Genomic DNA, 66,616 nt, shown 5'->3' on the forward strand with positions numbered 1-66,616 from the left:
AAAAGGTTTCATTTTCTTTACTGTAGAGTCAGATTTGATTTTGGATCCCTTATAATTCTCAGCGAATTAGGTTTCAATGAAAATTAGCTCATGTTGTCTTATTTTTGATTGATTTCCACTTAACATGTGTGTCAAATGGTTTGAATAATGGACTTCAAATTATTTATTGCCGGATTGACCTATAGCAACAATTGCTACCCTAAGGTTATTACTGATGCCTTCCACTTGGCATTGTTATAACACTACTGTAAATGGTCTACATGTTTTCCTTTCCTGCTAGAAGTCAGCCATGTAGATCAATAATTTATTCTCTGCTTCGGTCAGTCTGGACATTTCTGTTTTGGTTAGTTTGTTATTCACATTTGAACATAATACCATTGGCACATTGAACATTTTTATCTTTTTATTCGGTGCCACAAAGGTTTGTTTTGTTTCACAGTTTGGGTTTGGATTTTGGTATCTGCTCAACACAGATACCAAAATTCAGGCACCATGTGTATTGCATTTGATCTGGATTACTCCGTTATCTGTACCATACACACGTGTTCTTCCATGCTGTTGAATTCAAATTCTATTACCACTTTTTATTCAACTTTTTGGCTCAAGTCATACACAGAAGACCCAGAAAGCTATTATGTTGACTTACTGAGTGTGAGCTATATTTGGAAACAGGACTAGTTACTCAGTAGTGTATTTCTAAAGTCTACAGATGAATCTTGAAAAAGTTCAACAGTTATTTTTGATGATTATGGCTAACATACAATGAAACCTCAAAATTCAGTGTCTCAAATAATTTAATTTTGAAAAAGTTGGTAACACTTTATTTGACAGGTTGTGAATAAAACTGTCATTAAAAGGTTTTACTGATTAAACTTTAAAAATGATGTAGCTTTATGTTATTAAAGCTGAAGTTAAATCAGTAATACTTTTATAACAAATTTATGTCAGATCATGATTTCTTGGTTAATGTCAAGTTGTCATAACAAAGACATTTTGAATAATGTCAACTTTGTATTAAAAGTGTCATGATTTACCGAATGACACTTTATGACAACAGTCATAAATATTCATGGAGACTTACTCATGTTCATGACAGATGTTATGTCATGACGGTGTCATAACAGTTATTATTCACAACCCACCAAATAAAGTGTTACCAACAAGTTAAATATGGAAAACTAATAGCTGCATTTCCACTGAGCATATATTTGACACTGCAACAATAAATTTGCTTAATGGAAACATATCAATTTTGAAAAAAACTCTAGTTGTTCCATAAAAAGTTTTGCCGTTCAGAGGAGGAGTTTTTCTTTGGTCGTAATGAAATTGGTTTATTTCACATAACTGCAATAGAAACACTTTTTTCGTATCACACGAGTCACTTGTTTTAAAAGAACCCAGGGTTTCAGATGTTTTTTTGGAAGTTTGTTCCAGATTTGAGGTCGTAGAAGCTGAACGCTGCTTCTCAATGTTTGGTTGAGAACGTAGACCAGAACCAGAACCAGAACCAGAAGATCTGAGTAGGTTGGAAGGTTGATACAACAATAGCAGATCTTTGATGTATTTTTGGTGCTATGCCGTAATTTACAAACCAACATTTTAAAGGCTATTCTGATAGAGGGCTGACTTTGTAACTGTCTTTATGTGACTCTGAAGGTTCAGGTCTGAGTTCATCATTACACCTGGTTTTCAGGCCTGATCACTAGTTTCTAGCTGTGATAACTGAAGCTGTGTGTTGATTCTAGATGGTTCCTTTTTAAGCATCTTTTCAGTGCTTGATTGAATTGAGATTAATTTTTGTGAAAACTAGCTTCTTTAGTAATACATTTGGCTTACAAATAATTTGCTGCATCATGAACTCTCACACAACACATTAGAACCTTGCAAAACACAGAGAGAGGTTGTTATGTATAGGACAGCTGTCCAATGGAAATTGATGAGAAATAAGCAAACAAGCTGACAAAGACAAAGAAAAATGCACAGAGAATATAGTGCAGAGTCAATTACATCTGATCAACAGGTGGAAACAATTAGCACAGGTGTGTAACACAGATGGTAAGAAAACAACTGAAACCAGAACCAGGATATTTGTGAATTGTAAAGAAAAAAAAAAGAATAAGATAACAAGGAATTGAACAAACTCAAACCCAGCATATTTAAATGTAATTTCAGGTATTTCTGGTTTTAACCTGCATATTTTTATTTCTGATTCATGTGTGGAGAATATATTGAGGTTATCTCCCAGTTTGAGTCTGGAATTTCACCAAAGTCTGCAGCTCAACACAGATTCCAACCCCTACTTTGTTATCTGGACCGTCCACATGTATTCTACCATGTGGACGCACCATTTATCTGGGAGATTTTTGGTGCAGCATGCACACAAGAGATGCTACATAATCCCACTATTTCTGACAACCATATTGGGGAATGGGACTAATTCCTTTTCGGTTTTTTTTTTTTGCTTCTCTTTTACAGCTGGGGAAGGGAACAAACACATCATTAAATCAGCAATGCCCCAATGTTACCAATATAATGAAGCTGCATCTGATATCAGCATACCGGTAATTCATTTCAAAAAAATACATGCTGCCATTCAGGATCCCAACGTCCCTTAGTATTGAAATATTTGTCTAATTTTCGAATCCTAGAGGAAGACGACTCTCTGCTTCAGGAGCATTTTCAGATAATACCATTAAAAATAATAATTGATGGAGTTGGATCTGGGCAAGGGTAATAAGAGCTTTAAAAGCTTTCTGTCCTCTTACAATACAATTTCCAAATCAATATTTCATTAACTGGAGAGAGGTACAATGTTCCCTGTTAATAAGGAGGATTTGGCTCAGTACAGACTTAAAGGTTTGGATCCAGGAAATTTCAGGTCTGAAGGTGAGACTTAATGTTCAGTTTGAAATCGGGCAAAAAATTCCTGGCTCTCCCTTATTTTGATGCGTTGGCATGCTGTTTAACAACCATGTCATCAAACAATATCAAGGAATATGAAGCAACTATTGCCACCCAACAATCTGGGAAGGGTAATAAATCTATTTCTTAATTATCTGGAATCACAAGTGAAAAAAGCTCTTGCCAGTTACCTCAGGAGTAAATCTCTATATAGTCTGACCCCATAATGCTCAGAGAAACTGCAAAAAATTTGAGAACAATGAAGAACAATTTGAGAAATATTAAACAAGTAAGGCTTGTATAGGAGGGTTGAAAAAGAAAGTATGTTTTCTGCAAATAGAAGTTTAGGTTTGCAGAGCTGTCTTACTTTTGGAAAAAGATTCTTTGGAAAAACAAGTCGAAAAACAATTCAATTAGAAACAAGGCAAACAGCATAAAGAAGAAATACTGGATATCAACCAAAGGGTATAACAGAGAAGGGGTAATAATTTGGGCTGGTTTGAGGCATTTTGCAGTCATTCAGTCGATTTTTAACTACTCTGTGCAACAAATTGTACTAAAGTGAACTATGAGGCCATCTGGCTGATAGCTGAAGGTTGGCCCAAACTGAATCATCAACAGAAAAATGATCCAAAATGATTCACAGCAGCAAAACTACAGCAGAATATAGGTATGATGGGCTCATAAAAATCAGAACTGGATCTCAGCGTGACTGAAAGAATTGGCCTGGTCTGATGAATCCTAATTAGTCACTTGGCAAAGTGTGAAAAAACCAACCCAGTGGAGACAGTTTGGGCAAGAGCTTCTGTTGAGAAACCTTGGGCCTGCCATCCATGTGGATGTTTCTTCGGTACGTACCACCAAATGTCTGACATGCTGGACAATTAAGACTTGTCCATGGAGGCCCTACCTCCGAACTTACACGACTTCTGCTATGTTGATGCCAGATGCCACAAAACACCTTCAGGAGTCCACTGGGGTCAATAGTAGAACAAGCCAGGGCTGTTTTAGCAGCAAAAGTAAGACCAACACACTACAAGGCAGGTGGTCATAATGTTATGCCTGATCAGAATTTTGTGCTGACAGTAGTGAAAAAGAATCCAAAGTATCTAATGTCATCCATTTGAAGCAAGGACCCAACCACCTCCTCCTATCAGTGGTCTATCTTTTCCCAGAGCTTGTTGCTAAGTTGCAAGCTTAATTAGATCATAGAAAACCTATCAGAACGTAAACTTTACACCATTCTCTCCAACATCTACATCCTGAGATCCCTTCAAAGAACACTACAAACATGATTGGCGTCAAGGGGGGTCCTAACAGAGTTCAACTCAAGCATGGAGTTCAGACATTGACATATTTCTTGTGTTTGTGAAACAGAGCCTGGAAATTCTGATAGCACCTTTTACTTCTCCAGCAGCCTCACCGATAAAATCACTCGAGGAAAACAGGGTCTTAAATCTTCTCCAGATCCACAAACTGAATCTGACAGTAAATCTCTCATGATCCTATCAACAAGTGCCATGGTTAGGAATGTGAGATGGGTTTTTTGTTTACCTGTTACCTGAGTTACAGATCTTACACCCCAGGGGTGTGATCTGGGAAGAGTGTTGCAAGAGAGTCTGATGACCACTCAACATCTGGTGGTCAACTATACTAGTTAAATACTAAGTCACATTTTTGAGGGTTTTAAAGTATAGGAAAAAAGTTTGACAAATTTCAAGAATCTCTGTTCAGTGTAGGATAATCCAGACCAGGTTTGGCGTAACAATTTCAGAATATGTACTACAAAATATCAGACACAGTTCTGAGTCCTTGAAATCCATGAAATTGCCCTTTAAGTAAATCAGATACCACCTTTTGATAAATTATTCACCCTTGGACCATCACCATATTTCTGACAGCTGCTCACCTCCAAACCAGACTGGAACCTCTATCTCTGAGCCACATCTATGCTGGTGCCACTGGAACCTGAACAACCTGATTACCAATCACCCCCTTCTTTCACTTTGCTTTGGTTTACAGTTTTTTTTTTGTTTACCTCAATCACAGCCTACCAATCAGCTCCCTAGCCCAGCTGTTAATCATCGCCTCAGTTGGCCCTACCTGCTCCTTTCCCCAGCTGCATCCATTCACCTGTCATTTCCTCTCCTACATTCAAGCTCCCAGGTTTTTCCTCAGTGATCACCATGGTTTGTTTTTATAACTTCTGTCTCATTAATTTCTTAATTCAAGTCCTCATCTACCAGCTCTCTGCATTAGATCCTCCATTCCACACCAAACATGACAATATCTTGTCTTAATGCATCACAAGAAATACCTGTGCTGCTCCTGCGACTGAAACGATCTGCTCCTCTCTTCAACGTCCCTGACGAGGCCACACTGCTGCTGAAATGTAAAAACATTTTTATTAGATTGTCAATTAGTTTTCCATATGTATGCAGCACGAGAGAATTTGGTTATTAGGAAGTAAAAACTTATCTAAAATATCAGCTAAGTTGAAGTTAATTGGCCTTTGATGTAATATGCGAGATTGATGCAGTACAAGCAAGCGAAGGTTCATTTTGGGTGCATTCCCACCAGTCCAGTTTAGTCCGCTTTTAATTCATTGAATTGAAAGTGCGGTTCACTTGAGAAAGCATGATTGTGCAATCGAACTCGGATGTGAACCAAAAAACGTGAACTGTGGCCAGCCTTAAAACCTCAGTCTCTGTTCGATTAAATGTCAGGATCTGTGTTTTCTGTGTTCATTTAGAGTTTTTTGTGTCCTTAAGTCTCTTCGTTGTCCTGTCCTCCCCTTGATTGTTCCCAGGTGTGTCTCGTCTCTGTGATTACCCTCCTGTGTATTTAACTCCACCTGTGTTCCTTGTTCCTCGTCGGGTCCTCGTCTATGTTTCGTCAATGTCCAGTCTAGTCGTCGTCTATGTTAGCTTCAGTGTCTCCGTGTGCCTGCTGTCCGTTGTTTGACTTATTCTTCATTAAATCATCATCATATTCATCATTCCTGGGTCCGCTGCCTCTGCCTCACCACCTCACCACCCGCACCTCATGACAGAAGGACCCGACCTGACAGTACGGTGAGGCACGCTGGTTTTATTTTCCATCATGGACCCAGATGAGTTTAAGGAGCTGACGGAAACCATCAGGGAGTACGAGGAGGCAATGGCCAAGCCGTACGCTGCCATCCGACGCCTCGGTTTCGCCATCCGCTTGGGACACCTGCTGGACTACTGGGTTCCTCGCTTTCCGCACCCGGGGTTGGTGGAGTTGCAGAGGGAGGCAGAGTGGGAGCGTATAGCGGCTCTAGCCGTCATGGCTGGCGAACCTCTGCCTCCCAAACCGCACAGTTTCTCCGCCAGCCCAGATCCTGCTCCAGCTCCACCGGAGGCCGTTCCAGCCGGCGCTCCAGCCGGCGCACCGGAGGCCGTTCCAGCCGGCGTTCCAGCCGGCGCACCGCAGGCCGAATCAGCCGGTGTTCCAGCCGGCGCACCCCAGGCCGCCCGGAGACAGCGACGTGAGCCGCCGGTGGACCCGGCCCCTCGTCGCCTTCCGGAGCTGTCACCTCCGCTGCCGGTTCCCAGGCTTCGCTGCGGCTCGCCCCCGCAGCCGGTTCCCAGGCTTCGCTGCGGCTCGCCCCCGCAGCCGGTTCCCAGGCTTCGCTGCGGCTCGCCCCCGCAGCCGGCCCCGAGGCTCCGCTCCGGCTCACCTCCAGCCGGCGCACCCGAGGCCGAATCAGCCGGCGTTCCAGCCGGCGCACCCGAGGCCGAATCAGCCGGCGTTCCAGCCGGCGCACCCGAGGCCGAATCAGCCGGCGTTCCAGCCGGCGCACCCGAGGCCGAATCAGCCGGCGTTCCAGCCGGCGCACCCGAGGCCGAATCAGCCGGCGTTCCAGCCGGCGCACCCGAGGCCGAGTCAGCCGGCGTTCCAGCCGGCGTTCCTTCCGAGACTCCCAGTGTTCCTTCCGAGACCCAGACCCCCAGCGCTCCGACTCAGACTCCCTGTGTTCCTCCAGAGACTCCCTGTGTTCCTACCGAGACCCAGACCCTCTACGTTCCTTCCGAGACCCCGACTCCCGAGACCCTCTACGTTCCCTCCGAGACCCCGACTCCCGAGACCCTCTGCGTTCCTCCTGAGACCCTGACCTTCTGCGTTCCTCCTGAGACCCTGACCTTCTGCGTTCCTCCTGAGACCCTGACCTTCTGCGTTCCTCCTGAGACCCTGACTTCCAGCGTTCCTCCTGAGACCCTGACTTCCAGCGTTCCTCCTGAGACCCTGACCTCCTGCGTTCCTCCTGAGACCCTGACCTCCTGCGTTCCTCCTGAGACCCTGACCTCCTGCGTTCCACCCGAGACCGAGACTCCCTGCGTTCCACCCGAGACCGAGACTCCCTGCGTTCCACCCGAGACCGAGACTCCCTGCGTTCCACCCGAGACCGAGACCCCCAGCGTTCCGACCGAGACCCCCTGTGCTCCACCAGAGACCCTGCCTCGGGGGGCTCGTCGTCGCCGTCTGTGGGCGGCCCCCGGGACTCATCGCCACCTCCAGCGCCGCGGACGGCCGCCGGACCGCCTCCGTGGTTCCCGCCTCCAGCGCCGCGGACGGCCGCCGGACCGCCTCCGTGGTTCCCGCCTCCAGCGCCGCGGACGGCCGCCGGACCGCCTCCGTGGTTCCCGCCGCCGCGGACGACCGCCGGACCACCTCCGTGGTTCCTGCCTCCTTTGCCTCCGCCCACCCTGTGGGTAGTTTTTTGTTTGTTTTTGGACTCTTGGCCCTTCTTGTGTTTCCGCCCACGATGGTGGGTTGTTTTTTGTTTTTCTGGACTCTGGCCCCCCGTCCAGCGCCCCTCCGCCCACCCTTGTTGTGTTTTTGTTTTTTCTGGACTCTGGCCCCCCATCCGGCGCCCCTCCGCCCACCCTTGTTGTGGTTTTTTTTTTTTGGGCGTCTGGTAGCCGCCCTTGAGGGGGGGGTACTGTCAGGATCTGTGTTTTCTGTGTTCATTTAGAGTTTTTTGTGTCCTTAAGTCTCTTCGTTGTCCTGTCCTCCCCTTGATTGTTCCCAGGTGTGTCTCGTCTCTGTGATTACCCTCCTGTGTATTTAACTCCACCTGTGTTCCTTGTTCCTCGTCGGGTCCTCGTCTATGTTTCGTCAATGTCCAGTCTAGTCGTCGTCTATGTTAGCTTCAGTGTCTCCGTGTGCCTGCTGTCCGTTGTTTGACTTATTCTTCATTAAATCATCATCATATTCATCATTCCTGGGTCCGCTGCCTCTGCCTCACCACCTCACCACCCGCACCTCATGACATTAAAGTGAATGCAGACGTGTTTCCAATGTGAATCCCAAACAGACTGGAGACTGTTCCAGCCAAAGCGAACTACAAACATGAGAGTCTATCACTAGCGGGAGAAAATACCCAAAATTTTTCACCAAAGACAGAAGAGAAATCTTACAGCTGCTAAAATTTGATGCTGCTCCATTTTCATTTACATTTCATGAAGAAGGAAGTTTCACTCAGTGTCTCCTTGGAAGATTTTCCTATCATTTCTTTCAGTGGCTCTTGGTGCAGCGCCCCCACAGGTGAGGGGGGGGGAACAGTTTTTTTCAGTTAGTTTGGATTGTTTGACACGGTCTGCCATGGACTAGCGACCTGTCCAGGGTGGACCCCGTCTCTCGCCCGAAATGTCTCGCTGGAGATAGGCACCAGCACCCCACCTGACCCCAGTAGAGACAATGGATGGATGGATGGATGGATGGATGGATGGATGGATGGATGGATGGATGGATGGACGGACGGACGGACGGACGGACGGACGGACGGACGGACGGACGGACAAATATCAGAATTTTGGGCCCCAATCGAACCGAGTCTACCAGATCATCAGGTGTGAAAACTGTTTACCTGTTGCTGTTAGCTCTGGAACATGTCTGAAAACAATCAAAGGCAACTGAAGGGGGAAAAAAAGAGTTTCAGCGTCACTTCTTCCTCAGAGAATGACTGATTCCTGTGTGGGAGCGGAGGTGAAGTGGAACAAGAGATGGAAAACTGTTTGCTTTGTAAAGCTCCTTTCTGACTCTGCACAATGCCCTTTACTCTGATTCGGCTTAAGGTGGATTTGTGTTGAGAGGAAACCACGTGGGGTTCAAGCATCAGTGCAGATGCAGCCGTGCTTGTCATTCAGAGCTGCACTTCTGTACATTTGATTACCTATTGTAGAGCTGTAATGAAATTCAAACCTGCAATATAAGAATTACTGAAAGTTAATTTAACTGTTACAGTCTTTGAAGACGCGTTTTCTCTCAGTCTGCTGCCTCCCGAAAGTACGCCGCTGCGTGCTGGGAGAGCTGCGGCGTGCGTGACAAATTGAAATATTGAAATTTCATCTCGAGGAATTCAAAGCCGCACCGCGCTCAGACCCGGCAGGACTGTGTTAGATTTGTCTCTGGCTTCGTGTAGGGTGTGATCCTTCTGAGAGATCTGCGGGACAGTAAAGTAGAGCTGTTGTCTGCCCTCCGCTGAAAGTCGACTTCCTGCAGGATTCAGGAGTGATGCAACACTGACATCCAGAGGAAGGAAACATGTTGGAACATGGTGGAAATTACATTTCTAAAAAAATTTTCCAGTTTAAATTCACCATTCTTCTAATGAACATCATCAGTCAAAAAGAGAACTTTAAGAGCCAGATGGGGAGAAAAAGATTTTATTTGGATGAATCTTCCACCATCTGGCTCCAGGTCCTAAACGTTGTTATTTCAGCTGCTTTTGCTGAAGCAACAACTACATTTCCCCAAAGTGGATCAATGATGCTTCACTGTTCTGCTCTCAAATGTTGTTTTTACACCTAATCTTACATACAAATCACTTTTATGCAGCAACATGCTGAACATAGAGGAAATAAAGAAAAAAAAACACTTAGACACTTAAGATACTGGCAAGACCAAAACAGGATGCCAATAATATTGTTTTATTAGAGTAGCGTATTCTCATTTCATTTAGAAATTTCATTCTGAGTATTATTCAATGGGGAAAATATTCACCTTAGAAACATGATTAGAATTGTAAAACTTTGTCAGCTGTACATATTTTGTGCCATTCTCTTTTGCCAATAGAACAGCTCAGTCTTCTTCAGCATTTCTCAAGGTTTGGAGCATTCAGAGAAGCGAAACTTTAACTGTTCCTCTTTGCACAATCTCTCTAGATCAGGAATTCCCAAAGCTGGGACCTCACTCGGGGTCGCTAAGCAACGATTCTTTACAGAAATTAAAATAAGGAACTCAATGGTAAAGCAATGTCATGATGTAAATGTTGAACAAGATTAAAAATACTTTTTATAAATAAATAGAATCTGTACATTGCATGGTGTTTGTGTTATCCTGATTCTGTTTAACTGGATTGTCAAAGTTGCAATGGATGTTCAACCAGTAGATGAGCTTCTGAAGAGGACTGTAGAACCACTGGAGGGATTCTTCATCAAATCAAGAAAATTATCCAATTCAATTCAAAAATACTTCAAATAAAAAAATATTGAATTGAATTGAATTGAATTGAGTATCTTCTTCATAAGACAGCAGAATGTCTTCAGAATCAAAGATGCTTCCTGCCGACATCCATCAGCATCAACAACAATAGTTTGAAGAACTTTAGATTATATATGAGCCTCAACAACATTTAATTTCCCTTTGGGATTAAAAACATTTTTGAATTGAACTGAATTCCCACAGCACTAAAAATCCTCTACTTGAACATGAGGCAAGAAAGGGAGAAATATTTCCCTTCAATGTATAAAGAGTGATTTCATACACAGAAATTAATTGAATAAATGAAGGGAACGAATAAAATGTGACATAAATGGACCATATTCCAAAATGAGTAAAGAGAAAGCATTCAGGATGACAAATGTGCTAAAACATAAACATTTTCTGTCCCTGGCTTCAACTATCAAGGGGTTTTTATAAAATATTTCAGATTTATATTGCTTGGATATTATTTTAAAGCAAATCTCAAAAAGATAAAACATTGAGGTTTTCTTTAGCAGAAAATCTGGGAGTGTATTCTCTGTGGAGGCCGTCCATAGAACCAACAAAGTGTAGCGTGTCTGGATTTGTTTCTCAAGGGCAAAGCTCCCACCGTCGGCCAGCAGACAGCCAGCTCTGTGCTGTTTCTGCCAAAAGATTTCATTTGGGAGTTAAAACACTTATTCTGCTGCTGTCGTTCTCTGCACACCATCACCACCACAGAGATGGAGAGAGAAAGAGAAGGTTGGGGGAGGAGGGAAAACACATAAAATGGAAAAGTTAAAAGGAAATGAATAACACCCCGAGGCGCTGCTGGCACAACTGGCTTCTGATTTCTATTAGTTTCTCAGTCTGAGCCTCCATAGGGCCGAGCGCTGCGTTGACCAACAACCGACATTAAAGACAAATGAAAGGAAGCGTCATGGCATCCGGGTTTTTCATCAAGGTGTGTGGGCGTGTGTGTGTGGGTGTGTGTGTGTGTGTGGTGGGAGTGGGGGGGAGTTGCGTACAGGGTATTTTCAATGCACAATTTCACTTGTCATGAATAATATAATCCTAAAGACTATTTGACTTGTTCTTCCAGTTAATTCCCAACTCCAGCAGCACATTTTCTTGTCTTATTGCTGGATGAGCTCATGCTTGGAAAGAGACGATACATAATTTAGTTGATATAACCACTGAACTCCACCATGGCCTCCCTGTGGAGGGATGTTGGGGCCACAGAGATGGTTGGGAGCACAGTTTCTCAATTTTGTATCATTTATTTATGTGAATTCTGAAATGTTAAATTTTTCAAAAAACTAACAATTTGACTTAAGACTCCTTATTCTGGAAACTGAGTATATTCTCTTTTGTGCAGCTACTATGGCTCATTTAAGGGAACTTGATGAAAATACATCAGATTCAGAGATTCACTTTGAGAGCCAGGTCACACATCATGGTTTCTTCTCATTTTGTTTCTTGTTTCATTTTATATTGTAGAAGCTGTTTGCACTTTTTAAATGTTCTTTCTTGCCCAGTGTTTTAAAAACAAAACCATCCTCAGGATGGTGATTACGACATGGATTTCAAAATGAAGCTTCATAGATACATTATAGAAAATTCCCACCACCAATGTTCAACTTTGTCTGCTACTATCTACTTGTTTTACAGGCTCAAGAAAATCAGGCAATCTTTAGTGCATAATGAAAATGAGATTCCCCTGAAATGAGGAATCGTATTGTTTACTTTGGGTTAGGGCTATGGTTAGTTAACTAACTAACTAGCTAACTAGTTTTTCTTCTTAGGAAAAACTACATAAGTGTTGGTCGAGAATAATTATCTTGATATAAAGCCTGGTGAGAACATAAAACCATTTTGGGAAAAAAAAAAAACTTGAACATCAAAGTAAAAATACTACTAAAGGAAAATATGAAAAGAAAACTTAGCAGGTAGAGATTGATCCAATGAATGTTTGCCGGAACACCTCAGGGGTAAAAAACCGGTTCAGTACAGTTAGTATAAGGTGGAGTATTAATCTGCACCTCATACTAACAATAACAACTTCTCTCATATTTCAGACCTACTGGATTATGCCAAAACAAAAATACATTTTTCTGTCTGGTATTGAAAGTGGGCTACGCTAAGACATCCCCAACACGTGTGGATCAAATGTGCAAAGTTAGCATTTTTTACAACACAAAATGAACAACTTTGATTTTAAGTTGGCTATTTATCCTTAAGAGTTGATGTTTTAAAGATTTCATGCTTATGATACAGATATCTTTAATCTTATCATTACTATTGTTTAATGTGTGCTGCTATCACTGTTGCTGTTCTAAAAATGAATTATTCTATTCTATATTTAACTGTTATACTTCTGCATTTCCTTTCTAGTACATTAATTAATATTACTTCAAATGATAATAAATTACAATAATTAATTTTAATTAATAGTTCTAGATTAAATAAAATTTCTGTCTTCTATCATTTTTGCATGAGAGTAAATGGATGTTAAATATGTGCATTAGAGCATGTTTGTGGATAATCTCAAAGAAATGAGGATGAAGTGTGTGGTGATAAAAAGAGGATGAGGAAGAGGATGAGAGGAAGAAGATGAAGCTGCCTGCTCTTTTCAGAAGTCTGCGGTGTTTTGTGCAGAGGGACCGAGGCGGCCTCCAACCTGAGATTGGGGGCACTTGTCTGCTGAAATTGGGGCCAGCAGATGGCATTTCATTTGAAAATGCACTCAAAGCTGCTCAGAGCTGACAAGAGCTTTGGATGGACGCGGTGACGGGCAGACACACAAACCGGACCGGTCACATCAGGAGCAGGAAACTAAAGGCCAATTAGGATCAGCGGAGAGTGAAGCTCTGGGCCTGGAAAACAATGAGACACCGTGACCTTTTAGTAAACACACATTTCCAAAGAAGGCCTGCTTTCAGTTCCGGAGTTTGTTCTCTGAGGGCTGTTTCCTTTTCCTTTCAATTCAATTTGTTAGCAGCATAACATCTAGTGAAGTTGAGAATGAAGCAGACAAATTCAAGCGAAAGCCTTTAAATAAACAGATAAAGTCCCAAAAGGCTCCACATTTTACAGATAACTTCAAATGCAAGGGCAGTGAAATCAGAAAACGTGAAGAAATAAACAAACAAATGCCATAAGCAGTTATTTAATCTGAGAACTGACATGAATATTAATATCCTTTAAAATCAAAAACCCAGAAAGTAAACTATAAAAATATAAGATGCATAAAGAAATAGTGAACTGATAATTATAGAAAATGAAATAAGACTAAGAGAAACAGAAATCCCTCAATTGCCAAAAATAATCAATATAAGCTTGTCCTGGTTTTATCTACTTCTTTTAAGCTCCTCTCTTGGACAAAATTGTTAGAAAACTTGACTTTTGAAAGGTGAGATGTGAAGGAAGGTTGGTTAGTTTGGTTTCTACTAGTTTTATTTTTAATTGAATTGAATTTCTTTATTTTTTTCCATGTTCTCCTTTTGTTAAATACAAACCTGAAAATAGTGAACTGTATTGCATTATTTGATGCACCATTTTGTCAGCATTACATCATCAAATGTGTCAAAATATATGTTCAATAAGACATTGTAATCTGATTGACTGGCTCTAATAAAAATATTTTTTTAAAAAACAGAAAATGAAGATGATCAATGAAACCTTTCTCTTGATGTTTGTTCTTTTTGTTTTAGTCATACAATAGCAAGCAGACAATAAATGATTTGTATTAGATATAATGTTTCCTTGATAAATGTTAGTTCTAAATGAATATTTGAAATATTTTTAACCTCCTGGAAAGACAAAATTCATGCCTTGTCTAAAATGCATTTTCACTGACCTGTTTAAATTGCATGGTGGAACAATTAGTAGCGTTGTTGCTATGCAACAAAAGGATCCTTGGTCTATGTCTTTTTCTGCATGCAGTTTGCAAGTTCTTCCCATTCCTGTGTGGGTTCTCATCAGGTATTCCGTTCTGAACTATTTATCAGCACAACATCTAGTGAAGCTGAGAATGAAGCAGACATTCTCAACTTCATGTGCCTGATATTTGCTACAATGATGATACCCTTAGAATCTGATATAACAGCACCGTAAGAAATAAGAGACAAAACTGTCCCGTCTATTAAAAGGTACATTTTCTTTTCGTTTTAGACATTTACAGCAACATTTTTCCCCGGCTCTCATAAAACCTCATTTTAAAATCGAAAAGTGTCCGTCAATCTAAGAGAGATTTTTTTTTTTTTTAAATCATTTTCTGTATTTCATGAAAAAGTCCTGGAGCTTTCTTCTTGCAGAGCTTTGGTTGAAGTGACGAGCTGACGATCATTGATGCTGACAGGTTTTGGACTCGGAGGAGGAGGAGGAGCGCTGACTGCTGTCACACTGACACAACCACCAAACCCATCAGGGTGAAGCAGTGACAGAGCAACTGGCACACACTTAAGGCTCTATTTACGCCTGTCGGATCAAAATATACTCCCAAACAGAGCTGCAGTGGGATGTTTGTGCTTCGTCTGCTTTCTTTGATGGCTGCAAATGTGCTGCTGTTGGGGGAGGGGCATCATGAAGGCAGAACTGTACACAATTATACTTTTTTAAATGTTAAACTGCAATAGACGTAACTATTGCTGTAGTAAACTGTGCGTTTTCTTTATTTCCTTCCATGGAAAGTGTACTTGGTCCAGTTTTTCTGTTCTGCTGAAGTTTATTTCTGTTGGAAGGAGTTGTTCCTCTCGACTGTCACCTTGTGCTTGTTCAGGATGATGGAGAGCAATGAGGGGAGGATTCAGTCAGGTGGATTCCTTGGACAACATGTAACTGCTACTACCATTAAAAAATTGTATTCCTGGCTTACATCTCCAGAATTTTCAGTCATTTTTAAAGTATGAAGTATAGAAGTTTGCTCAAATTTATGCAAGACATTTCTGCAATTATCACACCTGGAAAAAATCATTGTGGGTAGATGTATTGATGGGAAAATAGATGGGAAATAGATAGTAGGAATGGATCTCAGCAAAGAGTTGGATAGATGAACGCATATTTTAGACATTAGGATAGGGAATAAAGTCTGAATACATTATTTTTAGGATCTATTTACATTCCACCAGAAAACAGACATTTCTTTCTCCCAGAGGTGAAAGAACAAAATGATTTTCTTCTGTTCATGCAGTCATGTAGTCATCTGTAAATGGGAAATATGCGTCTGAAAACATGGATGATATATCTTGTTTGAATCCTGGAAGGCTGAAATGTTATCTTGCATCTGTGTTTGAGGGCTTTTTTCTAACAAGTTACATCCGATACAAGCAGCAGCTTGTTCTTGACAAATTCTGTGTAGTATTTTTTTTCTGCTTGTTCGAACTTCTCAGACGTTCTCCACTTGTTCTTGTGAAGTACAAGATGTTTCACATATTCCTCTGAACAATGTACAGGTGTTTATACTCCATGTTTTTTGTTTTTAACTTTTTTAGGACTTATTTAGACCAGGACACAACCTAAATTAAATCCCATACTTTCCCAGGCTGTGTAGAAACCCTGTGGTGTTGACTGAAGGCATTGCTAATGAGCATTTCCGTACAGGATCCAAGAACCATTATTGCTTCATTATGTCTAATAGCTACACATTAAAGCTGCTTCCAGTACAGCTTGAATGATCAGAACTAGTGAGGAAAGAATTCCTCTGATTTTTTCTAGTCTCATTTTAGAAAAGAAACCGTGGTGCTTCATGAAAACCTCAAAGCTTAAAAAAATGAAATCAAATAAAAAGCACAAAGCACATTTTATTTATTTTTTATTTATTTACAATTATAAAATGACACACAAACAACAGATGAAGGCTGGGTGATCTACAGGCTGTGGATGATGGTCCGGTTCTTGAGGCCTTGGACGTACTCTTTAGCTTGATCAAAGCCCGTCCTCTCCTCCGGTTTGGGTGGCACACCCTCCACCAGCTTGACGAAGTAGTGACAGTAAACCTTGTCCATGATGCCGAACATGCCTCTGCCATGGTAACGGATCCTCTTCAGGTACTGCCCTTTGCCAGAGAATGACTCGGCTGAAGGGAAGAAGAAAAAACAACTGGAGAAGAGATATGGAATGATTTTCCATTTTCCAAAGTAGCTCTGAATTAAAAACAATCTAAAAATACACCATAGCTTATTTGTTTGCAAACAAATTTGCAAACTCAAACAGCATTGGCTTACAAAAAGTGAGGGGGGGGGACAAATATGTATTTTTATCTGAGGAAGAGGCTGCCACTGTTTAGAAATGTTACATTTCATTTTGCAGCTTCATAACTGCTAGAAATTACTTATATATATCCATCTATCCATATTCTTCTGCTTTATCCGGGGTCGGGTCGCGGGGGTAGCAGCTTCAGAAGGGAGGCCCAGACTTCCCTCTCCTCAGCCACTTGTTCCAGCTCCTCTGGGGTAATCCCAAAGCATTCCCAGGCCAGCCGAGAGACATAGTCCCTCCAGCGTGTCCTGGGTCTTCCCCACGGTCGTGCCCGGAACACCTCACCAGGGAGGCGTCCAGGAGGCATCCTGACCAGATGTCTGAGCCACCCCAACTGGCTCCTCTGGATGTGAAGGAGCAGCGGCTCTACTCTGAGTCCCTCCCGGATCACTGAGCTTCTCCCCCCATCTCTGAGGGAGAGCCCAGCCACCCTACGGAGAAAACCCATTTCGGCCTCTTGTATCCACAATCTCGTTCTTTCGGTAATGACCCAAAGCTCTGTACATATGACCCAAAGATATATATATGTAAAATCACAACTAATAATGATATTTTGTAGAGACGTTTGTTTGGATGTGTAGTCAGAGCCAGGAGTTGTGGGACTCTGATATGATGCACTTCTGTTACACAGACTTTTTTCATAAGTTCATAATTGTAGTTTTCAGGCCAGATTTACTGAATCTGAATCTGACTTCTTCTGGTGCAGAATGATGATGCATGTCTCACGTTATTGTCATAAAAGTAAAAAAAAAAATGCAACAATCGTTTAGATTGCAGACACTTTGAAAACAATCAGATTAATATACAACCTGGTTCAACATAAGGAAGTGGGACAAATTAGATTTCTTGGGTGAAAAAAAAATCTGAATTGGGCCGTTCAGACTGTGTGGAAAAGTGGGATATGGGTTGCATATGAGCAGAAAAGGTAGATTTGGTTGCATTTGCCTTCATCTTTTTGATTGGCCATAAATGTGCACTGAGAACGCACAGAATGAGGTTGAAAGTACCACGCGGATCAGAGGGGGCAGTGCTGAGTCCTAAAGGCACAATAGCTAACAGAGGAATGGATGTCTCTGCATACTCTTCTCCTATGCATTGAAGACTGAAGACAAAGAAAATAAAACTGACCCAGGTTTCATAAAAATGTACATCTCACTCCAAAGCAGTCAATGCCTCACTAGTCTTGAATATCACTGCACGTCACTAGTTAAACTTCTACATACTTACAAAGTTTAACATTTTAATTAGACAAACCTTGGATAGAGCAACTGAACACAGTTTTAGATTTAAGACTGTGTAGCAGCTACAATGTTCTATTCTGATCTTTTAAAATTCTGTTTTGTGAAATATTTTTCAGGAAATCTCGGTTTTATGTGCCGTTTACGAAAACAGTTGAGCACCAATTTTGCTTCAGAAATGCCACCTCCTCCCTTCCCTGCTCTGCATGTGACCAAACTACATCTGAACTGGACATTAACTTCTGTTGGTTTTTGGTTGTATATTTAAATGTGTATTTTGCTGTGGTTGCAGATACTCACCTACATAGAGGTTGGATTTATACTCCACGTTGTGATTCTTGACCGCCATCTCTTGAGCTTCAAGAAGAACCTGAAACAAGCAAAGATCAACTCTCAAAACTCATGCAGACATTTTTTTTCTCGCCAAAATTCAATCAGACGCAACCACAAACCTCTCTCATGACCTTTGCTCCTTTCTTGTCGTTGAATTCTAGCTGAGCGATAGCCTCGTCGATGCTCATCCCCCTGATCTGTAAGGAGCACAACTCGGATTGAAATTAATCTTTCTATTTAATTTGAGGTTGCAGTATCTAAGCATTAAGGCTATAAATTAAGGCTACTATTAAAAGATAAAGTGAAGATTTTTAAAATGTGGACAGAGTAGTCTGGAAAACCTCAGACCCCAAACAATTTGACAAAACAGACTCCTATGTTTTTTTGTGCTGCAGACATCAAACTCTTCATTTGTCTATATTTACAACATGAAATCACATTTTGATGCCTTTACAAAATAATGTTCCAACTTTTTCTGAGGTTTTATCCCAGGTTTCTGCTGCGAGTCTCACCATCTTGGCCAAATACCACATCTTGTCTTTGCTGTACTTTATTTGCCTCCTGCTGTGATAAACTTCCTGCAGACAAACATCATGTTAGAAAAATGTTACAGTAACGCCAGGTGTTCTGCTCATTCACGGATGCATTTTAACCAGTGAAGAGACTCACTGCAGGTCTGCGAGGCTCCTCCGGCAGCTGAGGAGGATATACTTTCCGGTTGTTCTTCTCCCAGTGTTTGTCATCTAATGAAATGCTCGTGTGGAGACATGAGAGCTGCTGCGATGCGCCACCAAGAACCTGCAACCTGTAACCATGGCGATAAAAGAGGGAACAGAAAAATGTAGTGGAGGCAGAATTTACCTTGTGAATTGCAAAAAGCATGACATGCTACAACTTTCGGAAATTGTTAAGACAGTGGGAAGCTTTGACAATATAAACGCAACAAATTATGACCGAAATTATGTCCTGTCAATTTATTTTAAATTATGACAGAACAAAATGTTAAAACTTTTAACATTTACAATTATTCTACACTTTGAGCAACTAAATAGCTGACAAACTATTAGTTTAATTGACAAGTTGTCAGTTCAAATGGTAATCAATAGTTGTATTACTAGCTTTTCAACAATTTGTGAAGATTCCCAAAGAAAAGCTCACAGAATATTTACTCAGCTGCATTTAAGAAAGCCTAAATGATGCCCAGCTTAAAAACCAAACTTCTTACACTAGTCAGAACTGTTTTAGAATAGAATAGAATTCAACTTTATTGTCATTGCACTGTCACAAGTACAAGAAACAAGATGTAGTTTGCATCTATCCAGAAGTGCTCTACGAGATATAAATATTTATTTACAGATGTACAAGACATGTAATCCATTTTAATCCATGTAATCAAAATAGTCTTAAAAGACAGATACAAAAGAAAACATTTAACCCAGAAAATTTCAGATCTCAACATTTATTTGGAGTAGAATAATCCACCGATCTTAAATACTTGAAATAATTTCACCAATCATGACATGTGAAAAATATGAATGATATGAATATAAATGAAACCTATTAGAACAGCAGTTTTTAATCATCTATTCCATCTAAAGTGATACTTATGTCTTACATTGCAGTTTAGTGTGTTTTTACAAACGGAGTAAAGGTTTCACAAGTTGCAATTTCTGCAATAAAGATTCTGTAAAAGCAAATTGTCTGGTTCTGGTTTTGGCCAGCTTCAGTATTTTGCATTTTAAACCAAAGCTGATCAAAGATTGCTGCGACAATCAATAGTAGAGCTATTGATTGTCGCAGCTCTACAATCAATAGCTATGGCAGCTTATGTACACAGCCTATGTACTATGGCTATGCAATAGTACATAGTGTGTGAAATAGCCATGTACTATATCATGTGCTTGTTTTTTAAATACGATTTAAAGAAGTGATCAAAATACAAATGTTACATGCTATAAAGGATTATCACAAAATGATTTAGTATTAAAACTGTTCAGTTCGTCGTCTCAGACAGCAGCTTCACGGCTAACAGATATATGATGCCCTTACCTCATGTGTAGCGACCCAGCTATGTTCCTAATGAAGGCGACGCCTGAACAAAAACATCAAGATTTGAAAAAAAATACACATTAAGCAAAAAAATTGCCGTTTTTACAAATAAATTAGGTTCACTTACCACGACCTGACATTGCCACCGCCATATTGGATTACTTCACGACGTCACAACAGCATCTTTACGGTAGCAGCGTTTATCCATTTGGTGTTTAATATTGTTATTACAATTACATGTAGAAATTGACGTATGATTCTGTTTTTGGTAGCTTTGTCACCTGACATGGCAACACAAACTACTTACAACCTGTAAATCCGGGTTTTAAAAACGGCAAACTCCGTGCGGTTTGACCCTATTAGGATTCCGTACTCGAGACAGGGTTTTTGCGACAACACGCTGCTTTTTAACGTTGCGACTGGAACCCTCCAGGCAGCATGTGAGGAGTTTTTATTTTGGTTTATTAAAACTTAAAATTATGAAATAAATTTAACGGTTATCTAAAGTGTCTGAGGCGCCATGCGTGAGAGGTCTCTTCCCGCCTCTCCTAACTGGTACAGCTCGCGCTGCAGTGATGTCAGCAGCAGCGGTTTGCTGGGAGTCGGAGCCAAAAGCGTAATCTACCTGATTGAGGTTTCTGCTGCTTCATGCAGGGTTACAGGTGAGTCTGTTCTCACAACTCCACAAATCACGAGGCTTAGTGATTAGTTCTGTGGGAGAATTGGTTCAAAATCTGCTTTGAACTTTTTCCACAGTATCTTTCTCCTTGTGGTAACTTTAATGACTGTTTTTTAAGTTGCTTGGAATTCTGTTATCTGTTTAGGGAGCTTTTACTTTTAAGCATCTTTTTGCATCTCTCTGCAGCTGTTATTTAGTCTAGAGCAGTTCTGTCCAATGTCAGATCTCGTGGTATCCGGCATGTTTTAGTTTTATACCTAATTCATTACACCTGAATCAAATGATGGCTCATCAGCAGGCCTCTGTAGAACATTTATTATTTTATTTATTAATCATGACGTGCTGTGCAGCTGTGTTGGAGCAGAGACTCAGCTAAAACTGGCCGGACACCAGGGCTGGAGATCTGCAGCGGGACACCCTGACCCACTGGAACCTTTTACAAAAACCAGATCATTTTTTAATGGGGCAATTATTCAGTCCCCTTATTTTTTTTGTCTTCTGCAGGACATTTTTTCTTATAATTCAATCTTTTATACCCACTGGCTGTTTTCGACTGTAGGAAGCTTTTCCAGGACCAGTGTGTATTTTCTTTCAGTGCCTCTTCTTTGAGTGGTAGTTGTCTCTACCACAGGAACTTTTTACCAGGACTTTTTTGACTTCCGTCATTTTGAGTTCATGAACTTTTTTTGAACCACTCTATTGTCCCCATTATTTTTGACTGATCAACCTCATTTGGACTTTAACAGAATTTCTTGGAACCAGTTTTCAGAAATCAGTTTCCAGGAGCAGTTTTAATTATTCTATTTCTCACTTTTTCCTGTTTTGAAAATGTTTATAAAAATCCTTGTTTTGACTCCAAAAAAACATTTTCATAACAAGGGTATTTTTTTTTTCTTGTTATTTTGAAATTAGAAACCAGTTTCATATCAGAGTTCAGGGGGAGGATTTCTGGCCTAGAAAAACCTGCATGATTCTACAGAGTGGGAGAGTTCCAATCACTTCTGAATGGTTGAAAACTAGAGACCAAAGGCTCATTAATGAATGAAATGCTTTGTGTGTGTTTTGCAGGTGAACTGGTGGGCCACAGGGACTTGGTGTCTGGCTTTTCGTTCTGCCAGCACCCTGAGCAGAGTCACATTTGTGTCAGCTCCTCCACTGATGGCAGTGTACGCTTCTGGGACTCTAATAACAAAACTTTGATCAGGAAAAATGCACCTCATCAGGTTAGCTTAGTATGATTCTACTGCCCTCTGCTAGCCGCTGCCTCACCTGCAACCTTTAGATATTCTTGGGCATAGTTTTCTGCTAAATACTGGATTGTGTGTTGCAGAGCCCCATCTCAGCGGTGCACTGGTCCCCTGCGGATAAAAACCTGGTGGTGTCGGGTGAGGAGAAGGGAGTGGTGGTCTGCCACTGGTTCCACACTGGCGACACGGCCAGCTTCTTCCCTGAGCCGAGGACCATCTTCTGCCTCACCTGCTCTCCTCACAGCTGGAAGTCTGTGGCTGTTGGGTTGGTAGATCATTATACATCACCTCTCAGTTTAGACTTCAGGATGGTGGCTTTATAAGGGGTTACAGAGTTTAAAATCCAAACTAAAGTGTGAGTTTGATCCATGTTCCTTTCCATGTTACAAAATGAGGCTTTTCAAAAACCTCCCGAATATTGAGTCACAATCAACAGACACCTCTCCGTTACCTAGCAGCCCCTCAACTGGTAGCCTCAGCCCCGTTACTTAGCGTCCAGCAAAATTTATCAGGCCTAGCAGATAAAAAAACTGGGGCTTATTTGGATTTAAAGCGGCAAGAGGCCCTAAAACAGCTCATTCTGAAAGGAACATGAAATGGATCAAAATCTCATTATCTAAGAACAATTTTATGTGAAAAATGTAATGAAGATGTTTTGTAAAAGGAAACATAAAGGATCACTTTTAACAAAAATCAATGGTCCAGTGGAACTTATGTTACAATAACGACAACTAAACTGCTGCAGGTACAAAGACGGGATGATCGTGCTGATTGACATTAGTAAAAAAGGCGAGGTGATGCAACGCCTCCGAGGACATGACAACGAGATCCACTCGCTGGCGTGGTCTCCGCTGATCGGGGAGGACACACTCTACACCAGAGCTGAGGACCATGATGGTAACTTTGTCCTGCCAGCCAAAAAACGTCAAAAGCGCTGCTGTTTTGTTTTTAATTTAAGTCTCACGTTTATTATGTTTCAGCAACAAATGGAGTTCCAGCTGGGGAAGAATCAGGCTGCTTCCTGGCTTCTGGAAGCAAAGACCAGACGGTGAGGATCTGGAGCACTGCTAAGGGAAAAGGTGAGGGATGAGGTTTCTGAAAGATGAAAATGCTTCAAACTTTTCTTTAATTCAGTATTTAGTTTTGAGTTTATTTCTTGTATGCCAATAATATCAATGAGGAAGTTTAGACATTTTAGGATGAAATCACATTTTCTTTCATTTCCAGCTCCTCTCTGCAGTGAATTTAAACCCTAAATTCCTGCATGTTTTCTCCCCCTCTCCTGACAGGCGTGATGACGTTGAAGCTGCCATTTCTGAAGAGAAGAGGCTCTGCTGTCGACCCCGGGGTGAAAGAGAGGATCTGGCTCAACGTCCACTGGCCAAAGGGACGAGCGACGCAGCTCGTTTCCAGCTGCTTCAGGTCCAGGGTTTTCCTATAGGGGAGTTGGGACACGCAGGAGGCATAAATGTTTAGATCAGTGGTTCTTAACCTTTTTTGAGGTACCGAACCCATCAGTTTCATATGCGCATTCACCGAACCCTTCTTTAGTGATAAATAAAAAATTTTTTTTTCCCTAATTCAAGACATAGGTATATGTTTTTTTGCTGGTGCACAAAATGAGCCGTGCATGAACGTCACTTTGCTCAAAGAACAAAACCATGAACTTACAGCAAGTTACAGTATTACTTTATTCTGGCCCGCAACAATATTTCGGCCCCATGAAAGAATTTCAGCCCCCAAAATATTTTTTTACTAATTAAAAATAAATTTTGATTTTTTTTCAAAGAATTAAAATTTTTTTAATAACTTCATTTTTTTTATTTTAAATTTAATTTGTTTTTTGTCGTTTTGAATCCACAAAATACTTTTTTGGGGCCAGAATAAAGTATTGCACAAATGACATACCTGCAAATCAGTGTGACTTCTGCTGTTGTTTTTGGGAGACCAGTTCAGAGAGGCGTGGCTTCACCTTGGCAAGTGCATCTTCAGAGCAAAGTCTGTTCATTTTCTTCTTTTTTTGCTCGACATATTTAGTTTGGATTAAAATATTAAGAAAGAAACCACGCGACGTACAACTACGACAGCCGCTGATACTGCGCGCACTAAATTCCCCGCAGCGCTGATTGGCCGAGCAATGTAACATGATCCTCTGCAGCAAGCGATGGCCAAGCGGAGCGTGTCATCACGACTTTACACAAGTGTGTCTTTACCTCCGCGGCAGAGGCTCCGCCGAACCTCTGAGACCGACTCATCGAACCCCAGGGGTTCGATCGAACCCAGGTTAAGAACCACTGGTTTAGATTAAGATGAGTGTTATTAATCCTCAGGAATAGGTAGCAGAAATAAAAATAAAATGAATCTTTTAATTAAAACTATATTGAAGAATTATTTTTAGAACTAACACTTTGACTAGGACCATGTGCTCTTATCAAGAAAACTAAGAGTTGAACTTGTTGGAGGCCTATCTTTGTTCCAAATACTCTGGAAACTCTATTAGTGGCCGGCATTATGAAGCAGGACTCTTTGAATACAAATTGTGTGCCAGAAAACTGAAATTGTACAAAGAAACAAAGTCATAAATGTAGTAAATTTAATATTAAGGCTATTTTATTTATATTGCTGACAAACGTAAGACGGTGTTTTATATTGTTGAATTATTTCCTGCTAACACGCTCAACCTGACATTCAACTGTTCCTACCATTCCAGTGGTGAGTTGGCAATGTGGGATTTGGCCAAGAATGGGAAGCAGAAGTGGAGCCTGTTTGGAACGTCGTCTGAGGGTCAGAACCACAGCCGGATCGTCTTCAACATGAGTTCGGTTCAGCTGCAGGACGGCCGAGAGATTCTCATCAGCACATCCATGGATAGAGAGGTGTGTGCCTGGCTTCCACCCCAAAAGATAACTAAAGTTTTACTTTTAAATGACCTACTTTTGTTTTGCTTGATCTTTGAATGGTGAGGTCTCTGGGGAATAAAGGAGTTGTCTCTAAGAGTTTTTAAACTTCTACAAATTGTTCTAGAAATAAAAAATTGTAAAAGACATTAAAAAGAAAAAAAAATGGGGAAAGTACTTTTAATTTAATTCACTTGAAAAGGAACAAATATTCAGCTCTTAATGTGAATAAAAAAACCTGAAAATTTTAAAAGTTCTTTTTCTCCAGCCAAAGGCGTTTTGAGAAACTGTTTGTTAAAACTAAGACTTTTATGACAAAAGTTATGTCGCATTAGAAATTTAAATGGAACTAATGCTCTTTTGTTAATCCATCATAAAATCCATGTTTGTTTGTGCTTCTGGGATTTTGTGCTTCTTTACACTGCAGCAACCCCAGACAGATTAGGTGGGTTGAAGAGGATTAAGTTGTTCTCCTTTTTTGCCACTGGTTCAGATTAAATGCTGGGACCTGGACTCTCTGAGCTGCTGTTGGACCCTGCCCACCCTGGGGGGCCACGTCTACACCCTGACCTTCTCCCCGGTGGGCGTCGGCTGTCTGGCGCTTGGCGTCGGGGACAACGTGATCCGAGTGTGGAATACGCTGAGCACCCAGAACCAGTACGACGTCAGATCGTTCTGGCAGGGCATCAAGTCCAAGGTCACAGCGGTAAGACTTAGCTGTGGGTATCTTACAATTTTCCAACACTCAGTGTGGTTCAAAAACACGAGACCACAGTAAAACTGTACCCTCAGTGAAACATCATCATGATGCATGAGGATGTGGTCGCCCTTGAACTTGTGCTGTGAAGGACATGGGTCACATTAGGGATCGAAACAGTTTGAAAATATATTTTTAAAAAAACGTTGCCTCTTTTTAGCAGACAGGTGAACTTTTTAAAACTACTTCCTTACAGTAAAGGTTCTAGAGATGAAAAACATGAATTACTTTTTGCTTTAATTGCAGCTGGCGTGGCACCCAAAAAAAGAGGGATCCTTGGCTTTTGGAACCGATGATGGAAAAGTTGGGATCTACGACGTCTTCTCCAACAAGTAAGATCCTCTATGGCAGGATTTGTAATACTCACTCCAAACTTCCTTCTTCTCCTGATTGCTTTTGACCGCTGGTTCATGAAGGTAATTTCATGTGTTTTTGTATCTATTCATAACAAAAGACTGAAAAAGTGTCTTTCACCTTCAAAACCCTTTGGCTTATTTTCCTGCAGCGTCACCATCCTCTCTTTCTCTGATTGGCTGTTTGTTCTCCTGCAGGCCTCCTCAGATATCGAGCTCCTATCACAAGAAGACTGTGTACACATTGTCCTGGGGGCCCCCAGTGCCCCCGCTGTCGTTTGGTGAGTCCCTGCTAACTCTGAAATCAAAATCAAGAAAACTTTAACCTGGAAATTTTGCTGCTGATTCCCAAAGTGCAGCTGGTCTGTGAGACATGTCTGTGTGACATTTAGGTGCAGAAGGAAAGCAGAGCGACAGTCTGTACAGCTGCGCCGGCGAGGGCGTCATCCTGCAGCACGACCCAACGAGGCTGAACGGAGAGGCGTCGGACATCGACAAGCTCATCAGAGACACCAACAACATCCAGGTGGGGTGTGTGTGTGGGGTGTGTGTGTCATCAGGATGGCAAAACTAAAATCTTAAGTCATTTCTGATTTTGTTTTTAGCTGAATGTTTAAAAAAAACAACCATGTTCTGTCTTGTTTCTACTGAACCTCTCCTGCTTTCAAACAGCACAAGTTGTCTCCACACACGGACCTCAGCTGGAAGCCGGATGGGAAGGTTGTCGCCATCGGCAACGAGGATGGGTGAATTACTCAAATCTGTTTACCCACAGAATGAGGAGATTAGTTCTGTTTGAGCTGTTGAGACTTCGTATTTATTTCTGCGTTCACTTAAAGTTCAAAACAGGACCAGTAAATTCAGTCATCGGAGGGTACTGAAGGGTCATTGAGATTTTTTATTTTTAATATTTATGTATTAAAATTTTTTTTTAGATTTTTTTTTTGTTGTATGTTACTAGTCTCAACAAAATGACTTCACTGATTCAACTTTAGTTCAGGATATTTGTGGCATTCTGAGCCAGAAAAGGTTTTAAAAAACGAGGCGGTGGTATAGTTTCCGTTTCCTTAATAGAATTAGTTTTCAATAAATAATTGTAAGTTGTTTTAACTAGAGAAGGGACACAACTCCTCCTGGAGTTGCATTGTTAGGATCACAAAGAATTTCTTCTAAATGAATCCGTTATAAACTAGAGGAGAAGCAATGCATTGATTTATATCGGTTAAATGATTAATGATCCAATTACGCTGATGCAAAATGTAAATATCAATCTGTATCATCAAGTTTAAGATATTTCCTTATTTTGACATTTTTAACTTTTTACTACAATGCCTGTAAGAGCTTAGTAAGAAAATAGTCGTCATATTGTAGTTATTTTTTGAGTTGAAATAGATGTTAAGTGGGCATATGACATATGGATTCCAGTTTTGTGAATTAAATTGTAACGTGACAGACATATCAGCAAACATTGTATCGTTGTCTAAGTAAATCGATATGATATTGTGATGAATCGGGTGACTCATATCTACACACCTTCTGAACATCTGAGCGTTTTGTTTCCCCTGTAGGAGCATTGATGTGTATCAGGCTCCCAGTCTGTTGCTGCTGTGCAGCATCCAGCAGCACCACAAGATCATCAACACGCTGCGATGGCACCACGACCACGGCACTGCACCGGAGCTCCACTGTCTGCTGGCCTCAGGCTCCACCAACGCCATCGTCTACGTCCACGACCTCCGCTCTGTCATTGGTTGGAAGCATCTTCTTGTTGTTTTCAGAAATGTTTTCTCCTCCATTCATTTTTGGTATTTCTTCTTGATCCTGACCTCATGCAGTTATAGTTTCTCTTTAAGAATTTGTAGCTATAAAAACATTATTCCAGACCTTTTTTTATAGATTGTTGTGTTTATTATTCCTTTATTTAAAAAAAAAAAGGAAATAGTTTGAGTTGACATTTTAAACTGCCTTATTATATCGGATTAGCAGTAAGTGACTGACAGATTCTATGTGTATTCAGAGAATATAGATCCTTACCTTAACTTTGACATTTCCAAAAATCTTCACAACTTTTCAGCCTTCCTGTTATCCATTGAAAACCTGAATAAACAGCAGCTGTCTCCCCCCATATTGTTTAAAATATTGTCCACCTGAGTAGCTTCTTACAACTTCTCCCTCTGACTTCATTTGAAACATCTCACTGATACTGAGACCTTTTATCTTTACACAATAACATTCACACTGAAGAGTGTTGCCAAAGCAAACCAGGTACTGCTGAGGTAGAGGGTCTTCACAAATGGTGAAATAATTGCATGTATGCTGAAAATCAACTGATCTGGAGCATCTTCATTTTTTTTTGATATTGGAAATATGACTCTCCTCCCAGGGTGTCATTCTATCAGGTAAAATTAGAGGGAAAAAACGTTTTGTTGCTTTCTTGAATGCCCAGTGAGTTGGAACTATGTGTCTTGTGTTTTGCACAGATTTAACTAAATCTGTTTTAATTTGTAGATTTTGTTTTCTTTCACATGGAATCAAAGTTTAGTTTATTTCTTTCATCCAGCTTTGGGCAGCGTATATTTGATCATCTCGCTTTCTGCAGAGAATCCTCCGGAGAGCCCGGCGGTGCTGACCGAGCCGTACCGCCGGCTCTGTGGTCACACGGCTAAAATCACCAGCGTGGCCTGGAGTCCGCACCACAGCGGGCGACTCGTCACCACCTCGTACGACGGCACGGCTCAGGTCGGTCTGGACATGTATATCGAATTAAGTATTTTACAGGTTTGAAGAAGAAAGTGTAGGGAGATATTTGTATTTTATTTATTTATTTGGTTATTTTGTTCATTTAAAATGAACATGTCACATTGCAAACAGAAGTTTTGAATAAAAAGGAGTAGTTGGAAGAAAAAAATCTTATACCGTCTACCTCTTCTCTCAAAAGTCAATTAGCTATACCATAAGCAGCTAAACATCAGTCAACCGTCCATATAGATTTATCTTTAGCTCTGAACAAACATCTTCCTAAAGTTCATTTACCCAGTTGAACTGTTTGAGTTGGACGGTGATATTTAATGGTGTCTCTCCATGTAGGTGTGGGACGTCCTGGAGGAAGCAGCCGTCTCCAACTACCGCGGTCACACTGGGTATCTGCTGTGTGTGGACTGGTCTCCAGCTGATCCAGATGTGATCTGGACTGGAGGGAAAGACTTCACAGTCCAGGAGTGGAAGGTTTCCCAACAGGAGTTCACCAAGCCTCCTAAAGGTAGACACGGACATGAAGAAGGTCTGTGTGCCGACACAAACGGCTTTCTGTGACGCCGTGCTGGCATTTAATCTCAGGGAAGAAGATGGTCCTGATGCAGGAAAAGAAGCAGAAGAAGAAGAACAAGACGGCGTCAGGATCTGTTGGACCGGCGGAGCCGAAGATCAACGGCGAGCCGGCAACTGAAGGAAAGCAGGCAGAGCAGGGTCTGTCTGAGGAAGATGAAGAGGAAGAAGTCCGATCATCAAACAGTCTGGAATCTCCAGCTGGTAGGTGAACAAAGTACAGTAAAAGGAGCTTGTTTTAATTATTATTTTATATGAAACAATTTTGTTATTCTTAGCAGTTAACGAGGTACCAAGAAAATCCACTCCTGCTGCAAAACCTAAAGACAAACCAGGTGGGTGGATCATCTTTTCTGAAACATGAAGAACTGAGCAGCTTGGTTGTGAAAATGAGAGTAAACTATTAATCCAATCCTCCATTGTATCTCATAATGTTTTATGTGATTCCTCTCCAGACCTGATGAAGAAGAAGAAGCCTCGCTCCATGCTGCCTCTCAGCACATCCATGGACCACCGGCCCAAAGAGGAGCTGCTGCAGGACTGCCTGACTCTGGCTTCAGTCAAACACTCCAGTGGTGAGAAGCTTAAAATCAGAGGATTCATGTCTTTAATCCATCTAGAGAAATATTTACAAGTTCTTAAACTAAACCAAAACGGATCTACTCACCTGTTGATCTGTCTCCATATCTGAAGGCATCCGATTGGTTGGTTTCATTCATTTGGTTTCATGACCAAATGAAACCAAATGGAAGGCAGCTGGATTGAATGACATTGAAAACACATTTCAGTAGTGGTGCAGCAATAGATCAGACATGATTTCCTTCATTTTGAGAGAGCTGCAGTCTTCCAATACTAAAATGAGAAACTGAGCTTGTTTCCCTCCACAGAGCTCTGAAAATCAGCAGTTAACAATAATCACCACATTGTTTCTAATTTTGTCACTGCATTTTGCGACTTTTCAGATATCTGCCAAAATCAAAATCAGCAGGTCAGACTTTATAAAGATTGTCCAGAAAACTGTAGCCGTTTCACCTCTACATTTCAGCAAACTTCACAAATAGAAATCTGGATTTAAGGTGCACACAGCTCGATTCTGTTGAGTAATTTGGTGACGTCTGAAAGCAGTTAGGTGCACAGTTTGCACTACTTTGTGTTTCTATGTCACATAAAGACACATTATGTGGAAAGGTTCAAGGGGTGTGAATATTTATTGGTGTATTTGAGGTTCCATATTATTAATCAATCAAATGTTATTTGTATAGCACATTTCAGCAGCAAGACATTTCAAAGTGCTTTACATCATATCCAACACAGAAACACAATGCAACATAGAATCAACAATCAAAACACGACATTAACTCAGGTTCCATCAATAAATTTGTAATTGATTACGTTTCAAATACAATCCTAAACAGGTGGGTTTTTAGTGGAGTTTGCATCCATAGAAGGTTTACCTGTTACACTCCTATTGTGTTATATGGAACAAAATACCTATTGCTATTTTAATTCCCACTCACGCTCACAATCACACAGTTTAAAACGATGTAGACAGCATTTTAATGGGCTTCCGGCACAAGGCTCCATACACCTCTTTAACGGAATTTTGAGCAGGGACTCTGCCGTCCCTCACGGATTTTTGTGCAATTCTATGGTACCTGTTAGTGTCTAGAATTTACAGGGTTTCCGTTACACGCAATGACCCTCAGTCACTCGCCGTTTTTCTTCTGGCACGGGGCTCCGTACACCTCTCACGGATTTTTGTGCAATTCTATGGTATATTTTGACTTAAACACTAAACCTTTGTTCCTTTATCTTGCAAAAAATGGTTGTTAAGTTACTACATACAAAATGGTCAAAGACCTGTTGATGAAAGTGTTTTTGTGTTTTTAGCGCCACCTGCAGGCTGCGTCCCTGGCCGAGGAGATTATATCCACCTGGGTCTGTTTCATGACAGAGAGGCTCTGTACCGCATGTTTGAGGCTGAAGGTTTGTGGGATTTCTCTTCTTCAGCTGCTGGATGTTAAGAAGTTCAGAGTGGAAGCCTGAACTATTTTTCTTCTTCTCTTGTTGTTTAGAGAAGAGCCACGTGGAGGCGGGCCACTACGACTCTGTGGTATATCTGCGGCTCTGGAGCGGAGACCTGCAGGGGGCGCTGCAGCTCGCCACAGAGAGAGGAGAGCTCAACGACCACCTGCTCTCCATCGCTCCCATGGGTAACAGCTTCACCTCAGCAGGCTGTGCTTTAATTGCTGTACACAAGGGCTCCCTCTAGCGGTGAACAGGAGACTTTTAGATTTATTCTAGTATAAAACAGTTTGGTTTTACTTTTCTTCTCGTGCAGCTGGCTTCGAGGTGTGGAGCCGTACGGTGGAGGCCTTCATCAAGCAGCTGTGTCTGCAGGAGCAGTTTCTGAAGGCGGCGTCCCACCTGCTGTCCATCAACAAGCTGTACGAGGCTGTGGACCTGCTGAGGTCCAACAAGCTCTACAGGTTCATGTCTCCCACCGTTCATACACACGAGGATGTCTGTGTAACTTACTGTCGCTCTCTGTTTAATTTAAGTTTACATCCACTCATCATGGGCATTAGGTTCCATTTTTAGTCATTCTTCCAGAGTAGGATAATTGCACAACATATGGCTTCAAAGACTTTATAAAACAAGAAATGGGTGTACAAGATCGAGTTTATTGTGGAAATTCATGTTCCTTTATTTAACTGATGTCCTGAAGAAGCCTGTCTAAAAGATGTTGTGGGCAGGAAGAATCTGCAGTAACAGTCAGTCTCAGAACAAATCTGAAGTGACTTCTGACTGAAGACAGTTGCTGTAGGACAGTTTCATGATTGTCATGATGCCAACAGCTGAACATCTGGGCAGAACAGACTATTTCATAGCAACATGTCCTGGATGACTCAGTCAGTTGTTAGCAAGCACTGCTAATTCACCTCAGTTTCTTTTGCTGAAGATGTTTCAACTGAAATAATGGAGGTGGTGGGACTATACTGTAATTTAGCAACTGGATCTAAGGAGTGGTTCCAAACACAAAAAGGTTCAAATAAATCAATAAAAGTTTAGAAATAAGTGACATAAATGCCCTTCTAAAAGCAGTGAGAAGCAGAATATTTATGGCACAAACTTTAGTTTTAATGCTGTTGATTTTTGTTCTGTTCCTGCATCTGCTCTGGTGTTCCTCAGGGAGGCCATTGCTCTGGTGAAAGCCCGGCTCCCCGCAGACCAGCCTCTGCTGAAGGATCTCTACACATGCTGGGCTGCTGTGCTGGAGAAAGACGGACATTTATCTGCTGCCGCTAAATGGTCAGAAGCAGAACCACAGAACTAGACCCAGATTTCACAATCTGAATTCTGGGTTTATATTTTCTCTCCTCCTACGTTTTTGCCCAGTTACCTCGGTGCCGGCTGCAGTTTTGACGCAGCCAAAGTCATCGCCAGGAAGAACGACGCCCCGTCTTTGAGGACGGCGGCTGATCTGGCAAGAATCTCCGGAGAGGAAGTTCTGGGCCAGACGCTGGCTCTGAGATGCGCTAAAGACCTGGCAGCTGCTCAGGACTGGGTCGGAGCACAAGAGGTTCTGAGCTTACAGAGCCCCCTGCTGGTCAGAGTCTGTCATATCCTGAAACCACTCATTTCTGTAAGTATTCAGAGGATTTAATGTGGCAGTTTGTGTCCTGCAGGCACACAGGCTCCATCTGTGTGTGGCTGAGCTGCTGGCCGCGGCGCTGGCGGACTCCGGGGTCCTCGCCCCAGCTTCCTGCGTCTCCACTCATCGGTGGGCGACCCTGAACGGTTCCAACACCCTGCAGGACAGAGCGAGAGACATCTGGGAGGAAGAGTTTAACGTTTTCCTGAATTCAGCTGGAGATCGCAGCATCAGCGCGCTTCTGCAAGAGCTGAAGTCTGTGGAGACTCCGGCACGGAGCGCCAGCATTCCTCTCAGACAGGTTCGCTCCGAAGATCACCCACAGAGAGCATTCACAAAACAGACTCTTGGGTTGCTGAATTAAAAAATGAAAAGAACACAAATATTTGAAACAGATACATACTACCATCTGTAGTTGCTAAATGCTAAAACTTCTCTTTCTTGTTCTGGTTTGGCTCTGCCATTTTTTTTCCTACATCAACCAGCTCTGCTTCTGGGTGGAGGCCAAACTGTAACACTGAAATAATGTCTAAGAAGGCTTCGGTTGATTGAAGCTCATTTTGACCTATGAAACCTTTAATTGACAATTAATCGTAAGTTAATTATTTGTTTCAATTCATTACACGAACCCATTTCGGTCCATGTTCAGGTCCTGCTGTACTCCTCGGTCCATTTGACTCGCTCGCTGCTCAGCTGGTTGCTGAGCGACGACGGGCGGCTGATGACGGAGCTGTGGCAGGCTGCGGCTTGGATCGGAGACTCTGGACACTTTGAGGTCTCTGCGGCGTTCTGCCGGCTGCTGTTCCCTGAAGGTATCAGTACTACTTCAAGCTTTTATTTAAGCTGATTTGAAATTATTCTAGAGATTTTAGTTAATAATTAGAGCTGGGTGATACAGCACCGTACAGTACTCTCTTAAAAGTAAAATTAATTTTTTCTTTCAGATCTGATTTTATTTATTTATTTTTTTTATTAAGATGACAGAAACCATTTTCAAAAGTGACTTATTTCAGTCATTCCTCCTGAGAGTTGTGCAATGGAGTATTGGGGACCAGCTACAAGAGTCTTTAATTATGAAAATATAGTCATTAGCAGAATAAATGCAACTTTACTAGAAGAACTTCTTAAATATGAGAAGTCATTTAATAAAAAATAGCCTGAATAATTTTTTTTTTGGTTGAGGAGTTTTTGTAAAATGACTTAATTCTCCTAATATTATTTCAACATTAATGTCATTCTACTGTATTCTTGTAATATGACCCTATTCTTGTAGTATACCTGAATTTATAGTGCAAATATATTATATGGCAGCTTCCCAAGCAAGATGGCGGCTTTGATCGTGTTGACATCACTCTGAATTAAGAAAAGCTTTAGTGGGGAAAAAAATCCAGATGTTCCAAAGATTAAATCTTCAAAAATTAGATTAATGGATAAAATTAATTTATCTCCCAGCCCTGACATTAACTAATCGATTGGTTTGTCATACAGGTGACGTCAGGATATTTTCCAGGAAACATTCCAAAACACTCCACCTCTCTGAAGCTGAAGCTGGCAGCCTGCAGGCGTTAGTTTGTTACCACAGTCTGTATGAGTGCTGGTGGAGGGACTCGGTGGTCCAAAACGGACCTGGCTTCTGCAGCAACGACGAGCCGAACGACGAGGCAGGAGCGGCGGAGTTGAAAGAGCGGTGCTCTCAAGGACTGGACTTTGAGCCATCAGTGCTTCTGTCAGAGCCTCACGCCGCCTGTCAGGCCACTCAGAGGTCAGTGAGGGAGACCCAGGAGCGACTGTCCACCATGGTTCTGCAGCACAGCCGTGTCCGAGATGGACAGATGGAATCTGGGAACCAACAGGAAGGCAGTCCGCTTCAGACAGCAACCTCAGACGTTGAGCAACGGTCAGGATTGTTCTTGCTTATTTCCATTTTCTTTATCTGGAGAAGTGGCTCTTAAAGTATCATAAAAAAGGTCTAAATTTAAACAAAATTTCCTCATCAGGTTTCACATTTTGTTGTGCTGTGTCTCATATTTGTACATTTCAGCAGCTGTGTTAAGTCTGCCATTAAGCTTACTGTGTCTTTAAAAGTCCCAACCCTAGATGTAATAACACCTGATTTGTATGGCGGAGCTGGTTTTAGTTTTACTTAATGTTTGTCTTCAAGTCAAATTCTTTGGAACATTTCAGACCAAAGTGACTCTGTTGCTCTTCTTCCTGATGTTTCCCTCCTTTTTTGCAGATCTGAGGAGGAGGAGGAGACTTTCCTCTCTTTGTCCTCAAAGATGTCCAAACTCCAACAGACCCTGGAAAACATTCCCAACACAATCAAGGTAATTAAAGTTGGTTGGCGAGTCTGGATACCAACAATTCCAAGAGATGGACAACTCCTTTGGATGTTTTTGTCTTGCAGATGTTTCCTCGTCCAGATGTGGTGGAATGTTGCCTTGTTCTCTTGCATCTCGACAAGTCGTCTTCCGTCTCAGACGTCCTTCGACAACAGGCCAAAGATCTGCTCCGAAAATACGGAACCAGTCTGCCTGTCCTGAAAGCGTCCCGAGGATTCCTGACGTGATCTGGTTTTCCTTTAGACTGAAACACCTCACTCGCACAGCTTTTTTGGAAATAAAATAAATCTTTGAAACAGATCCTGAGTCGAGTGAAACTACATCGCAACGTCCTCTACCTGGTCAGAAGATGAAATCTTATCTTCTCAACAAACCTGGAAGCAGAAAACAGAACGACTGAACCCACAGAGCATTTACCTCATTCAAAATGAGCTAAAACATTTTTAATTTTTGTTGAACTTATACATTTTAATTTACAGGCCCTTCCAGCATTAACTTAAAAAAATAAATCCCTGCAGGGGGGGAACGAAAGAGAAGTCTTTAAAATCCCAGGATGTCAGGCGCTGGTCCCACGCTGTAAAAACAAACACGTTTAAAAAAAATTGATCCGACTTGTTTGGCCTGAGACTCGGCTAAAAACTGACATGGAAAGAAACGAGTCGGCCGCTAAGGGATCTGTTCCCGCTCCGAGTCCACTGAAAAAGTCGCTCAGATATGTTCACACAAGTTCCTTGGAGAGCAGAAATATTTTTTTTTTTTTTTTTTTTTTTTTTTTAAACGAGCGAAGCTGAGCGGCCGCTCAGTGTTTGTTGTTGGTCTCCTCCTGTCCCGACCCAGAGAGCCCGTTCTGTGGCTGGCTGGATCCAGATCCCAGGCCGTATAGCCGACCGCAGTACTTGGCGTCGTCGATGTGGTCTTCAAAGAAAAGCTGCAAAGACAAGAACAGCTTAAATTAAAAACAGGGCTGTGCTAAAGTTTTCAACTACCCTAATTCCTTTTTATTTTCCCTTTCAAAAAGTTCTGATATACAGATTCTGAGGGTTTTTCTCTCTGGACTTCAGCTGCTTTTCAACACAGTCCTTGAAAAATTAAGTTTTGCCAAGCATAACCAAAACTGAACATGTTACAAGTTTAATAAGCAGGTAAATAAATATGACAGAAATCAGAAAAACAAGCAGAGAAGCAAAATTGATATGATGCAATACTACTAATATGTGAGGCCATCCTAAAGTTTAAACATTTATTTGATAACTGCATTAACTGGTCAGAAACCCACAAATAAGACCAAACGAACACCCTTCAGTGTGGAAGTTGTTTCTGGGGGAAGAATACTACACGTTTCCACCATCTGTGAGGTGTGTAAAGGTAAATTTAGAGCAGCTTATTTACACAGCTGCTGAAGAAGAAACAATTGTTAGATAACAGGAATGCTGTAAAGAAAACAAAGGTTATCAGTTTTACTCTTTAGAGCTTTAAATGTTTGTTACAGGACATGTTGGTAGCTTTTGGGGAATCTGATAATTGAGGTAAAGGTCCAATTACTCCAGGGAATTCAACCCGACACTCTTATTTACACAGTTGGTGCGGATAGTTAGGCTAATTTCTAGCTTGTTGAAAATGGTAAAAATACTGTTTTACAGTATTTCTCCTTGCGTCTGCTCCGAATACAAACAACTCAAAGAACAAAAATATGTTACACAAAACTCTGATCGTGCCATTAAACACAAAACAACTCGGAATCTCAGGGCAAATCTTTCTATTTTTGACCCTTTTCATTACTGCTTAGCATTTTTTGCAAAAAAATAAAAAAAAATACAATTTTAATGTCTGGTTTTGGTGAAACATCAAATGCCATTAAAAGGAAAAAAATAACTTGTTAAATGAACATTAAAGACAGAAAAGGGTTGACTCATACTTTTGACCATATCCGATCCAAGCTTATCTACCTCATTAATACTCACTGTACAGAACAATTTCAAAAATTTATAAAATACAGAGGACTACTTCAGTTGCATAACTTCCAAGGTTGAGGCTCAGTTTACCTCTTTCATCCTGAAGAAAGCCATCCCTGTGAGCAGTGAGTCGGATCCGGCCTGATGCTGCCGTCCGATCCTCTTCAGCTCCAGCTGATCGGCTACTTCCTGCAGGCCTCCCTGCAGCACAAACACAGCAGGCGGGTGAATCCTGTCTCCTCCAGTGACCAAACTGGTTCAAATAAAAGACGTGGTTACATTTCAGCAAACCTTGAGACTTTTGCAGCTCTTCATCAGGTACTTGACGTCGTAGATTGCAGGAAAAAACAAGTTGAGGATCTGAAAGAAGTCGTGCTCCTCCTCGGGAAGCCGAGCATCAGTCAGAAGCTTCACCAGATAGCCAAAGTCATAACCGCTGAAAAATCAAAGATGGGAATGTTCATCACAATACTTACGAATCACAGGGGATACATCTGCTAGGTTTAAAAAAAAAAAGGAAAAACAGCCAACCTGTGGAAGGAGAGCCACTTGACGTTTTCACAAAGCACCAGGCCGGACGTCATGAGGAGCTCTGCAAAGTACAGCGTGTCGATTCCTTCTTCTTCGTGTTTTTTGAACTGGAGGCCGGAGTTCTGCAGCAGGTCGATGGAGTCCTGCGAATACATGTCTTCTCTGAGGAGAAGATCGACGTCACATTACACAAACAACACTAAATGTTCATCATCAAAAGATATTGTGTTCACCCTGAATCACCAGGGAAACGGTTTTAGACCTACGTGAGGTTGAATTTGAAGTTGAACTGCCACGTCGTCGTGCCCGGAGGATAAGTGCCGTCCTCGTTCATGAACGTGAGTCCGAGCTGGATGATCTTCAGGAGGTCCACGTTGCACCTCAGCAGCTGGTACTGGTAGTCCACCGTGCTGCGAAACTCTCCGATTGGCCGCACAACGACCCCAGGGAACTCTGTGTCCTGTGTGAGACGTAAACATCACTGATCTGTTAAAGTGACAAGAGTCAGCCACTTCGTCTGATCTCTCAAAGGAAAGGAAACAGGAGTAGTTCAGGTATGGTTCAGATTTGGATTTGTGAGCACAGTGGATCAATTGATTATTAACAGCGTAGGATGCATGTACGTAAAATTTGTTTTGCTGAACCAACAGTCAAAACTCTCACCATGGCGACGTAGTTGTAGCTTTGGATAATCTGTCTGATCTTTTTCATCTCTTCTTCCACATTGCTCGCCCAGACTTCACAGATGATCTGACTGGAATCTGCAAGTGCAGCTGGCATGTTGGTGGGCCGGAAGAGAAGCTAAACTCCCAGCAGTCCTGCGGCACTCAGTGGGAGGCAAAGAGCGAATCCGATACAGAAAAGAGGGACAATCCTGGAAGAAGGAAAGGAAAATGTCAGCCAGTTTACCCCTTAATTAGCAGTGAACATGCAGAAAAACCTGCAATACAAATTAAAACCTATCACATTCCGGTCTGTAAAAACAGCTGAAAAACTCATCTTCTCTGATGCACCTGTATCAAGATTACAAACATATCCTTCAACGCACAAACGTGGAGATATAAAATATCGCTGTTTTACAACTATAACTGTTTCTATATTTGAAATAAACATAACGGGCTGGCATGCCTGATTCAAGAAATGGACAAAAAGGAGCAAAACATCAGACAAAGCAGACAATAAACCTCCAGAAAGCCTGTAGAACTGTAGTTTGAGCTACTTTAAGAAAAAATCTAGCTCCTCTGTAGGGAATAATAACTAATTATTAATGCACAATAACTCTTTCCTTTAGAGCCTTTTACACTTTGACCCTATTTGCTATACGTGATCATTTTAGTTTTTTCATGTTTAATCATCATCAAAATGTAATGCCCAACATTTAGATTAACTGAGATAGAATATTAAGAATTTTTTCATCCTGTTGCCATGACAGCAGAAAGAGCAACCGTTAGCTTAGTTAGTTCAAATTCAACTAGAAAGCACCAAATACAACGAAAAATGTTAACTACAAGGAGTATGCTTACACAACATTAATTAAATTCACTGTAAGCGACCAGTTTGAAACAAAAACAAACGACGCCACGACGGGGACACTAGCATTTAGCTTAGCATCGAAGCTAACCTTCGACTGGAAGCGGCACAAAAACAAAGCGGAAATAAGAAGCGCTTCCCTGTTCCACTCCTCCGCGTGTTGTACTCGAGCTTTATTTGCCGTAAGGATAACACACTGACGTTGGGAAAATTATTAAAATGTAATTTTACCTGCTGTTTTCTTCAATCAAAGCCTGTCTGCCTGGTTGATGATGATGTTTTCTTATTCGTTTTCTTTTCGCCTCTTCGTCTTCAAAACGCACAGCAGCACCACCTGCTGACAGGGAGTGATTGCGTGATGACGTGATATCTACTAGCCCCTCACGTACTCAATAGTTAAAATACGAGAACAAATTCAAGCCTTATTTTACAGTAGCATACTGTTTTTTCTGATTTATTGTGATTGCTTGATATGATTGTTACCGTTTCTAATCTTTTCCCAGTGGCTACTGATATGTTTGTTCTTTTTAAAGAAAATGTTTTTAAAATTACAAACAAAACTATAAAACACATACTGCTTCTGCATTTAACTTTTTTAGTGATAAACCCGGCTGTTTGGATGAAGATGTTTTAATATTTTTAAACCTGCATGTTGCTTTCATATTCTGGACTGTATTTGAAACTGATAATGGCATCATGTTGTTTTATATTGTTTTCAGACATGACAGTCTAATTTCCTATCAGAAGCAAATATCTTGGCTGAAAGAAAATCATTCAAAATTTAAATCTGTCAGGGGTTTGAATAATTTTGGGCTTTAATGTATGTTGTTGGGATTATCTCTCACTTCATTTATTCCATATTGACAATATATCTGTTCAGTAAAGAAAAAGAATCCATTGTCATTCCATTTACCTTTTTATTTAGTTGAGACTGAAGCAGGATAACACTTCTGATCTATTTCCACATAATATTTTTGAAAATAAAGAGTTCTTTGAGACCGTTTTGATCTGTGTGCTGTTAAAGTAGAAAGCACAAGGATGTTTATATTTCCTTTTTGTTTTCTTAGATCTGGCAGAGCTGGCAGATCCAAATATTCCAGGTCAGGACCTCAGTAAGTCAATTTACTGTACAGAACATGTAAAACAACAACAAAAAAATAACACTGAGTGACAGAGAGCTGTTCATAAAAATGTTGAGACATCGTGTCAGTCTTCTGATGGTGTCAGTTCCCAAAACAGCAGAGATCAGAGATCACTGCTCCGCCCGTCCAGCTCTCCTCTGGATGTGGGAAATCTCCAGTATCGGCATGAGGAGCTGGAAGGCATCCTGGATGTAAGATGCACTGTTGGAAGCCTGAGCAAGATAAAAATTGATTTAATTTTGTAAATGTCATAGAGTAAAAAAAAAAAAAAGCAAACTTGAAATGTGGTGCACAAAATTATAAATGGAGTGATGGACCAAGAACACATCCCTGCTGGACTACAAAGCAAAGCAATTTACAAAATGGCAGCAGTTCTTTCCCAGACTTCCACCCACTTTCCATCTCTTATTTATGTAACTCAAAAGTGTGGACCGACTCACACCTGTCCAGTAAAAGACCACTGTCTCATGATTTGTGGTGCCAATCCCTATCGAATCTTTCAAGTCAACCTTTTTGCCACACAAACGCAAATACTGCTCTTAAAAACATTTCCATGTGTAAAATGCCTCTTTAGGACACCGGCCACATAATAAACTGCTCACAGTGACTGTGTTTATTCATATTTTCAAATTTATTGATATTCTTATTGGAAAAAAAAAACAATGGAGAAAAATAGTAAAAAATAACAATGCTGACAATACAGACAGTTTTAGGATTTTTCTAAACACATAATTAATTGGAATTTATCATCACAATAAATCCAAATTTTATCACAAGAAATTTATCACAATAAATGAAACAATAAATGTCTAACCTTAGATACAAGCTGCTTTAATTCGATTCCTGTTCTTGATTCAATCAAACATTAATGATTAAAGCTTATTGTAAAGTAAGTGTTTGTTATAAAACATCAAATGAGCACAAACCTCGAGAAAGATTCCTGTAATCAGCGGGTTCAGGACATCTCCCTTCTCTTTAAACTGTAAAAAACACACCAACCAGAACTCTGACTATTACCTCAAAACTTTGTATTTATTCAGACTAAAAATATTAACTGCTGCGGTTCTGAGTGCAAAATTAAAATGAAACATGAATACTCGTCCTCCAGGCTAACAGTTGACTTACCCCCGCTGTGGTCAGGCAGGAGGTGAACTTCTTGGAAAGCAGAGAGATTTCTTTACACAGGACGACAGTTAGTCTGAAAACAGACAGATTTAATGCAATTGGCTTCCCTCACCATGTCTGTGTGTGTGGAAACTAGAAAATGTAACATGGCTTTACTGTGACAGGACGTTGGCGTCTGTGCTGCCGTTGGAGAACAGGATCATCTCGGCCAGTTTGTGGAAAAGCTCAATGGAGCGAGCAGTCAGCTCTGCGAGACTCCGGATGGCTGTAGCATGTACATCCTAAAGAATTTTACAACATCTGTTTATACTGTACTTTCTAGGAATTACAAATTTCAACTTCCAGAAGCGCACCAAACTCTTAAAAATACTGTTCTGTTTTCCTCTTTTCAACTTATCCTTTGTTTGTGACTTCACAAACTGACCATGGACTCACCTCTGCAGAGTGCGTCCTCTCAGTCTCTTCGCCGTCTTCCTGTGGTACGCTCATGTCGCTGATCGTGCTGCGGGCGTTCTGACAGGCCTGATAGATTACAGAGACGATGCCGTTATTGCTAACATTTAAAATACAATCATTGAACATAAGAAATGGAGCAACTGACAGACTGGAATTCCTCAAATCTGATAGCTGAGTGAAACGTTATTCCATTCCAAATGTAATGGTAGCATAATGTATTTAAATTTGGATTGCTTTTGTAAAATTAGACTAAACATTACCCTTTATGACTGTGGCTGTTAGCAATTTGGACACTAATTGTTTGGAGGTCGACCACATCTCGACAGCTCTTGACATTTAACATTGCACATTAATCCTCCAGCACTGGAATACATTTAGATCTGTCATAGCATAATTATTATAAGTAGCTAACTACTCCAGAACCCTCCATCTAACTTCATAAAATCCAGACAGGAATCGGTCACAGACGTAATAAAGTCATACCTTAATGAGTTTGTTTTCTGTGGCAGAAACACTGAGACCATCAACGGCTGACGTTAAATCCTTCTCAAACTCTGTGCCATCTTCGTCTGGGATCAGATGAACAAAGACAGTTTAATCCTGGTGACTTTCATGCTGGTGCAGACGTGCTAACCCCCCCAAAAAACTAAGTCTTACCTTTCTTGTCGTCGACCTCCTCGTCATCAAACTCCACCATGGAGAAAGATTCCTTGATTTGGTCCAGCTCCTCTCTGAGCTGGACCAGCTCGTCTCCAGACAGAGTCGTCAGCACAGACTTCACCTAAGTGAAACACACAGAACTAAGAATAAAAACCCAGGGCACCTTGTCCTTTGTAATTTGATGAGCAGAAACATTAGCTTCTCGAAGGTCTATGCCAGTGTTGGACACTCTTCTGCTCATAACAAATATAATTTTTGGTGTAACAGCTAAACATTTTTGCTAAGTTTGAAAACATCTAGGTTCCCTTAAATTAAATGTCCACAGAAATTCTAAAGCGCTAAATTTACTTGGTTGTTTTGTAACCTATCAGTTGAGTAAAGTTCAACATCTGTGTTGAAGTTTTGGTAATCGACTAAAAATTCTTAAAACTGAGATCCAGTAAGAGGAGTACTTAATGTGCGACTGTCACAGGATGATTGCCTTTTAAAACTTTGATAAAATGTCAAGACTTGATCAAATTAGACATAAAAGTAAAATATCTTGCATATTATCTTTAATTTCAATACAACCTTTTTTTTTTTAAAGCAATTAGGGAAGCTGTACCTTAGATTCGCTCTCTCTGGACAGGATCTCCAGGGCTTCTAGGTGTGACAAACCCTGGAATTCATCAAACAGCATCCCGTAGTGCGCCACCACCTTCTTCTCTGTATCTGATGACTCTTTCTTTGCCGTCTGCAGCTCCTCTCGCTCTTTAGCCTCCCGCAAAACCTGACAAAGAAGCAGAAGAAGAAATAAATTGGGATTTTTACTTTACCTTCCCCTATCAACTCATTTAGACTTTACCCACCTGAGACAGAGAGGCGTTCCTGTTCATCAGTCCTTTGGTCTTCTTAAAGCCAGGATCTCCTTCAGCTATCACATCCATCGTCTTCTTCCCAATGAACTCCAGAGCGTCCAGACCTCCTGTGATCACAGACTTCCCCTATGGAGATGTTTACTTTATTTGAGATCATTTAGCTGGATAAAAAGTGACCAGGACCACATGCAGTAAAACATTTCCTCACTGTGGTCTGAACAACGCTGGTCAGAGATGAGAACATTCCCATCGCGCCTCCTGCTGGTGAGGATCCATCAGTTGCAGATTTTTCTGTTTCGCTGCTGCCTTCGCCTGCAGGAGAACAATCCAAAATTTGATGAAAAACATAAAATGTTTTGATTTATTCTATCTTCTCTTCAACTGATAAGTATGTCTCACCCCGATGTTTTTCCTCTTCCTCCACCTTGGCTGACAGTTCAGTCGGACTGGGAATTCCTAGAGATGTTTCTGCCTTTTCGATGACTTGAGTGAGCCCCTGGCCTGGACAAGCAGAAAATAACAAGTGGTGAAGAATAAACACAAACAGGGTATGGCCATAGGAACGGACATGGTAAGGAATGGAGTTGCTGTCTCCATTGCTAATCATAGAAAAAATAAACTAGAACATTTCTTATTGCAAACATTTCATATATTTGTTTGTATCTAAATAATATCTGGCTCTTACTTGGTCACGATATACAGTATATATATTTAAAAAAAAAGAGACATATTAAGTTGTTCTCCTTTTTACTATTCGCAGCTTATTTTTTTATATTTATGCTATTTTTAGTCAAAGTCTTATGTTTTTGTCTCATAAGTTTTCGACTAAATAACTGTCAAATACTTTCTAGGCCTATACCTAGAATATATTAATAATTTTAACATTCTTCCCTTTCCTTTTATTGTTAATTAGCTCAGTGTTAGGAAAATCGGGGGCTCGTCCGGGATCACAGACTAAAGACTAAACCAAACTAATAGAACTAAACAAAGTTGGCAAGTTTTTCCAGAGTTCTTTTCTTCTTTTCCTCTTCATAGCCTCACTTTCAATGTCCCTTTTTAAGGAGGGTACAATGGTTTAGCCAAAATTGCAGGACATCATGTTGACAAGAAAGTATTTTATAAAGTTATTTCTAGTAAACAGATATCACAGACATTTTCTTCAGCAACTGTTGCAATTGTCTGTAAATTTTGAAAGAGAGAAGTAAAGAAAAACAACCACAACAAAATCCAGACTGCTCTTAAAAGAGACAGCTTGGTGTTCTGGACACTCACCCACAGTGGTGACAGTAGCTGTTGCTGTGGACAGGATGGATTTACCCCAGCTACCCCAGTATCCCCATCCACCTTGAGAGACAGTTGATTCACTTGGCGTCTGTGAGAGAAAAGGGAGGAAAATAAAATATGGAACAGGAATGCTTCAAGTTAATGCAACAATAAATAATTCTTTGACAATTCAAATAACCACAAAAATGTACAATCAGTTTAGTCCTGTTATGTGGTTAAAACTTGAACTTAGCTTCTGTGAAACATTTAGATTTTTATTAAACCTTTTAAAAGATGCAATATATTTCTTGGATGCAACTATGTGGAATGCCATTGCATTTATTGGCTTCATGTATTCAAACTTGGCTTGCCAATAACATATTTGGCCACCTATTATATTTGCCCAATTCACAGCTACTATAATAGGCTACTTAATAAAAAAGAAGAAACCTGTACTATGTTTAATCACCATAAATAATAATTCTATTATGAAACAATTTGAGATTTTATTTGTGAATAAATAAAGGATAATTTAGTGGCTGCCTTTGCTGGCTGCTGTTCCTCCTCTGCTTTTGGTGTTGGCTGGGTTTCCTCTGCAGGTTTGGTCTCTGGTCTCCTCCTGGCTTTCCTCGTTGGGGCTACATCAGTAGAGTTGTCTGGTGTTTCAGCTGGAGAGGGGTCTTGGATCCCAGGCGCTCCCTCTGTCCCATCGCTTTCTGAATGAGGTGCTTCGCTGTCTGACATCTTCTCAGACATCTCAGCACAACATGTCTGCAGAAAATAACCGACAGCATTAAGATTGAAGGATTTTTTTTAAAATGTGCCATTTGGGGCTATGAACATTAACAGTCAGCCTAACAACAAAACTAAAGAAGCCTTTGACTGAAGGCTGCTGCTAACAGCTCAATTTCTGAGCAGCAGAGATGACACAATGACTTGTTGGGAATGGGAAGCACTGTTAATCCAAATAATTTGCTTTTCCGGCTCCTTTTTAAATCTTTTTTTCTGGCCTTATGGTTAGACAACCATAAGGCACAGACAGAGACGTTGGAGATATGATCGATGGAACAGATTGTTCAGCTCTTTGGTCCTGATCTACAGGTAATATTTGAGCTTTCGAGATGCTAATTAGTTGCTTCCACTTGTAAAAACCATACTTTGTTGCCACAGTTACGCACCATACACATGTATCTTTCATTTATGTGACCAGCTGTGTTGGACCAGAGACCAGACTAAAAGTTGCCGGACACCGGCATTGTTTGATATTCATGCTTTAGGATATTATGGACTTGAACCTCTGGTTTCCCCACAGACTCTTACAATTAGCACTGGGTGTTAATGTGGGATTCAAATCTGTTATTACTGTTGATGTTGTCAAAGATTTATCACGTAAAAGGTTTCTGCTAAAACAGTAAATTGAACTAAACATTAACGTTATCCTCAGCCAATTTAACAAGAGTCATGAAACCAACCAGAAATAAGACAAATCAGAGTTTTTACAACAAACGAACCTTTTCTGATCTCAGTCTTGATGCTAGTAGCTAACGTTTTCCTCCAATCTGCTTGTTGTTTCCTTCCCAAAAGTAATTAGAAGAATTTTCCGTTTTAATTACAGTTTAAAATTCCCAATCCGGGCCTTAAATTTATGTTAATAACAGAAATAATTCAGGTTTCTTGTTGTTGCCCAGAAAGATTAGCCACGTCACATTTTGTTTTCAAAGGTTAGGTCTGTCAGCAGCTGGGGGAGGAGGGACTTCCGTCTGCTGCCTTCAAAATAAAAGCAGGCCTGGAAAACGAACATTGTTCAAATATGTATAAATTGTAATTGTAATTTTTCCTCATGATTTTGCTTAATTATTTCTTCACCTTTGTTTCAGACAAATCTAGTCCATATTATTAACAAAAGGAAATAGATAATCAATGTTATTAGAAGCATGGATGTGCCCTTTGTGCCATCATGTGTTTACAACAGCCAAGGCAGAAGAGCATTTGGGTGTGGTGGTGTTAGGTGTGGACATCTGTCAAGTCAATACAGAACTGTCCTACACTTTGTGACAAGCCCATACTAGTGGAATAACATCATTAATCCAGTTATTATGGTCTTGCATGAACAGCACAGGGATCATTTCATCTTCACAGACAACAAAGCTCCAGCTCATTGAGGTTGGATCATTATATTGCAGTATTGCTCTTCACTGTGTTTTATTTTGAAAGATGTTATGTTGTGTCCTGTTTGGAAAACTTGATGCGTAAAAAGATACGTAAGTAAAATGTTGAATATTTCAAAATAAAATCATTAAAACGAGTTTATGGAGGAAAAAACGTGTTTCTCTACGTTTTCCCCTCTTCTCTTTAAAGTAAATAATCTATCAACTTATTTATTGTAAAATAAAAAAACAAAAGTCCAACAATGTGCTATTAATAAAATCCAATCAAATATTTTCACTTAACCAAATAACAATTGGTTAAGGTTAACAATATCACAATTGGTCTATGCATTTTTATAAAGGAAATGTTTTATTTATTTATTTATTTATTTATTTATTTATTTATTTTCTATCTTTTGTTTCGTTCTAAAGTGTTTCACAGGTAAATATTAGGCCACGCCCACTTAAGCACCTTTTCCAGGAAGTTGTTGGAGTATACAGTGTGTGCTCGATTTCAGCACTAAAAGGGATATATCTATGAATTAAGTTTCTGTCTTTTGGTCTAAAATAAGCTTAAATCTGTTGAAGACACAGCGTGTAGTGACTTAGCAGCAGGTGAGTAGGTTACATGGCACATGATTTTTTGAAATTCCTTCATAGTCTGAGTAGAATTAGTTCTGATCTAATCTGAGGGATAGTGACTTTTTTCCCACAGATCGTCTGTTTCTTGAACTGTTAAAACCAAGATTTATTCAAATATAAATCAAATTTTTATATGTTTTTAAAAAGATTTAACATAGTTTTGTGAGTTTTAATATTCTGACATATTGCCATCTAACTTTTCTGAGGTATTCAATGTGCTAATTGTTTCATAAAGGGTCAGTTTAATATCCTTTAGTTACAATTAATTTGTGTAAGTGTAATAGAAAACCAATATCTTCCTAGAGACAATATAATGATTAATACCATTATACTCGAATTAGAAACATTGCTCAAAATGTAAATCTTTTTTTATAAAAATGTATAGTATACCATTCAAATTAGTTTAACTGAAATATGAATGTCAATAATCCATGTATTCATCATAATATTATGTACTGTAATCTATTTAATGAAGAGGATAAGAAAAACGAAATCAGGTACATCTTAGTCATCCTGTAAAGATTAAAAAGGTGCATATTTGATTTTAGTTTAAATTCAACATTAGTGCTATGATACCAAGAGTTTGTAATATTAAAATTTAATGTACAAAAAAAAGATACTGACAAAATAAAAAAGAAAAATGGATCAGTAACTGGGTGCTCTTGTGTCACAGCCACCAACTCTACCTGTTTTGCAGGATTTTCTGGTCTAGATGTGATGTCAGCCCGAAACTTCACTCAACATGTTATCTAAGAAGCACTTCCTGTCACACACGCTCCTCCTGCTGCTTGGTTGCTGGACAGCAGATGGAGCTCACAATGACTCGGAAGCAGGGTCCATCACAGAGCTGGCCCCAGTCGCCTCTAGCAGGTACATCTTGGCAAAGGAAGGGTCCAGCACGCTCATCGAGTGTAACGTGACTGAAGTTCAAGAGGACGTCCGGTGGTACAACTCTAAAGGGCTTCTTCTTGGAGAAGAAGAAGGTAACAGGATTTTATTATGGACAGTTTTTATTTGATAATTTACCTTTTAAGTTGTCAAGAAACATCTAATTATCAGTTCATGACTTCTCATTTCCCTCTCATATTCTCATAGCACAATCCAAAGACTCATTTCTTTTAGCCACTCCAAAATGAGAAAGACAAAGTAACGTCCCCTTCAAAAAGGGAAGATTTGTTCATTTGTTCATGTGGAGCACAACAATGGGATTCACTTGTTGAGTTGGTTTCCAAATTCCCCCACATCTCAATCCAAATGATTATCTTTGGGTTCAGATGTACAAAAAAAAAACATTACATCTATGGAGGCCCCACCTTGCAACTAACAGAACTTACAGGTTGCCGGTGCCAAAGCTCTCCAGACGAAGTTTGTATATTCATGTGGAAATACAGCTCTTAAATTCCATTAATAATGGTCTTAAAAAGTCTTAAATTTGAGATGGGAAATTATGCAAAAACTCTGTACAGATTGCAGGTGTTTACTTGTCTTTTCTAATTTTAGGCGGGAAGTGGCAGATCCAGGAGAGGGGTGCCCTAAACATCAGTGCGGTGTCCTTTGAGGACCGTGGCCGCTACACCTGCGTAGCCTCAACAGGCATCGGCCTCACCAGAAACTACACGGTCATTCTGCGTGTGGCGTACACCAACAGTGGCCTGGGGCTGTACTTTGTCATTGTGTGCTTGGTGGCTTTCGCCATCACCATGGTCCTCAACGTGGCGCGCTTGTGCATGGTCAGCAGCCACCTCAAAGAGACAGAGAAGACCATCAACGAGTTCTTCCGCACCGAGGGCACTGAGAAGCTGCAGAAGGCATTTGACATTGCCAAAAGCATTCCCATAGTCACCTCGGCGAAGACGGTGGAGTTCGCCAAGGTCACGCAGTTTAAGACCATGGAGTTCGCCCGTCACATCGAGGAGTTGGCACACAGCATTCCTCTTCCGCCGCTCATTCTGAACTGCAGATCGTTTTCAGAGGAGAACATGAACCCAGAGAGTGATCCTGGAAAGAGGAGCAGGCAGGCCTTCGGCTCGCCGTGCCCTGACCAAATCGAAGAGGAAAAGGTGTGTGAGGCAATGCTGTCGAGTGAAAGACAAAGGAATGATGGGATCGGTGAAGACTTGAATGTGTCTCTGCATAAAGTAAAGGTTGACATTGAGGATGATGAGAGCAGCGCATGAACTCAGTGGGAATTCCAACAAAGAACATTTTTACAGCCAGATAAATGAGGTTTTTGTCTTAGAAGATTGCCTTTCAACTTGAATGTAATTTACGATTTATTTTGATCTTATTCTTATTCCTGCAGCTCAAGTTCTCAAACATAAGCTAAAACTAACTTTAGACTTTTTTCCCTTGCTTTCAGATATTATTTAACTCACCATCAGATTTCCAATTTTTGGTTTATGTTTCTGCAATTTTAGATCATTTCACTCATTCAAGGTTCTTTTATTCCTTCGTTTCCTTCTTTGTTCCCTTTGACAGGCTGGTCAGCCTCCACTGAGAAAATATTGCCTGGTAAAATCATTATCTCTCCACTTCCATTGTTGTCACATCACTCATAGGTAATTGGTTTTATAGGACTTGACCGACATCACGCATGTATTGTTTGCCTGAAAGACATTTAATTGCAAAGCTTGAAATGAGGATTTTAAATAAAGCGGCAAACGTTTAAATATAAAAGGAAGATTCTTACACAGTAAGATGGAATATTTACCATGGAAAATGTCATATTTGGTCTGAAAATTAAATTAATTAAATGATCTGATTATATGAGAAGAAGACTTTAATTTTATAACGAGGTTGTTTTGCATGCACATGGTGATGTGTGAAAGGCAAATTAGTTACTCATTTAGATGCTAACCCAGCATGTTTGTCTCAACAGAAGTCGAAAACAAAGATTTGTAAAATGTATAAATGTGATAATGTTGATAAAACTCGGTCCTGTCGCTTCTTCTTTGTGTCTCTGTAGGATATAAAAATAAAACAAAGCAATGTGATCAATCTGTGAACTGGAATTGAACTCAAAAGGTTTTAGTAATTATGAAACTGGTTTGCTTTTTCCTCTTTCTACTTCACATTGATGGAGAAGAGCTGAAAAAAAAACTGAAATCAGTCTAATTAACAGCCTGATTACTGTAAAAATGAGGAAGACATACTTAAAATTCTTATTTTGTGTTAGCTGTGGTTACATGGAAGGAGAATCACGCAGCTGTTATCACTTTGAATCACCACCGTTTCCAAGCGTCTGGTAAGTAGATGAAAGAAGAGTTTTATTCATAATTAAAAGCTTCAAGCTTAGAAGTTCAGCTGCTGCAAACAAGGCATTAGAATGTCCAATGGATATTGACACAAGCAGCTGAGCTTGCTCAATACTAACAGTGTTGATCTGGGTGAAGTAATGGCGGCAAAGTAACAAAGATGTCCTGCAAAAGCAGATACTTTCAAAAATCTAGCAACAGCTTATTGCTGACCTATCAATAAGCTTCTTGCATTTTAGAGCAGCGTGCCACAAGGCTGAAGTGATAAGAAAGTGACTCAAAGATTAAAACTTTCCTAGACTTTTGGTCAGAAAACTCTTCCGATCTAAACCCCACTGATAATCTGATCAGTTCTCCAAAGGCAAGTGCATAAATAGAAGCCAAATAACTTGTAATTTACTCCAATAATGACATTAATGAGATCATAACGGCTAGAGGTCAGTCAGGAATCAGGATTTGGCCCAGAAGTTGATATCCTGAGTGAGGGATAAGGGTCAACACTAAAAATGTTGATGCTTTGCATAAATGTTATGTGTTATTCACTTGTCTTCACAGTAATAATAATGCTAAATATTTTAAAACTATAGTAATTAATAGTAATAAGGTCTGATCGGATGTGCAGTAGTATAAAGAAGCCACATGATGGCGCTGTTGGATAGCACAATTTCATGTGAGCTGCGGCGCTCTAACACCCTGACACGTTTTTGAGTCACATTTCAGTTTAGTAGCAAGTGAAAGTATCAACTACTGTTCAAATCCTGGCTGCACTTGAATTCTTCGGTATTAAATATTCAAGCATTGCAAAATGAGAGATGCATTTACCAGTAAAACATTTCATGAAGCAATACATTTTAAATTTTATAAGAAATATAAAATTAGGAAATGAGCTGAAAAGTCATGCAGGTTTTTAACTTTCAACTTTACATGCAATAAAGTTGGAAGGTTCACAAAATAGTGTGGAAAACCCATTTTATGCCTGAGGCTTAAAAATATCCTAAACTATTTTATTGATTACACGTTTGCAAGATCTAATTAACACAATCAGAGGGATTTTGTCCATCAAGTAAACATGAACGTTGGCCTCATGCTATTTGATAATTAAAAACATGTTTTGCGAGGAAAACGTGAAAGAAAAAACCCAAAGCAGAATATTTATGGGGTATGACTCCTTTCAGGCAAGGTAAGGTAAATTTAGAGGAGTATTTTCATATGCCTTTGTATTTATTAGTGGAATGATGTTAGTCGTTTTCCTGAGTTGATGATTTTGTGTATTTGTTCAGCTTCTTTTGTGCTTGTTAGTCACCTTCCCTCAGTGTCCCTGGTCTGGTTCTATTTTTCTCCTTATTAGTCACACCTGGTTCTCATGCCACTCATCAATTCTCCAAGTAGTGATAAGCTTGTCAGTTTCCTCGCCAGATTCTCCTATTTTTCACCGTCAAGTATCCTCCATGCTAGCTTCTCTGTGCTCCAGTTGCTTTGCAGTTTCCAGTCAGTTGTTTTCTCAGGTCTCCTGTGCCAGAGCTTCAGTTGTTCTGTAAAGCTTGGGACACACGACACAACTTTCACAGTAAATCCCAGACGGAAGGACTAGGTCCTGGGTGTTTAGCTCCCATCCTCAAGGGCCGGTATAGATGTGTGTCTGCTCCAACACAACTCGCTGAAATACTCCAAATATCCTCAGTGTGTCAAAGTTCTGTAGAGGTTCTGCTAATCAACCTTTATCTGATTGATCTGAAATGACTAAACCTTGCAGAATATCACCCCTTGAAAACTGACACTAACAGACTGGTAACGTAGGCCCTTTAGTATGCTGAATACAGGTTATATAATATTTGCTAAAATACTAGCTATGCTGTTAGAAAAAGTGGCTCCTGCATTGGTTCATTTTGACCAAGAAGGGTTTGTAAACGTTTGCCATGCTGAAAATGATATGAGAAGATGATTTGAAATAATTAATGGAACCACATCTCTGCAACATCCAGTGATTTTATTGTCATTGGATGCTAAAAAAAAAGCATTTGACAGGCTTGAACGGACATATTTACTTTAAACACTACAAAGACATGGCTTTAGTGCAGTATGTATGCAGCACTTTGTTGTTAACCACGGGCCTTTGTTAAAATTGACAAAATTATGCTGAATGTTCAAGCATTCTTATGAGCCATTAAATTCATGCACCTAAAACTAAAGCCTTAAAAAATCTTAAATTAATTTTTAAAAAATTACATTGCAATAAATACATTTATCATGGGTCTTACATTTTTTCATGGCAGAACAATTTAATCTTGAATTATTCTGTGTAGTTTTTCTTTTTCTTTTCAGTCAGGCTAAAGTTTGAGTCACCTGCAGACATCTTCACCACGTTTTGTGACTCCAGGCGTTTGAGGCTGCTAGTAACTAGCTGCTAACATACCCACGACAGCTAGCCAGACTTTTTACATTCAACACGGATAAGTGCAAATTTATTGCCAATTTATTGTCTTTTGTACACTTCTGTTGCAATACAGATCTTACATTTCATACTGGTCTGGAAACTGTATTAAAAATCTTAAACTTGAGTTTGAGAAAGCTGCAGAAACCCTGTTATGTTTGGGTTGAAAAGATCTACATGACAAGATGTTCAGTTTCACCAATATTTGCTGCAAACCACACAAAAGGCATGATCATGTATAAATTTGATTTTAAAATAAACCTGTTTGTAGAGGACATATTATCAACTTTGGCAAAAAGAAAAAAAAAATTCAGAGAGCTCAGTGGAACATTTTATTTGAACCTATAAATGTTTGTTTTATTTTTCCACCCTCTTGAGTAACTTAGATTTTTGTGTTTTTACATCGTGAAAAAGAAAGTGTAAATTAAAAAAAACTGAATGTAAGATAAATAGGTTCATATGTGAAAATATTTCATGTAGAAATGTCCATTTGTTAAAGTTCATTTACCTTCTTATTTCTTTTTTTTTTTTTACTGTTTTCTCTTTAATGTTGTATAGATACAGATTTTAAAAAGTTGGCTCCCAGCCTTTATTTTTTGTTAGCTGTCGTCAAATTTGAGGTCAGGTCAGTGACTGGCTCCAGATTTGACTCAAAAATTGTTTGACTGCGACTGAGGTTGGCTGATCCTGTTTCCATCAAAAGTCCAGTTTTCACCTCTTCTCACACCAACAGGTCTTTGTGCTGACAGACCACGGCTGATCCAAATCCACACAAACTTTCCCTGATTGGGAATATGGTCTGAAATTGTGGAGCAAAAATTGTAGTTTGTCCCCAGCTTAAGTTTTTTTCTTCAGTAAACTCATTAACAACATAAGGTTAACATTAACTTGTCTGCACTTGGATCCAACACCAACAGAAAAACACAAAAACCATTCATACATAGGACAATTCACAAAGAAAAACTATTTTATTAAAAACAGACTAAACTGGAGACCCAACAGGGAAACTGAACAAAACGGGACTGACCAGACTTTACTTCTGGTGTTTGCAGTAAGATGTTACTTTGTCTAAGTCTGTTGTGGAGAATTCCATCTCTGCTATTTATTACATTTAATCCACTTTTAAGAAAACATAATTTCTTATTATTTTTGATTGAATAAACAACTAAGGAACAAAAACAGATGGACTTTATTTCTAACAACCGTCATAAATGATCAAATGTTTACTAGGCCAAAAACAAAGTGGTAATGCAAGGAAAAAAAAAATTAATCTGCCTTTGTAATTATGTTTAGCAGAATTCTAATTAGATTGACATAAACTGTATTTATTTGGTGCTGTATTGAACTCACCTTCCCTGTAAAGTGCTCTGAGATTACTTTTGTTGTACAGGGAGACTAAATAAATAGAAGCGAATAAGGTTGCAGGCGCTTTATCGAGCTCTCCTTGCGCTGGGCCTTTTCTGTATCCAGTGGTATTTTTCCCAGAGGTTAATCTCCAGTAATACAGTTACTCAGTCTGCCCTACCTGTGAAAATATCAGGTTGGCCAGCATCCCAAATAACAATAACCTTGGGCCTCTGTGTTGAATAACTCTAAAAAATCCATCCATCTTCGTTTTTTTTTTTTTTTTTTTGTCCTCTCCAGAAGTGAGCATATCTAAACAGAATTGATTGGCGCAGGCGATCATTCATCATAGCGAGCCTGAGCGGGCGTTTAGAGGGAAAGGGAAGGAAGATTTTAGGGGAGGAATATTTCCGACGGGCTTCAGTGTCATTGAGGTAAACCGAGTGAATCGATTGGGCTAAAAAGGATCGGCGCAGAGCGTGCAAGTCAGGGGAAAGTTGTGGGAGAGAAAAATCTTCCCCTGCCTTGCGTGAGGCGTGTGACTGATTAAGGATGCTTGTTAAAACGAATGAAGCCTGCATGCTTCAAATTTGGGCCTCTTCAAATTAAATTGCTTATAAAATTAGGTTAGAATAAGACTGCTGCTAATTTGATTTCGTTTGCAATCAACTGGAAGAAACAAGACAAGGGGAGAAGATGATGAATCACATGAGACAATGAGAGAAGAGCGCGTCGTTGAGGTCTGTAGGCCTCCATGCAGATGATTGAATCTGCTGTTCAGCCTGTTTGTATTAATGGCTCTTCTGTGGGCCTGATCTCATCTACTTGACTAGTGAATGAAAAACTTATTTTTTTCCCCCTTTCTTAGGATTAGTTGTTTATCACAGCAACTTTCGGAGGTTTTTCCTTCCATAACTCACTAATGCATGTTGCCAACACTTATTAATCCTGTTCATGTTATATTGAGATGTGAATGTGCAGCCAGGTTTAACAGCAGACTGTGGAAGTTAGGAGAGAGCAGAAAGCTGCACTGCTTCCAAGAATAGCTCCATGGATCATTGTTTCGTACAGAGAACAATGACCTGTAATTAAATCTGAGGAAAGTGGTAATTCCAGCAGGAACTTTTGAAATTACTTTCATTTAGAAAAAATACAATGGAGCTCCAACCAAGAAGTTTTGATATTTGTCCCAAACTGATATATTTTATTCAGTTGTTGTTTTCAGCAAATCCTAAGGTTAAGATGCTGAACTAACATTATTACTACGTTGAAAACAAGTTGGTGTGACCATCAGAAACTGTAGCCTTGGGTGTTTGCTGATGCTTTCTTTTACTGTTGGGGAAAAAGTTTAGCTTCATATTAGAAATGCAGTTGCGAATTTTGCCCTTTCATTCGCCAAACAGGTTTGACAGTTTAATCCAATGTGATAACTAAGCAGTTGGAAGTGAGTCAGCTGGACGGTTCAGGTCAAATCTTTGTTAAATGCTCTTATAGAGTTCATACAAAATAAAATCAGGTTAAAGTTCTAGAGTTCTTCCTAAAACATATGTGTTGATTTTGAATGTTTGAAAACAGCTCCGCTTTTAAAAATGAGTGACTCTATTTCATCTCCAAGGAAACAGAAATAAAACCTGATTTCAATGGTTGAAGTTTAAAACCTTTAAGCGAAGTTTAAGTTCAGAGAGTTCACTTCAAGAAGCACCTAAATTGGAACAGGAAATTGCCTCTATTAAGCCCTACAGGTTTTTTCTTTATGCTCAGAGCAGTTTGATGTCTTGGAACTGCAAACAGAGCGTGTTAGAGGCTGTAATTTCCTCCATTATGCAAGCCTTACCTAGACCATACTTAAGTGCCTTAAATTAGTGGCTCTAGGTTGGGAGAAATTGCCAAAGAGGCCCCTTACGTTCCACTCTGGTTCTTCAAATGAATCAAGTCAATTGTGAGGTTTTCTGTTTTGCCCTTTTATTCACTTCCTTCCACAGCTTCAGTGGAGGACGGCTGCAGTACTCGCCTCACTCGCCTGTTTTGCCATTCATTATTCATCCAATCTTAAAATCCACAGGCTTCACATCCGGCTTATTTCCAGGCAGCCAGCATCACAAGCTGCTCGCTTGTCAGAATTATTCATATTTCAAGCTCATTTGACTTTCAGCTCTTTTTGAATATGAAGAGAAGTGGAAAGTCAAAAAACAGGGACTCCATCTGTGATGTAAAAAATAAAAAAAAACCATCCCAAAGGAAGCGCTGTCAAAGTACATGGTGTGTCACCACCAGTGCTCTTTTTAAAGCGTTGGAACAAACAGGTTGCCAAATGTTTTCACTCAGGAATGTCCAGTTCTGTCCTTCATGTTTTTGATGTTTGCCTGGTTTAGCAAACCTGAATCGAATGCGTCATTATCAAACTTCTGCAGAATGTTATGGAATAGTGAGGGTTGCTCTCTCATTTGAATGGGAGCAGGACACATCAAAAAACGTGCAAGATACCAGTCACTTCAGGACTGTAAGTGGGTCCTGTGTTAGGGAGGAGGTTCAACTTATCCAGGCTTACTAAAAGATATCTAGCTAAACCAAACCTGACATCGGCATCATCAGTTTTTTTTATGTCAACCCAAGTTTACTGACTCTGCATGCGGTCCTTGATGAAAAAACAGTGGAGCATATAATGGAACAAGTTAAGTGAAGAATAAGAAAGCTGCTTATGAAGAAAGGAAGACCTGAGTAGTTTTGACAGGGATGATGTGGCTCCATCCCCAGGGTGCCACAGACTAAACCCTTTCTTTTTTCTGTTTCTTATTTACCAGATCAGACAATTGGATGCTTCGTATTGAGCAGTGCAAACACTGCAAGGAAATATGCTATTTTATGTGATCTATAATTCTATTTTAATATCACTGAATTTTAGTTAATTAGCAAAGAAAACCTGTTAGAGGTCACAAAAGGAATCCTGCAGGAATGCTCTGACTTTGCCAGTTCAAGCCTCATGTTTCATTTTTTTTTTTTTTTTTACATAAAGTCTTAATAAAGTAACTTCAAAGGTTTGCCGTTGCAGTGCGACAAAATGGAAATAAATTTAAACTGGAGTATGTAGATTTTATTAAAAAGTATGTTTTCTGCATATTTGTTAAAACTGTCTCTATGTCGTGACAGAATAACATAAGACAGATAATAAGATTGAGGTGCTTTGCTTTTTCCCAGTGCTCCCAGTGATAACTGCAGAGATACACAGCTCTGTCAGAAACAACCAATCAGAGCCAGAAGGAGAGTCTTACTGCTGCCAATGATGCTCCTGTACAGGCTGCTCACACTCTCCCCCTTGGTCTCTGCTATGCTACAGATGGTTCACCACAACAGATTCTGTCTCATAACAAACTGTCACAATACAGGGACAGTTTTAACAAATATGTTAAAAACATATTTTTTTACAAATGAAATTTATACACTGTAGATTTAAAGAGAGATATGTCTTTGTTCTGAGTTCTTCTGACCTGAATCACAATTTTTGAATCTGTAGGGAAATAAAGAGACACAAATGGATAGATGGATCAAAGCTTAAAATTGTTGAGGGTTGAATCCATGGAAACACAAATTGATTAATTTGATTATACTAATTAACTGATAGTAGTGACATTCACCTTTCCCAGTGTTTCACTTCTATTTCAACCTAATTTCCTTGGAATAACAAAGCAGCCTTTTGGTTGGAACTCTTCCCCTTTAACAGCATGTTATTTTCAGAAAACATTCTGTAATTCATACACGTCTTCACCACATTGTTCGCTGTTAAACCGGTTGCACCTTTTTTACTTATTTCCTTCCCATCACGCTGGATGAGCTGATAGAGGCACTCCAAATAAATAAAAAGCACTGGCTCTCTGTCAGGTATGAGCTTCCTCACTTTAAATTGTGTCCTGACGCTTTCTAAGACAAACTTTGCAGCTAACTACATTCCACCGGTGCAGTCAGACCTCGGAGAGTAACGACTGTGAGGACGTAAGTTGACAGGACAGTTAAATTAGATGACTCAGCCGTTCTGTCCGCTACACGGCGCGACTTTGTGGGCCAGAGACTCTTTCTCCAGCATAGACTTGGGTAATTTACTGAGTGGCAGACTCACTATAAATATGCAATAATGAAGCTTATGAAATATTTATTGACCATCTTCTCCTTTTATCTTTATTCAGGCAGGTGGGATGTGCTCCTCTGTGAGCGTCCCGGATGACATTACTTTAATGGTTACAAGTTCCCATTCAAGCCTCTTGTTCATTTTTGAGGTTTCAGCTCAGGTTGCATTTGCATAAGTCAGCCAAAGCAAGCCCTCAGTCCTGGAAGTCCCAGGCTGCGCAGCATTAATTTACTGGCTCGCCATACGAGCTGCATGGCAACACCATTCTGTCACATTCAGGTCATGGCAACCGGCAAGTCGGTTATCCGGTCTGTGCTCAATCTCCTAAACGCGACACATGGCCAACATGTTTACTATTCATGAGTGTTTGCATTGGCATGACAGAAAAAGACCAAATTCTACACATATGCTTCATAGCTCCACAGTTTGGGTGAAAAGCTACTATATCTTTCCTAATATCCTGCTTCTCTACATGCCGTAATTAATTGTGAAATACTCTACATCCTACCAAGTATTTATGTCTAGCTTCTAGGGCAAATAGCTTACTATACTTGAAATGAGATGAAACTAACTTACAAGGAAGTTTTCAGTAAGATATACCAGCTTGTTTTAAGTCAATAATTCCTTAAGATTGATGAAAACAAATATATATTAGTTCCACTGGCGGATTATTTCACTTATGGAAAAAATGTTTTGCTGTTAGCTGCATTACCTGCTGTTTTTTCAATGCACACATACACATTTTTATTTTAAAAAAAAAATGGTTTGCACATTCCTTTGGATCAGAATATGCTGTTTTGAAAACCTGCACCATGTTTTCGGCTGAAATTTTGCCCAAATAATGGAGCTGAACTGGACAACAGTGGACCTCTGCCTATTCATGGCTCAGTATATTTCTTTTTAAACAGAACTCTAAATTATTTGTGGAAAATGTGCATATTCACAGATGTTTTCATAGAATATCTTAAATATTCCAAGGAAAATGCAGCTTGGGAAGCTGAGATAAATACACATAACTTGACAAGCTACAGGCTAACGTTTGCAAAGCAGCCAATCAAGGAGCCCCATTTATTTCCCTTTGTGCTCATTGGGTGTACTCCACAAGGGAAACCGTTAATATGTTAGCATATTTAGTAGAGCTAATACGATTTCGACTCTGCATATTAATGAGTAATAGGGCATATTTGGTGTTTTAACAATTAAAATGGGCAGTTTTAGTGCAGTCCTTACCCTCCAGGGGGTCCATTGTATATCTTTCAGCAGGAACCAATGGTGCCTGGACTTTAACAAACTTAGAATCTCAGGCAGAATATTTAAACATCTAGCAGCTTTATCTGGCCACATGAAGCTGTATAAAAAGCTACATCTGTCCTGTTTTGTTACCCAAGATGATCGTAAAAATCATTTCAATTAAAGTCAGGCTATTGATGATTAGCACTTCAAACTCATTCCCATATAACACACAAGTAGAGTTCCCCAACAATCAAGAACTTGCTCCAAAGGAATTCTTTAAACTTTTAATGCAAGCTGGCTGCTTTTTCCAACTTGGCAGGCCTGTTTGAGTGGACCCACGCGGGGAATATGGCAGCAGATGAGAAGGATATGGAGGGTGATTTTTAGGATTAAAGCAGAGTGTCCTTGTGCAACTCACAGAGCTGAAAGAGAGCGCTCTTTTTTCCCCCCGTGCCCACGAGACGTCCTATCGTTTTAATGCCTCATTTCTCCTCCGTCTACAGCCTTGGGTTCATTTCTCTGATCTTTTCATTAAGCCGTCCTGTGTGACTGCTCTTGTATGACATTGAAAATTTATGTAAATGTCTCATTTTACGTCATGTATTTCAAACTGCAGTCAGGACCTGGAAGGCCTCTTTGGGTCGGAGGCAGTTGATTTACATGCTGGGATCCGGACATTATTCACACAAATCATGATGAAAGAGCAAAAAAAAGTCATTTTTTCTGTCCTCTGCTGACTGCTGGATTTTTGGCTGATAAGACAGTATTGTCACCAAGAGCTCCGGCTTGACACCGAATGAGAAAATTAGGGTCCTGAGAAGTGAAATGGTTCTTGGAGAGGATGGAGCGATCCTCCTAAAGGCTTTGTTTTTATCAGTTTCAGTCCTGCGGCTGAGCGGTGTCGCAGACAAACGATGGCGCCGTGCGTTTGCTCATTTGGCATCGCTCGTAGCACTTCTTGAGTTTTTCCAGGAAGCTTTTTATGCAAGAAGAAACCCCACATGGGAGCAACGACTTGTGTAAACAAATATCTGAAGCAAAGCCACCCACCCGTAAAGAGCCGACGGCCCCGAGTGCATGCGCAAACATTTCTGTTGTCCCAGTACTACACAGAAAAGCACTTTTTTCATTAAAGAGAATAAGCCAGAAGCTTTCTCATGTCTTCATGTGAAAGCTTTAGACATTATTAACAGAGGACTGAGCAGCTGAGATAGTAAAACCAATTAGGAGTCTGAATATGCTCGCGTAATGGAGAGATGACACTGGGGGGCTCAGGCTGAGGAGACCTGTCAGCTGGCAGTGGAAGAGCTCCACAACTTAAACTCTGACACCAGACAGAAGTGTGCATGAAAGGAGCATATAGTATTTAACCTTTTACACCACTGGTGTCCAAACTTTCTGCACCACAGTCTAAATTCACCAAACTGTAAGTATTCTGGACCTGCAGGGATTTTTTTCCCCATTCAGAAATGCAAACTAACTTTATATTAAATTCTTTCCTTTCTTCTTGCCCAGTAATTAATAAAACCTACAATGTTTTATTGAAACTAAAGAAAGAAATGAAAGGTTGGAAAAGGAACAGAAAGAAAGGAAGAGAGCGTTCTAACTTAATGGGTTGAATGTTTTCTATTTTGTTGGTCTAGAAAATATGTTAGTCTATTCCAGCAAGAAAAACTAGAAATTTTCTTTGAAAAGCTTTTGCTGGGTTTAACCTTCAGACATATATTAATATAATGTCAAAATCAGTTTTTTGAGTAAAAGGTCAAAGGTGTTTGTGTCCCTACTTACTAAAAAGGCAAATAAAATAAAAATACTTTTTTTCCCCAAGGACGTGTATATTTGTCTTTGAAAACTCATCCAAAAAGATTCCCAAACCATTTTGCTGTAAAGCATTTCCCACCAACTCCTCCACTGTGCAGTCAAAGCATAACTCATATAGTCATACTGTATTTATTAAAGATCCCAGTTGTTTTTCTTCTGTTCAATGCATTTTTATGTTCTGTCATAATTTCCTGATCATTAGTCCTGCCACACTATTAGAAAAACAGATAAAACACACATTTCAGTCAGAAAAGTTGTGACGTGACTTCAGGTTAAACATGTGCAGAATAAACAAAATAAATCTAAAGGGATCTGCAACTTTTATAGTCCATAGAGCATTGTTCCCCCCAGTACATAAAACATGTTGAGAGACACAAATATTACCTGAAGTTTTGAAAAAAAAGAAGACATCTTACAGCTGTGTCAGGAACTCTGTTATTTTAAAGGAGCAACCATTTTATTCCTACTTTTATGTTTTAATACAAAGAAAAACATCAAACTTTTTCAAAAAGGTCTTGATTTTTGCACATAGTTTACATCCTAATAACAAGAAAAATGAATCGAAATTCATTTTTCTTGGTACTTTTATTGACATCCTATTGTGGTAATTAAATGTAATTATTCCATAATTCCATAAAATCTGAAAAATATCTAAAACTGTCTTTTTTCATTCAAAACCTAATTTTCGTCTTGTAAAACACTTTTAGCCAATGTGGAAGATCCAAAGGGCCAGCAGTGGCTCCGGAGCCACCGGTTGAAGACGCCTGTTTTATCCTGTCAGTTATGCATCACATTAAGGGTCGAATCACATTGGCATCCTTTGGTGTACACACAGAACGCCCTGCTGTGAAAGACATTTAGTTTGGTCTGGTTTTGGTTTGTTAAACTATTTGAAAATAAATTGTAGCTATAAAATTCCAATTACCTGTGCAGAGGATTTATGGAGGTGTACACCGTGAGAAAAAGGTATTCATCACTTGCAGTGCAGTTATCTTTGCATTTTGTGTCATCTGGCCCAGTAAAGCCCATCTACCACAGCTACCTACAACACCTTCCCTGTTGCTCCACGAGTTTTAAAGCGATCCTGTTCTGGCAAACGCTTCCTCTGCTTGACACGCTGAAGCGCTCAACATATTGATTTCTGGAGCAGCCGGGTTTCCTTCTCCTCCCAGAGTGTTTGCATCCCGAGGAGTCAGTTAATGGTGTGTTACTGACTCCGGCTCAGTGATCCTTTACATGCTGCGCTCACACGGCCCTCCCTTCGCCCTGAATATCCATCACCGATGGAGTGGCCAGCCCTGCTCATAACGTATTTATGAATGCAGCCTGGGGGGGGGAGGCTTCTGCTCTATGTACTGATACACATTTCAGAGGTTGCATTTTTATCACTCTCCTGCTCCTTTCCAGCCTCTTTATCTGCCACAATGGTGATACTGTTGGGATGAAACATTTGCATTAAATTGTTAACATGCTGCCACCCCTGCTGATCACAGGAAACAGGGAAGTGGGAAGTTCAACACAGCGGAAATAGCTTGAAATAGTTTAACGGAATAACTCTGAACAAAATCATGGACAAACTTGTTTCATTGTAAGTGTGTTTATACTTGAATGAAATACTTGTGCATCTTTACTCAAAGGATTCTTCCTTTAAACACACTGGAGGTCTGTGATATTGCATATTTTCTCAATCTGATACTGAGTCAATGCAAAGCCACTATCACCAATACTGATACCAATACTTTTATCGAAGTTTGACGCATCAAACTTCTGACTGTCAGGTTTTTGTTTTGCTCAAACCGATAGGACTGAATTTTTACTACGCAGATGTTTTCTGTTTCCAGATGTTTTTCTTGAGATTAACTCAAGAAAATGAGATGACTGGTGAAAGGTTTGCTTTCTTGAGATTAACTCGTTATCTTGAGAAAATCATCGGGAAGAAATGTATGCAAGCTTCCTCAAAAAACATCCACTCTTGGCTTCCATAGGACAGAATTTGGACTAAGATTATAAGTGTCTAAAAGATACTTTAATAACATATTAACATGACAACCAGTAAAAATAGAAAAACAAAAAGTGCAAAATTTTAGCATTTGAGATCAATTTAAAACGTCTTTTTGAGGTAGCACTGAGAAACTATATAAAAGTTGAAATAAAGTTTCAGTATGAAACTAACGTACAGTTCTTACCACGGTAACATTGATCCGATACGGATAAAAAACAACTGAAGGAAAATAAAGCTCTGTTCCATAGAGATGACACAACTTAATAGTTACCATAAATAGTTAATGGAAATGCAGGAGGCATGGACTAATCTCATTTATTTAAGAAGACTTGGTGTTTGAACCAAATTACACAGATTATAAATGGGCATGGAGCTATAAATGTGTTTTTAGTTTATAATGAGGTCAGAAAATGTAGAACACCATCTCTTATTTTATGCACATATGTGGTTGTTCAAAGAAACTACAGGAATATAAAAGCCGCCTGATAGTGTTGATTTTATAGTTATTGAAAAATGTGCAGCAAACAGTTGTAGACTCTACTAATTTAGATGAAAAAGCTAAATTTCTCTTGATCTATTTTGGACCAAATATCCGAATGAGAACTCGAGTCACTTGCAGTTTAGGGTCAGATGCCTAAATGCATTTATCATAGACATCATATCAAATGAATTTTTTGCTTTTAATTAGTTATTTGAATCACACTGTTTACCAGGTGGAATGATTATACAGCAGCCAAATTATTTTTAAAAACAAGAACTGGATGCAAAAGTTTGAACTTGTGGAATTTTTCTAATTTGTCCTCATTATTTTTGGGTTAAATGCCTCTTTCTAACATCTGGAAAAATTAATATTTGACCTCTCTCCTTGTCAGAAGTGATGGAACTCATTTCAACTCGATAACGTTATTTATTCTTCTTAAAGATACTGTGTTTTAATTCAGAAAAGGTGAATTAAAACAGAGTTTCATTTACATTTTTAGGGAAAAAAAACATTTGCAAAATGGGAATGAGCAGAGGTGGTAACTAGTAACTAGTTACATTTACCTGTATAATGTATTTAAAAAATATATTTTTAAGAGCAGTTTTATTGCTCCATATTTTTTACTTTTACTTAATATTATTATGAAGTTTTGTTACTTATTCCTGTGTAAAATGTCTGGATATTCTACCCACTGGAAGAAAATTTGCTGAATGAAAAACAAACATATATGGACCAGAAATGTACCAGATGAAGATGCTGATCTGCAGTTTATGTTTTATCAAAAGTTTTATTTTGAAATAATTTAATTGAAAAGTGTTTCTTTTGCTTAAAATTTGTAATTTCATGATTATTTTTTATTTTATTTTTTTTAGTCTTTAAAATAACACAACTTTATATTTGTTTTACAAAATACTTTTGCACTTTTACCTGAGTAATTTCTTGCATAGATTCTTTTTACTTTAATAAAGACATAATGAATTAGCACTACTCTTACTTAAGTACATGTTTTGAGTACTCCACACACCTCAGGGAAGGAAGATAAAATTCCAGTTTGAATAAAAGCTGGATATTTGTTCTGTTGTTCTGTTGATTTTTGTTGTATTGAGCTCCAGCTTAGAATGGTCAGCCACATTCACTGAGGTTAAATGAAACTACTTTAACTGTAGAAGCTGATGCTCAGTCGGTCATTAAAAGTCAAAAACTGCAGGAAAACCTCCAGTGACAGGTGTGTGAGGAGCAATTTTCCCCTGTCACATTACGTTTTCTATCATCCTACTTTCTTCTTCATCATTATGTTTGAATTAAACGGTCTGTCCAAAGAAGGAGCTCTCATCCTTTTCAGTTATGTAGATGTCAAACCCCAGAGAAAATGCTAGTGATGAGGTTCTCTGCCCTACATAAGTTCTCCTTAATAACAATTAAGTAAAAAAAATAAAATAAATAAAAATAAGAAGCTCTTTGTAAATCAACTCTAAAGTCCCCAGTGGAGCCAGTGTTTCAAAAATGTGCTGATGAAAGCCCACAGGTCTGCCTCGTGTGGTGTGACTTAATCAAAGTGAGCGAGTTCTCCTTTGATCAGAGCGTGTGGCATCTCGTTTTAAATCCACACCAGGAGTGTCAATTTAAACACCAATTTGGTCGTCGTGAACAGAGCCGCACGCTGAACAAGGACAAAACCTTTTGATGTTCCAGTTTGCTTTTTTTCTCCGTCCCCCCCCCTCCCCCTGTTTTTATGAACACGGAAAACATTTGTGCTGGTAAAATTCCCTTTGACAAGCAGCCTGACGAGCCTGTTGCTGCTTTATAAGACGAGGCAAGCCTTTGGAGTGGGGCCATTATCCTCCCAGAAATCTTGAAATATACATGAGGTGCAATAAGCAAAAGCTGTAAGAAAAACCTTCAAATCCCTGTAGAACATGGCTGGGATCTCTATGAATGAAAGATGTGGGTTAAATTAATAAAGCTGCATGCACTTATTGCATTGAAATGTATTTAAAAAAGAGATAAATTCATTTGATTTAAAAATGTATCAGTAGCAATATTCTTTGTCAAATATGGATGTTTTTTTCTCATATAAAGTTGATATGAAGTTCAATGAATAAAG

At 39.9% G+C, this 66,616-nt stretch overlaps 5 protein-coding genes across 6 annotated transcripts; 2 read left to right on the plus strand and 3 right to left on the minus strand.

Moving 5' to 3' along the window:
* Positions 1 to 16,184: 16,184 nt before the first annotated feature.
* mrpl22 (mitochondrial ribosomal protein L22) lies at positions 16,185 to 20,515 on the minus strand. The gene is made up of 7 exons (XM_032576212.1): positions 20,395 to 20,515; positions 20,268 to 20,310; positions 18,888 to 19,023; positions 18,731 to 18,796; positions 18,338 to 18,415; positions 18,186 to 18,255; positions 16,185 to 16,465 (listed from the first exon to the last, which is right to left on the minus strand). The coding sequence occupies exons 1-7, from the start codon at positions 20,417 to 20,419 to the stop codon at positions 16,257 to 16,259; spliced, it is 627 nt and encodes a 208-aa protein (XP_032432103.1). The 5' UTR covers positions 20,420 to 20,515; the 3' UTR covers positions 16,185 to 16,256.
* A 139-nt stretch (positions 20,516 to 20,654) lies between these two features.
* Positions 20,655 to 35,821, plus strand: gemin5 (gem (nuclear organelle) associated protein 5). 2 transcript variants are annotated; one of them, XM_032576201.1, is made up of 28 exons: positions 20,655 to 20,929; positions 22,015 to 22,169; positions 22,277 to 22,458; positions 22,939 to 23,090; positions 23,174 to 23,272; positions 23,483 to 23,615; positions 24,904 to 25,069; positions 25,584 to 25,796; positions 26,094 to 26,179; positions 26,399 to 26,481; positions 26,593 to 26,726; positions 26,873 to 26,946; positions 27,769 to 27,950; positions 28,800 to 28,939; positions 29,288 to 29,459; positions 29,537 to 29,728; positions 29,803 to 29,859; positions 29,980 to 30,099; positions 31,415 to 31,510; positions 31,600 to 31,737; positions 31,866 to 32,013; positions 32,717 to 32,836; positions 32,924 to 33,134; positions 33,214 to 33,480; positions 33,829 to 33,991; positions 34,668 to 35,076; positions 35,416 to 35,506; positions 35,587 to 35,821. In XM_032576201.1, the coding sequence occupies exons 1-28, from the start codon at positions 20,788 to 20,790 to the stop codon at positions 35,746 to 35,748; spliced, it is 4,287 nt and encodes a 1,428-aa protein (XP_032432092.1). In that variant the 5' UTR covers positions 20,655 to 20,787; the 3' UTR covers positions 35,749 to 35,821. The 2 variants fall into 2 exon arrangements, with proteins under 2 accessions (XP_032432092.1, XP_032432093.1); XM_032576202.1 differs by having other exon boundaries at positions 29,806 to 29,859.
* Positions 35,822 to 35,949: 128 nt separating this feature from the next.
* Positions 35,950 to 39,897, minus strand: cnot8 (CCR4-NOT transcription complex, subunit 8). The gene is made up of 7 exons (XM_032576211.1): positions 39,766 to 39,897; positions 38,668 to 38,878; positions 38,271 to 38,464; positions 38,005 to 38,166; positions 37,765 to 37,909; positions 37,564 to 37,674; positions 35,950 to 36,449 (listed from the first exon to the last, which is right to left on the minus strand). The coding sequence occupies exons 2-7, from the start codon at positions 38,782 to 38,784 to the stop codon at positions 36,321 to 36,323; spliced, it is 858 nt and encodes a 285-aa protein (XP_032432102.1). The 5' UTR covers positions 38,785 to 38,878; positions 39,766 to 39,897; the 3' UTR covers positions 35,950 to 36,320.
* A 534-nt stretch (positions 39,898 to 40,431) lies between these two features.
* On the minus strand, positions 40,432 to 46,798 carry fam114a2 (family with sequence similarity 114 member A2). Its single transcript, XM_032576205.1, has 14 exons — positions 46,549 to 46,798; positions 45,581 to 45,808; positions 45,047 to 45,146; positions 44,174 to 44,275; positions 43,983 to 44,086; positions 43,766 to 43,900; positions 43,522 to 43,686; positions 42,915 to 43,038; positions 42,741 to 42,826; positions 42,237 to 42,323; positions 41,958 to 42,082; positions 41,802 to 41,874; positions 41,603 to 41,656; positions 40,432 to 40,888 (listed from the first exon to the last, which is right to left on the minus strand). Exons 2-14 carry the CDS (start codon positions 45,791 to 45,793, stop codon positions 40,787 to 40,789), a joined length of 1,470 nt encoding a protein of 489 aa, XP_032432096.1. The 5' UTR covers positions 45,794 to 45,808; positions 46,549 to 46,798; the 3' UTR covers positions 40,432 to 40,786.
* An 846-nt stretch (positions 46,799 to 47,644) lies between these two features.
* Positions 47,645 to 50,592, plus strand: LOC116728261 (microfibrillar-associated protein 3-like). The gene is made up of 3 exons (XM_032576206.1): positions 47,645 to 47,799; positions 48,524 to 48,809; positions 49,327 to 50,592. Exons 2-3 carry the CDS (start codon positions 48,569 to 48,571, stop codon positions 50,001 to 50,003), a joined length of 918 nt encoding a protein of 305 aa, XP_032432097.1. The 5' UTR covers positions 47,645 to 47,799; positions 48,524 to 48,568; the 3' UTR covers positions 50,004 to 50,592.
* Positions 50,593 to 66,616: the final 16,024 nt, after the last annotated feature.

The sequence above is a fragment of the Xiphophorus hellerii genome, chromosome 11, assembly GCF_003331165.1.
Source record: "Xiphophorus hellerii strain 12219 chromosome 11, Xiphophorus_hellerii-4.1, whole genome shotgun sequence".
Classification (NCBI taxonomy): domain Eukaryota; kingdom Metazoa; phylum Chordata; class Actinopteri; order Cyprinodontiformes; family Poeciliidae; genus Xiphophorus; species Xiphophorus hellerii.

What these genes read in the sequence shown, in the direction of transcription:
- mrpl22 (XM_032576212.1), bottom strand. Translation starts at nt 20,419, where the DNA reads ATGGCGGTGGCAATGTCAGGTCGTG. An exon ending in GCTGGGTCGCTACACATGAG is followed by an intron (nt 19,024 to 20,267) that starts GTAAGGGCATCA and finishes CCATGGTTACAG; the next exon opens with GTTGCAGGTTCTTGGTGGCG. An exon ending in GAGCAAAGGTCATGAGAGAG is followed by an intron (nt 18,256 to 18,337) that starts GTTTGTGGTTGC and finishes TGCTTGTTTCAG; the next exon opens with GTTCTTCTTGAAGCTCAAGA.
- gemin5 (XM_032576201.1), top strand. Translation starts at nt 20,788, where the DNA reads ATGCGTGAGAGGTCTCTTCCCGCCTCTCCTAACTGGTACAGCTCGCGC. An exon ending in TACGACGTCTTCTCCAACAA is followed by an intron (nt 26,180 to 26,398) that starts GTAAGATCCTCT and finishes GTTCTCCTGCAG; the next exon opens with GCCTCCTCAGATATCGAGCT. An exon ending in ACCTCAGACGTTGAGCAACG is followed by an intron (nt 35,077 to 35,415) that starts GTCAGGATTGTT and finishes CCTTTTTTGCAG; the next exon opens with ATCTGAGGAGGAGGAGGAGA.
- cnot8 (XM_032576211.1), bottom strand. Translation starts at nt 38,784, where the DNA reads ATGCCAGCTGCACTTGCAGATTCCAGTCAGATCATCTGTGAAGTCTGG. An exon ending in GCTACAACTACGTCGCCATG is followed by an intron (nt 38,465 to 38,667) that starts GTGAGAGTTTTG and finishes CGTCTCACACAG; the next exon opens with GACACAGAGTTCCCTGGGGT. An exon ending in AAGTGGCTCTCCTTCCACAG is followed by an intron (nt 37,910 to 38,004) that starts GTTGGCTGTTTT and finishes TTGATTTTTCAG; the next exon opens with CGGTTATGACTTTGGCTATC.
- fam114a2 (XM_032576205.1), bottom strand. Translation starts at nt 45,793, where the DNA reads ATGTCTGAGAAGATGTCAGACAGCGAAGCACCTCATTCAGAAAGCGAT. An exon ending in AGGAACAGCAGCCAGCAAAG is followed by an intron (nt 45,147 to 45,580) that starts GCAGCCACTAAA and finishes TTTCTCTCACAG; the next exon opens with ACGCCAAGTGAATCAACTGT. An exon ending in TTACAGGAATCTTTCTCGAG is followed by an intron (nt 40,889 to 41,602) that starts GTTTGTGCTCAT and finishes TATCTTGCTCAG; the next exon opens with GCTTCCAACAGTGCATCTTA.
- LOC116728261 (XM_032576206.1), top strand. Translation starts at nt 48,569, where the DNA reads ATGTTATCTAAGAAGCACTTCCTGTCACACACGCTCCTCCTGCTGCTT. An exon ending in TCTTCTTGGAGAAGAAGAAG is followed by an intron (nt 48,810 to 49,326) that starts GTAACAGGATTT and finishes TTCTAATTTTAG; the next exon opens with GCGGGAAGTGGCAGATCCAG.